The 70,699-nt window shown below is 35.4% G+C and overlaps 6 protein-coding genes and 1 pseudogene across 10 annotated transcripts; 5 read left to right on the forward strand and 2 right to left on the reverse strand.

Annotated features, from left to right (window-relative positions):
* The first annotated feature begins 14,311 nt into the window (after positions 1-14,311).
* Positions 14,312-18,756, forward strand: LOC149388807 (RNA demethylase ALKBH10B-like). The gene is made up of 7 exons (XM_089624165.1): positions 14,312-15,009; positions 16,404-16,540; positions 16,726-16,843; positions 16,931-17,047; positions 17,144-17,259; positions 17,357-17,511; positions 17,840-18,756. Exons 1-7 carry the CDS (start codon positions 14,583-14,585, stop codon positions 18,378-18,380), a joined length of 1,611 nt encoding a protein of 536 aa, XP_089480291.1. The 5' UTR covers positions 14,312-14,582; the 3' UTR covers positions 18,381-18,756.
* Positions 18,757-28,445: 9,689 nt separating this feature from the next.
* Positions 28,446-30,598, forward strand: RRP4 (ribosomal RNA processing 4). The gene is made up of 6 exons (XM_089621873.1): positions 28,446-28,664; positions 28,755-28,902; positions 29,115-29,204; positions 29,336-29,401; positions 29,554-29,619; positions 29,842-30,598. The coding sequence occupies exons 1-6, from the start codon at positions 28,501-28,503 to the stop codon at positions 30,259-30,261; spliced, it is 954 nt and encodes a 317-aa protein (XP_089477999.1). The 5' UTR covers positions 28,446-28,500; the 3' UTR covers positions 30,262-30,598.
* On the reverse strand, positions 29,421-32,357 carry ABP1 (endoplasmic reticulum auxin binding protein 1). Of its 2 annotated transcripts, XM_089621876.1 has the most exons (6): positions 32,185-32,357; positions 31,938-32,044; positions 31,277-31,480; positions 31,007-31,074; positions 30,536-30,688; positions 29,421-29,589 (listed from the first exon to the last, which is right to left on the reverse strand). In XM_089621876.1, the coding sequence occupies exons 1-5, from the start codon at positions 32,255-32,257 to the stop codon at positions 30,580-30,582; spliced, it is 561 nt and encodes a 186-aa protein (XP_089478002.1). In that variant the 5' UTR covers positions 32,258-32,357; the 3' UTR covers positions 29,421-29,589; positions 30,536-30,579. The 2 variants fall into 2 exon arrangements, with proteins under 2 accessions (XP_089478002.1, XP_089478001.1); XM_089621875.1 differs by lacking the exon at positions 29,421-29,589 and having other exon boundaries at positions 30,330-30,688.
* A 125-nt stretch (positions 32,358-32,482) lies between these two features.
* BSM (Mitochondrial transcription termination factor family protein) lies at positions 32,483-34,580 on the forward strand. The gene is made up of 2 exons (XM_089621872.1): positions 32,483-32,620; positions 32,750-34,580. The coding sequence occupies exon 2, from the start codon at positions 32,786-32,788 to the stop codon at positions 34,343-34,345; it is 1,560 nt and encodes a 519-aa protein (XP_089477998.1). The 5' UTR covers positions 32,483-32,620; positions 32,750-32,785; the 3' UTR covers positions 34,346-34,580.
* Positions 34,581-34,623: 43 nt separating this feature from the next.
* On the reverse strand, positions 34,624-36,288 carry RPH1 (resistance to phytophthora 1). Its single transcript, XM_089621874.1, has 4 exons — positions 35,955-36,288; positions 35,339-35,549; positions 35,067-35,236; positions 34,624-34,956 (listed from the first exon to the last, which is right to left on the reverse strand). The coding sequence occupies exons 1-4, from the start codon at positions 36,195-36,197 to the stop codon at positions 34,930-34,932; spliced, it is 651 nt and encodes a 216-aa protein (XP_089478000.1). The 5' UTR covers positions 36,198-36,288; the 3' UTR covers positions 34,624-34,929.
* Positions 36,289-42,875: 6,587 nt separating this feature from the next.
* On the forward strand, positions 42,876-58,551 carry LOC149388812 (piezo-type mechanosensitive ion channel component). 3 transcript variants are annotated; one of them, XM_089621911.1, is made up of 22 exons: positions 42,878-43,034; positions 43,153-43,326; positions 43,960-44,040; positions 44,694-44,853; positions 44,949-45,103; positions 45,339-45,495; positions 45,590-45,776; positions 46,039-46,154; positions 46,297-46,381; positions 47,143-47,358; positions 47,438-47,615; positions 48,316-48,444; positions 48,621-48,794; positions 48,927-49,160; positions 50,127-51,653; positions 52,417-54,914; positions 55,068-55,463; positions 56,208-56,366; positions 56,509-57,009; positions 57,335-57,479; positions 57,579-57,723; positions 57,828-58,551. In XM_089621911.1, exons 2-22 carry the CDS (start codon positions 43,278-43,280, stop codon positions 57,961-57,963), a joined length of 7,428 nt encoding a protein of 2,475 aa, XP_089478037.1. In that variant the 5' UTR covers positions 42,878-43,034; positions 43,153-43,277; the 3' UTR covers positions 57,964-58,551. The 3 variants fall into 3 exon arrangements, with proteins under 3 accessions (XP_089478038.1, XP_089478037.1, XP_089478036.1); XM_089621910.1 differs by having other exon boundaries at positions 42,878-43,326; XM_089621912.1 differs by lacking the exons at positions 56,208-56,366; positions 56,509-57,009; positions 57,335-57,479; positions 57,579-57,723; positions 57,828-58,551 and having other exon boundaries at positions 42,876-43,326; positions 52,417-54,895; positions 55,068-55,222.
* A 7,523-nt stretch (positions 58,552-66,074) lies between these two features.
* LOC149388813 (glutamine--fructose-6-phosphate aminotransferase [isomerizing] 1-like) lies at positions 66,075-67,896 on the forward strand (annotated as a pseudogene). The gene is made up of 7 exons (XR_016300651.1): positions 66,075-66,296; positions 66,515-66,687; positions 66,828-66,936; positions 67,032-67,177; positions 67,299-67,463; positions 67,516-67,705; positions 67,838-67,896. The product of XR_016300651.1 is annotated as a glutamine--fructose-6-phosphate aminotransferase [isomerizing] 1-like (transcript).
* The last annotated feature ends 2,803 nt before the right edge of the window (positions 67,897-70,699 follow it).

Below are 70,699 nucleotides of genomic sequence, written 5' to 3' on the forward strand. Positions count from 1 at the left end.
CGAGAGCTTGGACTGCTCCCACGGTCACTGGTGATAAGTTGTCGCTTTTCGTCACCGGTCGTATCAGTCCCTTTAAGTAGGTGTTTTATCACCGAACATGATTATCAATTCCGTATGTCCTTTATTGCTTTCTGTTTGATTGATTGTTTGATTCTCGATTTAATTAATTTTGTTAAAATTAATCAGTTGTTCAACAAGTAGTTTCACCAACAGAATTGAGCAATCTTCTCAAGACACGTTTAATAATTTCACATAATATCATATGTATATGCGGAAAATATAAAACGTCCACCATGGCCACATTTTTCCTTTACATGGACGGGTTGTTTTATATGAGAGACAACAGTTCTTTGTTGTCTTGATTGACTTATGAAAAAGGGCAATAATAATTTTGTAATATAATAAGAAGTTAGCCTTGGACACTCTTTCGTTAAGGGCAATAATAATTTTGTAATATAAAAAGAAGTTAGCCTTGGACACTCTTTCGTTCAACTTCTTTGATTCTTTGACAATATGTAGAGTAGGAAAATTACTATAAATTAAATTGAAAGAAAATAATGTTTCCGCGAAGAAAAAACAAAGCCTCTTAATTGATCATAGACTATATGATACAAAAAAAACATGAGCTAAAGAACATAACTAATTATTTTTTATTAAGTCGGTTATTAAGAAGGTTAACTATTGTGACAATAATTATTGAGAATATCTTTTGCTAAAAAAAATTATAAGAAGTGGTCATTTCAAATGATTTGTTTAGCAAACTAGTCAATACAACTTTATATTAATAGCTAATTAAATATTACTTTTTATATTTAATTGTTTTTGCTTAAAATAGTATCCTAACTTTTCTTATATAGCATTTGTCTTTTTTTTTCCTCTCTCATCACTAAATTTAGAAAAGAAATAAACCAAAACAAAAATAATAATTTAGACAAATATCCTTCATAAAAGTTGTATCTATGCAAATACCTCGAGGAAATGACACCGTTAAAGACCTCGTTATCTGTCCAAAGTAGATCATATTGGTTTATAATTCAAACTTCATTTTTATGATAAATAAACGGAAGTAACAATTATGATTATAAACATTTATAGTTCAGAAATAGTGGTGATAATAGCATATTAGGTGTTTAGTCAACGATATATAGTGGTGATATAAGCAAACAAAAGTCAACAACTAACACATACTAAGTTCATATTATATAAATCAAGCAATGGTATTTCTTAAGTAATGACTATGCTTAAAAATTTCTTGGAACGTTTGCAAATTTATTATAACATTGATTTCAAATATTTATTTTTGGGTGATTAAATTAAAAACAAATTTCTGTTTGATTTATCCTGACAAAATTTCTACAAAATAGTCGTATATGTTTTGATCGAAACGGATAACTAATATAGCGAGTTAATTAGAAAGTGAATTGTAATCAAATGAGTTATTTAGATTGTGAAATAAAAAGTTATCTAGGTTGATGGAAAAAAAATTGTCAATAACGCTCATGACTTATAAACTAGCTTGCTAAGTTTTAGGTGTTTGAGTCTTTTATTGGAAGCTAAGGATTAATATTATTAAACGTTGACATTTATAGTTCGTTGTTGGTTAACTGAGGAACATCTGTTAAGGTTAGCAAACTCGTAGCAAGGTCTATGGCATCATTTTAAAGCAGGTATAAATTGTATTCCAACATATAGCATAGCATATATTGGAGAGGATTTCCAACACTTAAATTAATATGGATGTTGTAGCGAATGACTGACGTAGCCAGGAATTATAATCAGGGAGTGTGTTAAAAAAAAGTTTTTCATGGGAGCATATATAAACAAATCATCTAATTTTAGGTTAAAAATGTAACAAAAATCATAAGAATTTGAGGTAAAATTTCAATTTTTAAAAACTAGCTCCGCCCTTAGTTATAGCTATTTAGTCAAGGTTTGTTAAAAATAGTATGATAGTCAAAATTTATAAACAAAATTACTACTAACTTACAATTTTGTTGACATGGGTAGATTATTTGTACACACGGTCAATAATTTTATAGATAGTGTAAAAAAAAATGGAACGTCACGTTAGCATTTTTGCTAAAAAATATTAAATTTTGACTTTTAGTTATTAATTAATTGAAAATAATTATGTTATATATGATTGCCAAATTAATAATATTTTAAATTAACTAATGATTTTCTTCTAAAATGAATGATATATGTCAATAATGTTTTGAACGGGAAAACAAGTGATCAAGGAGTCAGGAAGGAAAACTTTTGACAATGTCAAAGAGGCAATATTTGGCTATTATATATATATATACACACACACACACACACACACACATATATATATATAAGTCATTCTTAAATTCAATAAATAAATAATACATCCTTCGTGACACCTGAAATTTTTAAGAACAAGACAAAGGCCAAGCTAATGGCCTACTGATGCGGTAGATTACATGGACAAGAAGTTTACGCATCTAAAAGAATAATTCTAGAAAATATAAAGCAACGGTCTCATACGTCATACTTCTTTGATTGCTCTACTAATCACTACTTAAACATTGAGAACGATGTGTTTCTAAACGCCACTACTAGAATTGCATGTTCAGTGACAGAAAAAAATAAAGATGAAATATAAACAGACAATAGAAGATATCAGCAACACAAGAACACACACGCAAATAAATATATAATGGTGGACTTTGGCTTGATTGAGAATATAAAGTTACATATAGGTTTGTATTAGGTGGAACACGTCATTTTAAACTATATGTATGCATATGTTTACTTTTTGTCCTTTTACGGATGATGTCATTTATGATATAATATAGTGGTTAGGTTTGTGGATGGCATAGGTCAAGCCATACATCCAATTTGTTTATATAATATATATCTATGAAATTTAATGCTCGTCTGTTTGCGCAAGCATTCTCTTTGTAACCGAGTCTGAAACAACATATTAAAGGAATTATTTTTCTCTTTCGTATTTGCTTATATATGATATGCAATGCAAGTGGGATATGATCATGGCCGGCATATATATTATATTATAGCTTTAGCTACCATGTGCTTGGTAAACGGTATAGTAACGCATTATTTGCAAATAGTCAAAGCCCTAAAATTTTCACTTTGAGAACCCAAAGGCTTAATTGGATCAGAGATTCCCAAAATTATAGAATATATCGCACACCTGATATATGACCCTTCAGTCGTTACTAATTTGACTAAACTATTCTTTGTTCGTGCTGCTTTTGATCCAAACGTTGATCCGATAAACTCTCAATCCTTTTGATTTTTTTATTAAAATGAAAAAGAGCAAGCAGCTGACTCTTAAATGTTATGAATAGTAACAATTTTCACTTACAAAACACACCGCTTAGTTTTCTTATACAGTATTAATCGACTAATAAGCAGCTTGCATTAACAAGGCTTATCAGTCAAGACGTCCATTACAAATAGAATCGGAGAGCTATATTCGCTAGACTATGGGCAAGGGCATTGCATAAATACACAATAGATAAGATAGACAATATGGGTCAGTGACGGATCTAGAAAAGTTTATCAGAGAGGATAAATTTGAAAAAAAAAAATCAGAGGGACTAATTTAAAAATAAAATCTCATGAAGTGGGGCTAATTTATAAATTGTTAAGGTAATTTTTTTAAAAAAAAATTTAAAAATAGACTAAAAATGTAAATCAGGGGGTCACGTGACCCCCCTGAGCCCTATGTAAATCCGTCACTAACTATGGGCAAGGGCTAGACTAGAGGTCTCAGTCGGGACCTAATTGGCTGTTGGGAGTTGCGCGTGTGGCCACTTAGGATTACTTAGCGTGTGGGCCCATGTGCGACCCTATGATTGTAATTTTGCGAGAATTATAAACAACTAAAGTAAATAAATGGCTTATTCTATATTCTTGCTTTTTTTTCTCAAAAAATACAGATCTAAAAGTGTTTAGTGACAAAGATGTAACTAATAGTCACAAATTTGTCACTATTAGTTACATGTTCGTCACTAAACACTATTAGATTTTTCTAAAAAAATGTGGAATAAACCACTTATTTATTACTAGTGTTCAATCCCCTAATTTTTCACCGGGCCAAATTATCCCAGTAACAAGTGGCAAAGATTATTAAGCATGCTACAACGGTGGGTTTCTCCTTTTTTATTTAAATTTTGTAGGCAAATCATGTTCAGATTTGATTCATATTTGTGAATCAATATGTGCGCTCGCGACAGAACGATGCAAATGTCAAAAAATAGCTATAATGAAGCAAGCTAATGTTTAGAATTTTTTTTCCCCTCTAAAGGCTTTTATATTAAATTGAGTACATTTCAAACTTTGGACGGTTGATATAATTTTACCACCAAAAGTCATAAATGGCCTACGCTCGAGTTAATAGTATTGTTCGTGAAATTATGTTTAGTCAGAGACAAGATGTCGCACACAATATAGGGTCAATATGTGCGGTAATCTGTTCTGATGCAAGCGAAATAGTATAAAAGAAACAGTGCGTAAATATAAATGACACAAAAAATGGTAACTCAGTTCGGTGCAACGTCACCTACTCTGGAGGGCAGTGTGCCCAGTGAAAAGGAAATTTACTATAACAATAAGTAGTCAATAGTACAACAATGAATTTATATGAACAATCCATGTCTCAATCCCTTTCCTATTACTAGTTGTGCATTCTAAATCATGCTCCCCTGAATTTGATTATTCAATGTCAACGCTCGTGAAACATTCAATCACGAAATCACAAAATTCAATCTCTAACACTCAAATTCCTGTAAAAGTGTTTAGAGAATTACACAATACACATCACATAATTAGTTTCTCAGTCCGCTGATCGTGAACGTCAAAAAACCCTAAAAATATGATGAATGCGTCAAGACTACTAAGTGGGAAGCGCTTGACTTTTATAATAGTCAACACCTCTGGAAGTCGATCTAGGGTTTCCTTACCCATACACTCGAGTAGAACCAATGTAGAAAGTCTTTAACGAATCATTCTGACAATTCAGGGAACTTGTCAAAAATACAATTCCGCACACAGAGGCAAAGATGTCTCCACCTATCGTGGAGCATGTTTTCAAACAAATTTTCCAACAACACTTTTCGAATAAATGTTTATCAACTAACATGTATGTGTTGTAGGACATTGGCGTTGAATGTTAGACAACTTCTTGGAATCACCTATAAAAGGTAGACGATAGGTGCAATCATTTCACGCACGAAAGTAGTCTTCAACCACTCATTCTTCTCTCTCGATCGAGTTATTTTTCTTTCCACAGCTGGTGTTTTTTTTTTGGAAGAGTTTTACTCCGCCGTAGTCAAACAAATATGGTGTGATGTTCCTCTCATCGTCATTGTATCTTAAGAAACAGTTCCTTGTTCATTCCAACACCATGCGGTGGATAAGATTGCTTTATAATATCGTCAAATTTTTTTTTTTTGCATTTTTTACCCACTTTTCATTTTTTTATAATTTTTTACCCTTAAAATTTACAAATTAGCCCCTCTCCTGATTTTTTTTTACAAATTAGCCCCGCCTAAATGGAAATTCTGGCTTCGTCCCTATATATATATATATATATATATATATATATATATATATATATATATATATGTAGAGAGAGAGAACTTTTATGTAATAGCTAATAGGAATAGTACCACCCTATAAAGCAGAACAATATAGAGATGTGGGAGCTCTTAAAATATGGTAATTAAATCAAGAGGGGCAATTTACTAGCATGTTTTCTATTAAAAAAAAACAATTTGATTTGAAAAAAGAGGGTTTTTTTAATAGAGAATCTATACGGGCAGTGATAGAAAAGGAACTGTGTCGTCATTGTATATTCTAAACGAACAGTGATTCCTCTCACTTTCATAACTTTGATCAAGTTTTGTTAGAATATTGTTGCTTACAAGGACCCCTTCTTTAATTAATGTCTTTTGCAAAAGAAAAAGAAAAATGCAATGCGTATCTCAATTGAGAAACTTCACGCTTGATATGTCAAGTAGTGCGATTTATAGCGTTAAGGGTCCAACGATGCTAACTTTTTTATTATTTTAAATTTATTAAATAATTAATTAAATATTTTAAAAATATCAGTTAGTAGTTAGTCATTTTTTCGCGTGAAAAGGACTTAGTCATATAATAAGTACAAACGTGAATTCTCCTCATCTAGTCGGAATTTGAGCTTTTAAATTTGACTCTAAATAAGTCAAACAAAGATTAATATGTTACAAAATAATAATTTTTCAAAGTTCACACCAAGATATTTCTTATATATGAATATTGATATCATAATTTTTCAAAAAAATAATTGATATTATTTGTTAGTGATTAAAAGAATCAGTTTACAAAAAAAAAATAAAAAAACTCTTCATTAAAAATAAAAAGTATCAACTCTATTATTGAGATCTAGGACTAAAAACAAATAATTAAGATTAAGAGAGGGGACCGATTCAATTAAAGTATTAGTTAAACATCAACTATATTGTATTTTTTTTTTCTTTATTTTGGTAAGAAGAGTTGTCTATTTCAGAAATTAGAAAAACCTTGAGAAGTGCAACTTCGATAAGCAACCAAAGTCCTCCATATATATTTCCCCACTTGTCTTCGAATGTTGGCTGTACATTTCCAAACTCATCAAAGCTCAAAAAACGGAAAAATAAATAAATAAATAAAATTAAGGCTTCTAAATATCCCCCCCCCCCCCCCAAATAAAAAAAATAAAAAAATAAAAAATAAAAAAATCTTGAAACTTTGATATACGTGCATCGAATCAAGACATTATTGGTAACATTTTATCCCCCAAGAACCTCATGATCATTTGCCAACTTTATAAATAGACCTAAAAATATTACAGAACAAAAATTAAGGGGAATATATTTGCAGCTTTCTTTTGTTTCTTTCAACTTTTTTTCCCCAACTTAACGACCGGTCGAGATGGGTCCACGTGGCATGTTTGAGGAAGCAAAATATCTTTTTATGCTTTTTACCATAAATGGGTCCGAGAGAACAACCTATACAGTCTCATACATATTTTTGGATGGTCCATATACTTTCCCTAGTGTTTTGATGTCTGATTTGTCTTAGGCACGTTGCTTTTGTGTACCATTCGAATTTCACATAAAGGTGTCAAAGCGCATTAAGATTTAAGAGAGTGTGTGAGATAAATAAATAAAATAAAATAAAATAATATTTTGCATTTGGATTAAAAGAAAAAGAGCATCTTATCGTTTAGGGTTCCATCATTTTAGGCACGGTTCGAACTAGGAGATAATAATTTAGGTGAATTGCTTTTTTATATTCGGTTCGATTTTTTGTTTTGTTTTTCATATTCGAACGACTCTTATCTATGATGATACACGGGAAAAGATAAACACAAATAAGTGCAACGTTAGTAGAGTTCACAATTAACATGGAATCAGAGAAAAGAGCGATGGATTCCTAATTGAGAATATGCCTTTTATCAATCAATTCGTGGGGTTTTGCTTTGAGGTGGACGGATTGGTGCTCATACACGTAAAGCTTTAATTGGTTGGTTTAGCCTTGGGAAATAATATTGAAGCGCCTTTGAAAACGAATTTGACTTTATGGATGAGACGTTTTAATGGGCGTTTGTGTGTATGGTGGGTACGTAGTCATGGGGTGGTCTACATCCAAAGGGGCACACTTTTTGGGGCTTTAGATGTTAGAGGACTCTACTTTTAACATGAGCCTCTCATGTGCGACCTTGACTTTGCACTAGGAAAAGAGCCATGGAATCGAAGACCTTTTTTTCACCGTTGGGCCCACCAATATTGTTGTATAATCACTTTATATATATATATATAGCATTACCAACTTGCAATGCCATCGTCACTTTAATTTTTGGGAGATTTTAAGCCTAATGGGGTAAAAGATGACAAATAGGTTAAGTCGTTAAATTGGTAATATAAATCAGTGTGTAGTTAGGTGTTATACTTATAATCTATTACAAAAGTCTCGAACTAATTTTATAAAAAAAATTAAAAAAATTCATCAGCTATCACTTAATAACTTTATATATATTTATTTCTTCACCATCTTGTAATGTTATTGTCACTTTAATTTTGAGATAATATAAGCCTATATGATGGGGTAAAAAATATGACAAATTGGTTAAGTGGCTAAATTGGTAACCAAATCCATCTATTATCACGGTTTCACTCTTACGTTTTTTTTTTTCTTTTTTTTTTTTTTTGTCGAGAGATATTTTTGTCTAGAAGATGAAAGATACACATATATTTTTATTTCAATAATAGAAAAAGTTAAAATATTGCTTTTACTTATATTTTATAACACTTCACTTTCATATGTTTTTTTCCCCTGTAAATTATATAGAATTTGTTTGAATTATGCGGTTCGTGTATTTTTTTTTCCAACTCATTACTATTTATAGACTTATAGTTGAAAATTTTAGTTAATCATATTATATTCTTCTTTATTATGGTCAAATTTTAATAAATATTTGACTTTGACAATGATGTCTGTAGCTCAGATTTTAATTTGTCCAATCCACTATGAAATGCCCAGCTGAAATTATACGCTCTATATTTTGGGCACCCGTCCAAAAAGCTAGAACAATAAAAACGCTAACTATGTACTTTGAATTTCGAGGATATTTATTCGCAGAACAATCAGTCATCTATCTTCATACTCAAGCTTCTAACTTATTCAATAAAATCATGTGATTTTTGACGAATAAAGAAAAAGAAGATACAATTTTCTATATAGGAAGCTTCTTCATCTTTTGAGCCAAAAAGAGAATCGGCAATTCACACAATAAACTATGAGCAAACCTGCCATCGACAGCAATGCCATCCCTCTCACCAACACCTTTTCACTAATCTAAAAGGTTAACCTAAAAAAGATTCTTTAGTTTTATTTTCTTTAATTCTTTCTTTTTTAACGTATTATAATAATTAAAACTAATATAAAATGTACGTGGCGAGCCGGTAAGGAATGAGCCGGCTTGGCGTTGTTGGGAGGGAGTGATGAGTGACGATTGCGAATAAGTGGGAATGTCAATGTGTGATTGGATTGGAGTAAAAGAAGATTTGTCTTTTACTTGTGGGATTTTGCATGGCGGGTGCGCAGTGCGCTCCCATGCGCATTTTTACTGAGCGGCCAAGCGAGATACGGGTCTCTCGTGGTGGTGGGACCGGCAAATGAGTAGGGTCTGTACTCTGCAAGTCCTGTAAAATCAGATCATATTCACGATTTTTTATTTTAAATTATACCCTAATCCTACTCATTTATTTTTATTAAATTTGATTTTCAGTAAAATCCTAAAAGATACATGATAATTCATGAGTATCTTTTTACCCATTTAATATTAGATTTATTAATATAAAAATAAATAATCTAAAAAATACTTAATTAAAAAATAAACAAATCTAAAAAAATACTTAAATTAATAAATACGTATACTAAAATTTACTAATAATTCATAAATATAATAATAATTTTAAGATGATAGGAAATGAGTAGGATCATGCGTAATGTACTTAAAAATCATACCCCACTCGTATTCATTTAATTTTTAATGGATAATATTCGTACCATACTTATTATTCATTTATTCGGGTAAGATTCTACCCGTGACGGATAGGGTCTTGCGGATACGTGAGTACATGGGTAAAATTGTCGTCCCTACGTGAGACCCACCACCTTCAACAAGGAGCCATAATTTTGAACTAGCCATCAAATCAAACTACGCAAATCCAAGGTCAAATATGTAACCAAAAATGTGTTTTTTTCCCAGTCATATTTGAAGGAAATGTTCCGAAAGAAAAGAAAAAAAAAATGGGAATTTATTGGATTTTATATATGTTGTTTTGGATTAAATTGTTTTTTTAAAAAGAATTTAAAATGAGAAGAACACATGACCTTATACATTCTTGTTAGTTCTTGTTTATATTTAATATGAGATTTTCTGGCATGCCCTTTAAAACGGGGACTCTTTTCCATTCACTTATTTTGGCTAAATTTTAAATATGAGACCGGTTGCAATTTCATGAGTACTATGCTTAATTATGACCAAAGATTTCATACAAGTAGTTGAAAGTTTTATTGACATGCATTTAAGCACGTGTTTCATGAAGATACTTTGTATTTATTATTTTTCATTGGAGATTGAGTTGTTTGACTATAAGTTGAGTTTTATAACTAGTGAAGGGATTTGGTAACAAAAGAGCGGATGAGACCTTATAAGCATGTTAATTGTGTAAGTATCATAATTTTTTTTATCTCAAAATTAATTGGCAATGAGAGAAATAACTCATGATCTTATAAATATTTGTTAGTTTGCATTTGTTATCATAGTGTGGTTTCAATCATATGTACCCTTCAATAAGATAGCTATTTACTGATCATATGCCATTTTAAAGATTATATTGGACATTTATTTGAGCATTTGTTAAACTCTAATATCATGTGAAATATGATGAGATTCTATCTCAAAATCAATTGATAAACAAAGACGTAACTACATTGTTTTGCCTATTTTTATATATTTTTAATTATTTTTTTTATTCTCCCTTGAAAGTTTTTTTTTTTTTTTTTTTTTGCATAATAACTTTTTCTAATTTAGATTTTTGGCTTAGTCATTGTTGAAAGGAAATAGGTAACTCAAAATGGAATTCCTAACATACAAATTAGTGAGCCATTTTATCTCAACTACGACCATGCAAAGAGATATGCCCCTATGAGAATGTATCCAATGTGATCGTTGTTTGTCTAGAAAGAGCTTCTACTACATAATATTTCCAAATCCATTGTATTGTTGTTTTCAAAACTCTAGTAGATTTCTCAATCACTTGCGAGTGACCCATAGGTTGACATACATTGTAACCGAATCACGTTACCATTAGTGCTGCCACAAATTAATGAACGTAAATAATAATGAAATGCCAATGTAAATAGTAAACCCAAACCACTACTAATAATAGTGAGTACACAATTCTTTGATTTTGTATTTTTCCAAAAAGGGTTTTTTTTTTTTTTTTTTTTTTAGTTTTCCAAAAATTATTTCTTCGGTGTAAAATAATTAATCACATCCACATATATCTTTCATTCTCTCTTAATGTCTATCCATCTCCATCCATATACATTCTAACCGATCCATCTCTCTTCTTTTTTTTTTTCCCTTTTTTTGTACCAAACACAACTATAAAGAACTACTTCATCCTTTTTTAGTTTACATTCTTTTTTTCTTAGATTCATCTATCCACCTTTTTATCATTCTTACGGGGCGAAACATCTCCGATACTACAAAGATCATGGGTTAAAACATTACGGATCCTAATTGTCCAAACAATACAAGATTGAAAATGTTTTCTTGCTAGTAGAATATTATCAAACAATGGCAAGAAGAGCCAAGAAGGATAAAATTAAAGAATCAAAGTGGCGGCCAAACTATTTCAAATGGAATTATTGTCTCCCTCTATGACCTTATAGGGTATGGATGAAGATTCTTTCCACAAACATTCTTTCCACATCCTATTGAGTTTGATTAGAGAAATCAGCCAGAAAGACACGTTTGTGTTAATGAGAATGCAACTCGGGTGTGAACAACAAATAAAACAAGAGTCTGCGAGCTCGAGATCTTTAAAATGCAATGTAGGATTTAGCGGAATACCTATTGTGTTTAAAATTGAGTTTGCCTTCCTATAAGGACTTGAATCACTAGGATCATAAGCGTTTATTTATTAGAGCAATTTCAAACAACGTCAAATTCAGTGCGGGATGGAACATATTTGGTGTGAGTTTGGTTCAACTTACACCAAATTTTACATCAAATTTGTTGTTCCACACCAAATTTGGTGTTACTATTCATCTACACACAATTTTTAATTGCAAATTCGCCCCCAAAAAAATTAATTTATTATTTTGACCCTAATTTAAATAATTTATATAAAAATACGTATCATCAATTAAAAAAGAGAGTAAATAAGATAACATTAATAAAATACATGACATTAATTAAACACAATACATATCAAATAAAAAACACATTATACTAATAATAATACAAATAAATTCTCAATAAAAATTAAACTTACGACATACGACTTATCAGAAAAAACAAAATACAAAAGCATGCATAATAAAATAAAAACACAAATTACTTGAACAAAACTATCCTTTAGTAGTCTGACATATTAGAGTTGGGTGCTCTGATATTACTAAAGTATTGAAATAGAGTCAAATACGGGTGTAAGATTTCAACAATTTCTTGATCGAGTAGCGAGTATCAGCGTTTTTTGTGTGCTTTATTTTTTCATGTGTATTTTTTTCTCTAATTTATTTTAAGTATTTAATTTTACCTATGAAATGCAATGTTTATGTAATTTTTATTCTATGAATGTTATCAATTTTTTTTAGGGTGATTTTTTAATATTAATTTTCTAGTATTAACATAATATTTAATATTAATATAAATTAATTTGAGATTGTGGATATAGAAAAATAATATAATATTTAATAAGATTATTATTGACATAACAAATTAATACATAGGTTAATATGCAATTGGTATTAAGTAATATTGAAAAGTATGAAAAGATAATATATTTTTTTATGTGAGATTTGGTGTTGTTGGAGTAAAAACACTAGTTACATCAAATTTGGTGTAAAAGTTACACTAATTTAGTGTTGTGGGTTGGAGATCGTATAACTAATTTTGTCAAATTTGAGACGTTGTGTCTTTCTTACGATCTCCAATCTTGAGATTCATCGAAGACGAAAAAAAAATACTGAGTTGCATTTAATTCAATATTATTTGTTTTTTTGAGGGATTCAATATTATTTGTTACCATAACATGTTTCTAGCATAGTTTTTTCAAAAAATTGGCTACGTAAGCCGCCTAAACTATAGGAATTGTAAATTAGCCAACCTTTAGTAAATATTTTGTAAATAGCCAACTTGCATATGTGCCAGTCTATTAACTACCTAAAATATATGTTTGACTGTATTAAATAAGTTTTTTATTAATCTGTTAACAAGTTTACTTGGTTATTTACAAGAAATTAACCAAAGGTGGACTATATCTCAATACACTATATCCGTGTGGCTATATAACTTAATAACCCTAGTTTTTTACTATACGATGTGAAGCGCACCAACATAATATATAACGTCCAAGGATTAAATTTTAATTGCTAAATTTAAATGGTTAACCGGCAGTTTCAGTTAACTAAAATATTAGTGTTAAAATTGCCTAAAATGTAATTTTGACCCATTTTGTGGCTAATGCCACTTAAAGATTAATATATGCAATTAAAATAAATAAAATTAACTTCTGAACTGAATTACATCAGTAGCATCATTGGAACCTATCATAAGTACAATATCTAATGAATACAGTTCAAATTAAATATAAAAGAGAACTCTACTCTATATACATGTGTGTGTTGTGTTTACATTTATAAGAGAGCTTGATATCGTAAGATTTTATTTTATTTTATTGAAGTTAAATATATTAGGGATCCCAATATGCTATTCCATAATTCGATATGCTTGTTAATGTTAAACAAAATTTGAAACAAAATATAAAGTCACAAGGCACATAACTAATTGCTATTTGTGTCATTAAATACTAGAGACACATTCATGTGTAATACTTTTTATATATATATATATATATATATAAACGACTACACTATATCCATAATATTGCTGGTTAACAATCATGACTAGTTATCCTTCGATTTCTGAGGTCTTAAATGTTACATGAAACAAGCTAAATATAGAGCGCTAGAGACTCTATGTGTAACACCTCTCTCTCTATATATATATTTATAGTGAATGTCAGTAACTTAAAAGAAACGAAATCTAGCTAATTAACTGGTTAATGCCATAAACCTACCTACTTCTAGAAAATCACGGGACTAAATCAAGGAAAGTCTCCAAAGACTTATTGTTATAATTAGTATTATTGTTGCCATTTATTTTGTCCTCTATTGCATGAAAAAGGTATCGATGAAAATTTTCACGTGCCATATATAATAAATTAAATCATAAAAAAAAAAGAGCACGGACTAACTTTTTAGTTGCCAACGAGTACAACCACCGTTTATTTCCCTTTGTATTGAAACTTTACCTTCTTCTCTCCTTTCTTAACTTTGGCCTAAATATACATTGAAAGTGTGGCTAATTTACCATTTTATCCAACTCTCTTGACCACCAACCCGATCGACCTAACAAACCTTCACTTCCTTTCGGAGTTAATAATTAAAAATATAAAAATTGCCACGCTTGCATCGCTTAAAATGCCACGTCATCAAATTAGTATGTACGGAAATGCCACTGAGAGTCGCAGAACCCGAAATATAAAAGGCCTCTCTTGAACAACGCAAAACAAAACCTCCTGTGAATTAAACCCCCAAAACGCAACAAAAACCCTTGTCTGAATCTCTCTCTTATCTTTTCCGATCAACTTTCGCCGACGTATTTGAGAGAAACAAAATAGCATTGTTTTATACATAAATTAAAAAGTACAATAAAGTCTGATTATTATCCTCTTCGATCGACGATTGAGAGAGACCGAATTCCGGCGATGCCAATGGTGGAGGCGGCGGCGGCGACGGTGATGCCGGAGGCGGTGGCGAGGGACGCTATGCTTGCGTGGTTCCGCGGCGAGTTTGCGGCGGCGAACGCCATTATCGACGCGCTCTGTGGCCATCTAGCTCTGCTCGGCGGCGAGAAGGAGTACAAAGGTGCGTTCGAGGCGATCCATCGCCGGAGGCTGAACTGGATTCCGGTGCTCCAGATGCAGAAGTACCACTCCATTGCCGAGATCACGCTAGAGCTTCGTCAAATCGCCGCCGATAATGAATCGGAGAAGAAGGAGAAAAAGATGGCCGAACCAGATGCGTATTCGATTTCGGAGGAGAAGAAAGCTAATGATGAGCTGCCTTGTGAGGAAATCGGCGCGGAAGTCGCGGAAGAGTGCGATTCGGCCACCAGTGGCGTTACTGATGCAGGTTCGTATGTTTCTCTGATTTTTTTTTTTGTTTTCTGTCTCTATTGATTTGAATCTGATAATTATACTGCGATCTGGATGGTGTTATTCAAGCTTATTCTTATTTGCTTTTATTATTATTTTCTGATCGGATCGTTAAAAGTTACTCGATTATGAAGATATATCTAGTTTAATCCAATTTTTCAGGATGTGTTGGAAAAATTACTTGTATTTTGATTGATTGAAGTGAGCTAGGTACGACTATTGATCAGGAAAAGTCCAAGTGGAAAAGCTGATTTTTATATACTATTTTCCGAGTGAAAAGTGAAAAAAACAGAGAGATGATTTTCCGTTCTGCTGTTTGGTTCCCGAGGAAACAAGTCCTCTCTGTAGAATAAACCTAAACATCAAGAAAAATTAGCTTTTTTATTTTCTCCGTTATTTTCTTTATAATAAAAAAAAACCTCTTTTCACATGAACCAAGTGAATGATTACGTTTTATGTCTCTCCTTCAGATCCGAGATTTAAATAGAAGAAAAGAACATTTAAACTTTTCTCTTTAATATCTCACCTCTCGCGTTGAATTCAACTCTTGGAAAATGACAGATGGTGATTTGCAACGCCTTCATAATTCGCCTGTGAACTATCAAGATTTATTTTACTAATAATAACTAATCAACTCTTTTCTCTCTCTCCTTTCAAAAGTCAAAAATTATGACGCCATATATTTCAAGTTTTAATTTTTAAAGTGGGCTTTGAGAATATCAAGGAGAGAAAGAAATTTCCTCTGCAGCCGGCTTTACAGTTAGTTTGGGGAGTAACAAGTACCATGTTGACATCATAATGACGCAATTCTTCGTTTAGCGTGCCACCAAGTCACTTTCGCATTAGGCGGCGTGAGATCACACCCGTTTAGTCTATTTTAACGGGCTTTAACATTTAATTTAATATTATTTTTAAATTGAAAGTACGATAACAGTATTCATTTATTTTTTGGTTTTGACTCGGGATTAAAGTTTAAAGTTTAAACTGAGTTTGCCAGTCAATTTCGTGGTCGGTTTGGTGGGGTATCCAATGAAAGGAGGTGAGTTTCAGGAACAAAAATAAACGTACTTTGGTTTTTTGGACAATTAGTGTAATCTAATCCCAGAATCTGATAATTGCGGTGATATATATATATATATATATATTTTTTTTTGTGGTGGGGTTTTGTTGGTGCACAGTGACAGCTTTCCTTTGTTGTAGATGCTGCCAAACAGCGCACATGCCTGGCCTTGTAAAATACCAACCACGTCTGCATATTTCAACATATAATATGCTTTTTGAGATTTCAGATTATTGCTAACAAAATCAATGATTAGTATTATTAATTCTGATTTAATTCATCTTTTTTAATTGTTTCGGTATGATTGGCAGGGTCTCAGCAGGATGTGCAGAACAATAGTGTTGATGTTGTTGAGATATGTGATAATCATGAAGACTGCGAAGCACGTTTAGGTCAGATCAAGCTCACCAAAGGCTTCAACGCAAAGGAGTCAGTGAAGTCACACATGGCGAGTTCCTAATTTACCCACGTTTTAATCATGTGTAGGAGTTTTTTTTTTTTGTTTTTTTTTTTTTGCTTTCATTCTGAACAACTGTACTAATGGAAACAACCAAAATAGTTAAGAAAAAAACAAGTATAATCTTTATTTACATAAGTGTGATTCTGACATTTTTGTTTTGTGCGCTGGTACAGGTTAATGTTGTCAAAGGACTGAAACTGTACAATGATATATTTACTGATTCTGAACTCTCTAAATTGAGTGACTTTGTGAATGAAATCCGAACTGCTGGCCAGAATGGAGAGCTGTCAGGTAAGGGTTATTGCTTAAAATAGTAAGTTTTACTTTAATGCTACTCCTTATACTTGAATCTGATTATAAATTTCGAAATAAATACAGGGGACACATTCATACTTTTCAATCAGCAGATGAAGGGAAACAGGAGAGAGTTGATTCAGTTTGGGGTTCCAATATTTGGACAAGTCAAAGATGACGCTATTAATACCAACCAAACCAGTACGATTACTACTTGACCAAGCTGGGTTCTCACTTAATTTTTAGAACTCTTTGTGATTACACATTTATTTCTTTGTATTGTTTATTATCTTCTAGGCAACATAGAACCCATCCCAGAACTGCTTCAAAACGTCATTGATCATCTGATGCAATGGAAACTCATTCCAGAGTACAAAAGGCCCAACGGTTGCATCATCAACTTCTTTGAGGAGGTATTGTTCAATCTTCACTGTTTATTTTTATTTTTATTATCAATATACAAGCCTCACTTAATTTGAATTTATTGAAAATGTGTCCGTTATTGTATAGGGTGAACATTCGCAGCCATTCCAGAAGCCACCCCATGTAGAGCAGCCCATTTCCACATTGCTTCTCAGCGAATCAACCATGGCCTTTGGACGGATTCTCTCGAGCGACAGCGAGGGAAACTACAAGGGGGCTCTAATGCTCTCTCTGAAGGAAGGGTATACTATTCTCAATCTTACATCTAGATATTGAATCAATTTTAACCCCTACTTAGTTTTTAAAATTTGAGCTACCATTGAAAAATCACATTCTTTTGATTCATCTGAATCCTACATTTGAACTCATAAAATTAAAAAAAAAAATTAATCTCTTTTAATCGAACATCCTGTGCTGGATACAAATTTTTTAGTGAACTAATACACCTCCCAAGTGTGGATGTTCTTATTTGGACAACAAAACTTGTAAACAAACAGCTATATAGACATACTCTATTTGAATTTACATTCAGTATTTTCTTATCATAACCAGATGATAGTGCTTAAACAGGTCTCTACTGGTGATGAGAGGACACAGCAGCGACATGGCTCGGCACGTGATGTGCCCGTCTCCCAACAGAAGGGTCAGCCTCACATTCTTCAAAGTCCGACCCGAGCCGACCCAGTGCCAATCCCCAACGAGCCCATTGTCGGTGGGCTCCGGCGCAATGACTCTGTGGCAATCGAACCCGTACTCAGCCGCACCGAACGGCTACGGCGCACCCTCGATGGACCTCGTGTCGAGCTGGGGTATGGTCCAGACCCCGATGGTGATGCTGACCCCGGTCCACCACCGCCCCATACTGCTGAGCCCTCAGATCACCGCTCCTCCGCCCAATCCGATCTCTCTCTCTCCTTCTTCTTCTCCGCTGTGCGGGAACGGGACCGGGGTTTTTCTCCCGTGGGCCGTGGGCCCGAAAAAGCCCCACAAGCATCTCCCTCCGCGGGCCCAGAAGAGCCGACTTCTCGCGCTGCCTTCCCCGCCCGCCACTTGTCTCAACGAGGCTCATTCCGACACCAGCAGCGTCGCTGTTGTCGCCGCGCCCGTGTAACACCCCCGAGAGCCAGGTGTACTACTACTATTATTATTATTATTATTGATCGTTATTATCATCAATATTGCTGTACAAAACAGAGCTCAGTTGCTGCTAAGAGTCTTCTTTGTTCTTTTGTTTTAAGTTTTAACTTATTATTGGTTCCTCTATATTTTTTTTCCTTTTTTTCGGGTTAAGGTTAGATTTTTTTTTTTTCTTCTAGTGATCTTTGACGCAGTCTGGTGTATAGACCTTTGAGAGGTTGTTGAGCTTCAAGTTTGAGGAAGTGTGAATCAGCTCAATCGGTTTAGGAAAGAATTTTGTACTTTTTTTTTTTTTGGTCTTCTTGTTTTTCTCTTTTTCCAATGATAGGTCAAGTTATTACCCTGCCATCTTTTTTTTTTTTTCCTTGTTGTTTTGGTCAATGATATGTTTCACTTACCCTTGACAACTTCTAACATGGTATATATGAACTCCCTAGGCAGTGAAAAGGGATATACACACAGGCCCATTTTGCTTTAGACTACATAGTACGTTTCATTAAAATTATAAGGAAAAAAAGGTGGGTGTGGGAGTATTCAGGGGGGAAATGGAGCAATATAAATATAAATTACCCATAAAGGAATCCATTATAAATTATCCACAAGAGCCACTGAAAGAAAAAGATTGAATGGATTTCCAAGCGCATGCCTATTATCTACAAAACAGAAAACACTTAAAAGAATGGGCAGGCATGGGATCAGTGACGAAAGAATTTGTCAAATTTAATATTCTTCATCGGAATTTTCTGTTACATGATTGATATAGCGGTGCTATCTGCTACATCACCACATGCATGAAACAATGCCAAAACAGAAAAAGAAAGGAAAAAAAAAAGATATTATATATATAATTGTTTTGAAAGCATTTACATTATGAAAAGAAATAGGCGAATGGGCAATCCAATCAATCCTATAAAAGGAATGTCACCATATAGGTGGCACCCAAAAAGCATTTATGGTATCTGAGCCTTTATAACCAATGTTACAAGTTTGATGTTTTAACAATACGAAGTGCGGTTGTTTCTTTTAACAAATAAATAGCATTTAGGGCATCAGACAAATGTTTTTATAATTGACCATAACTTTTAATAATGAACGGCGTGAAGACGGTCATGGCGTTGGTGAGTGAATGAATCGATGCCCTTCCACGTCATTTTATAGCCTTGTTTTATAAGCTTTGTTAGTTGTTAATTTGGTCGTGGATTGATCACAATGGGTAGTTACGTAATGTTAAACCAGTAACTAATCATGCATGGGCATAAATAATTAATTGACTGTTCCCAAACAATAACTAACAACCATAATTTTATAAACAACTAGAACTTTCTTTCTTAAAAGAAAATCCACCAGAATGTGATTTCACTTGCAAGATCTGATAGACCCACCTATTGAAAGTAATGAGAATGATAAATGGTTTCTTTTGAGGAAATAATAGAAACGGGGGGTTACCATCAGGATTCACTTTCGTTCTCATGAAACCATCTGAAGATTTTTTTTTTTTTTTTTTCATTCGAAGAACTACGGATTTGTTTGAAGATTTATTAACATTTTGTCAATTTATTGGTATGGATATCAATAAATTTTATAGATATCAATAAATCTTCGACATACAAAGAATTAGACATGGATATAAGCATTTTATGAGGATATTACTGTAAAGTATTCAAATTAGTGATAAACATGTTCACACTAAAAGTTGTCGATATTTTTGTTCATTCCTTCCATATTTGCAATATTAATATCTGATTCCTATCATTTATCTGCTAATATATGAAATCTATTTCCATTTATAAATCCATACATGATCAACCAAAATGATAATTTGATCAATTCTATTAGTAAAAATTATAGAGATAAAAATTGGACAAAAAAAACTTTGGTGATTTTCAAATCTTTCATTTGGGGAGCAAAATCAGGAAGGCTTTGGTTCATGCCTCCTGCTCTGGCTCCACCACCGCACGCCTCAAGGCCGACCTCCACCGTTAGTATCGCGTCGGCGGTGACTTCCTCCTCGACTTCCAGTGTCACGTCGACCTCGACCTCGAGCGCAGAAATCGACCACCTCCGATTCCACAATCCGACTCGGCGATCGACGTTCCAAGCTTGAAGTTGAATAGTTGGTGTGATTTTTAAAAGTGATATATGAGAGAGCATGATGTCATCATATTCATAGCAAGCTTGAAGAGTTGTTTGTGTGACCAACAAAGCCGATTTTGACGTCGTTCGTCTGATACGCGATTTCTGTTTATCTTTCTGTTTCAACTTTGGTTTTTGCTAATTCCGTAAAAATTATTTTTTGTTGGGTGGATGAAAGTGTGAATTAGAAGGCGCGAAACTTTATGCTCATAATCTTTAATGAACAATTGATTTGATAGTCTTAAGATTTATTAGAATGTCCCACATCGATTGGGTACTTGAGCAATGTACTCCTTATAAGTGTTTGACATCCCTCCACTCTTGAGCTAGCTTTTGAGTGTGAGTTAGACCCACACTTCTAATATGGTATCAGAGCGGGGCCCAATTTCGAATGTGGGACCACCCGTGAATGTCCATTCTCACAAACTTCACGCTTCAGTTGTCCATCCTGGGCGTGATGAGGGTGTATTAGAATGTCCCACATCGATTGGGTACTTGAGCAATGTGCTCCTTATAAGTGTTTGACATCCATCCACTCTTGAGCTAGCTTTTGAGTGTGAGTTAGACCCACACTTCTAACAAGATTCCAAATTTTAATTGGTTGTTTATCGGTCATTGAGAGAGAGAGAAACAGAGAGATTGAAGAAGAAGAACCGGCGAAGAAGCTGAAGGTTGACAACGGTACGGTGAAAGCTTTGGACTTTGTGGTGAGGACTTCAAAGTCGTTTGAGCGGTGCACCAATGCAACGGAGGACGGCAAGCCGAGTCTCGACATCGCGATGAGCCTCCACGTCTGGCGACGATCTTTCTAGCCATATGCAGCTCGACCGTAAGAAAAAAAATCGTTTTGTTGTTATACACCCTTCTTTACTTCGATCCCAAAATGAAATATTCGTTACGTGATTTAGTCCATGTTATTTATGCTTTGATTGCAGAGCTAAAATAGTCTATATAAAATGAGAACATTTTGGTGCAGGTGAGTTCATATTCACTTTTGAACATATAAATTCATGTTTTCAAATGAGCTGACATGCATTGTTCTTTGTTGAGTACATATATGTGATCGATGACGCTACGAGTCTTGGTCATCTTTTTATACACAAGTTTAATAAAAGAGATAATAATTTTAAAAATGAAATGACAATTGTAAATATTATGTCAAATGTCAACGAATTGCGATTTTTTTATATACATGTTAGAAAACGACACGATTTATTGATCATCAACATATGCGGTACTAATTTACACCCGAATATATATATATATATATATATATCTTGTGTTTTTTTTTTTTTGTGGATGTGCGTGTTTTGTGGCTGAATGAGATAGAAAGAATGAGAGATTGAAAAAAAAAGGTCCAGAATGGGTGGAAAAGAAAAGAAAAAAAAGGTAAAAATGTATTTGCACACTGATAGGTGCGTTTATCACGCGTAAAACTCCTATCTCCCGAACCGAAAACCGACGAGTTCTCAAGTATTTTAATGGTTTTTAGTAGGTTTTTGAGTAATTTCAGGTTCAGAGGAGCATTAGAGCATCTACAAACAATTTCGTGAAAAGATGATGAGATTCGGAGTGAAAATGGTCAAAATCGAGAAGGGCAAGAAATTTGGCGAAGACGCGCGCCGGGCGCCCACCACCGCGCGCCGCGTGAAGACAGGATCCGAGACCGCGCGCCGCGGGACTCAAGTCGCGCGCCGCGCATACTGAGACTCAAACAACGAAATCGCACAGAGTTTTATGCGCGGAGCGCGCATAACCTGAAGCTGAGAACGCGCGCCGCGCATTGACTACCGCGCGCCGCGCGGCCGCGGATTCCTGGAATAGGAAATTAGCGATTTTTGAGGATTCTTGACCCTTGGATCGAATTGGAAGGCTCAGATCACTCCGAAAAACACACACTCAGGGCTAAAAACACTTTTTGTAACCTAATTAACTCATTCTAGTTTGTTTTTAGTTTTTTCTACTTTTGGCTGCACTTTTGAGAGCTTTTGTTTGGGAGTGAAGTTGAGTCAACAATCCGACGAACGAGCAACCGTGAACTCCCGTTTTTAATAGTTTTTCTTCGTTTCCCTTACTCTCTATTACGTTTACTGCTGAATTAATTGATAGTTTCATTATTCCCATCATGAATTTCATAGAGTTTTGCTTATTGATGATTATGTTGATTATTGCTTTGATCACCATGTTGTTAACTATGGACTCCGTTAGAGGCTAGATTTTTAGCGGGGTTGCGATGTAGCCGGATTAAATTGGGTTAGGGGGTTTCGTTAGGGTGAAATTATGCTTTGATGTACTCAGTTATTCATGCTTGTGTGGATGTGTTCTTAATGCGTTCTTTGGGTTGGCCACCTTTAGGATTGTTTTTAGGAGTTTCTGTCACTCGAGGGAGGGCGAAAATTCATGCTCATAATCCATGCTTCGTTTTGTTCTTAGGTTGCTAGACGGCTTAAGCTTAATGTAATCGTTTGAATTCTCATGTTTATTGCTCGTGATTGTTTTAATAGGATTAGAGGCCGAGAGGATATATAATCCGTCAATTGCGTAGGTTGCTAGATCACTCGAGAGAGGCTAGTAATATGTTAGGGAGAATGAGATTAGCGTGAGTAGAGTAGGTCTAGTTGTTGGAACCCGAAACCCCCGAATCCTAGTTTTCCGGTGAAGTCGTGACCCCCATTTTCTCGTATCTGAAGTTTCGTGTTAAATTTCCGTTGTTTTCAGTTATTTTTATTATAGTTAATTATTGCACCTACCACCTTAATATAGTGAAATCAATTTGCTTTAGATTGTTTAATGTCGCTAGAGTAACTAGTCTCTGTGGGATCGATATCCGTTACTTATGTAACACTATTACTTGTTCGATACGTCCACTTGCGTGCTAGTTATAAAAATATCGCAACACACATTGGACCCATTAATATTGGTCAAATTATCATTTTTGTTGTTTATGGGAAATGAGTTTGTAAATGCTAATAAAAACGTCTATTCCCCTAATTTTTATGGATTATACCACAAGTATGACATTTTCAATAATTTTGGACAAAAATCCAATTGATCTACTTTAATCCAAAAGTATGACTATCCATTGTGTGCACTTATCTCTCTCTCTCTCTCTCTCTCTCTCTCTCTCTCTCTCTCTCTCTCTCTCTCCCTCTTGCGTGACTGATTCTATTATGTTTTTGAGTTGTTGAATACTCAAGGGATTCACTTTCGTTCTCATAGAACCGTTTGCATCTTTTTTTCATTTGAAGATTCTAGAAATTTCTTTGAAGATTTATTGACATCTTTGTCAATAAATCTTAAACGAATTCTCAAAATCTTTGAAGATTTAAGATTTATTGACATCCATGTCAATAAATTGACATGTTGCCTTTGAAACTCTCTTTTGAATGATAGACCTCATTATACATTGAGCCGGCCTGAATGTTTAGAGCCGTTTTCCCATTACTATTTGTGAAAATCAACACAAGCTCCCCATAAATCTGAGATCCTATCACTTCAACTCAAATACTCACCAAATATTTGTCGCTCATAATAATGACCCGTGAATACACAATCAAAGTATACAAACCCGTCCTTTGTCGCTCATAATTAAGTGGGAAAGACAAGACAAAAATGAATGTCTACAGTTATAAAAGTCGTTCTTTATTTTTATATATTTTGTAAATTGTCTATATTTTCACCTACAAATATTATAACTAATATTTTCTAACAAAACTTTACAATGCATATTTGTTGTGCCCGCAAACATTATAACTAATATTTTTTAACAACACTTCACGTCACACATATTTCCTCTTCGTTGGAAGTGTAATGAGATCGGGAAACAGTGATATACACGAAACAATTTTTATGCTATCCGGTATGTCCTTTTTTTTTTATAATCTTCCCCTAAAAGTGATATATAGTTAATCAGACTACATGATATATATATATATATATATATATATATATATATATATATATATCTGTGTGTATGCATGCATATGATAAGACTAGACAGCACCAAAACAAAAATTCTCTATAATCATTTTATTTTACACATAAAATTAGAATATGTTGTACATCATTGTTCTAAATATACTAATTCCCCACTATTAGCATTTTAAGAATCACAATTACTTGAAGCAAAGTGAATTCTACTTCTCTAACCAACGCCATGGTATCAAAATGTACTTCACAAGCATTATGATATCCTCATAAAAGCATTTGTGTGTGTTACAAAGCAGGTTGAGAATGAAACCTTGAAGAAAAGAAAAACTACATATGCCACAATATATAAATTCCCACTTTTAGCTACCCCACATTTCAAGCTTGGAATAATACGCAAAAGCACAACTACTTGATCTTCTCAGGTTCTTAAGCAACCAAACCTCACATCGATCCCTTTCTCTTTCTCCTTATTTCCAATTTGGCATTTAAGAACTCCCAAAAAAAAAAAAATGAAAGTGAAGATGACCAATAAGAGCAATGACAAGAATCTTTTCCAGTGCCTTGGAATTTGCCAACGGCTCTTCAATTTCATCGTCAACAACATATTTTTTATTGGGCTCAAGCGCGTGGCCACAACGAGCCACCCCATGCGACAAGGCCCAACCACCGTGCCAATACTCTCCACAGCCAAGCCCAACCGGAGCAGGATCGAGCACCACCACGCCCAATCACTGGCCCATTATGAAAAGCCGGCCCAAATTGAAGCTCGGTCACGAGGCCCAACTAAGATGGTCGGCTTTCGAGACAAGGAAGAAGAGGATGAGATGATGAGAAAGAGGAAAGGCAAGGGTGTTGTGATGGATGGTGAGCTCGAAGAAGTGATTTTACGGAATTGCCCTCCTCTTTCTACTACTACTACTACTACTAGTAGTAGCACTACGAGGCAGAGACAGGTAAGGCCTCTCTTCGATGTTGCGGTGAACATCAACGAGAAATCGGACGCTTTTATTCGCAGTAGAAAGGAAGCCATGAGAAGGAATTGCAGCTGATCACTATACCAAAATGTTCATTTGGTCTATTTTTCATTTTTATTTATTTTATATTTCATCAATAAGTTGTTGAAATATGTTTTGTTCCATCTTAGCCCTTTTTTTACATTTACGGACAAAACTATTGTAAGCATTTAAGTTATGAACCAGTATTAAATGTTGTATTGGTTGGATTTTTTTTTTTTTTTTTTTTTTTTTTACCTTTCTTTCTTGCAAGACAAGTTTCTTCTTACACAAAGGAATAATCGTGAATGATTTCCTAGAATCAATCACAACAAGCCTTAAAATTTTATGCACGGTAGAACTTTAGTGGAGAAAGTGACAGGGAAAAAGAAAGACAAATTGTTTATTTATTTATTTATTATTATTATTATTATTATTATTATGAGAAATGACAATTTGTTACCAACCATTACTAGAAAACCGTAAGCCTAGGGATAATAAATTTCCTGTTTGGTAGTTCACTCAAACTGTTTTTGTTTTCTGTTTTTGTTTTCATATAGTTGTAGTCTAAAATTTTTTTGCAGTTGTTTTCAAATACCTGTTTGGTACGGATTTCAGTTTCTTTTCATTCATTTTTTTGTAATTGCAGTATAATAATTCAGTTAAGAATTAGGCATCGAGATATATACTAATTGAAAGTCTTTGCTGCGAATATAATGGTTGTACCTTTAGTTATAATGATTGTTCACAAGTTCATCGGAAAACACCGTTTGTCTTTGTAGTCAATACAACAAATATCAAATTTTGATACTTAATGTTGACTAAAAATAGTGAAAACTTATGTGCTCGATGAGAGGATCATGACCAATTAATAGTTTGTAAAATGGAGTTTCGATTGTTTAAAGTTTGCCATAATTGTAAAACTTAAGTTTTCCAGGAAACGAAAATAAATTCGATAATCAAAAGTGAGAAAAATGAAATGATGATGATAGGAGAGAATGAGATGTCAATACGAGATATTAAAAAAAAAGTTAAAAAAGTTGAGTGAAAAAATTAGAAAACACCTAAAAGCTGTTTTCTGATTTTCTTCATTAAAACAGAAAACAGTTTGAAAACTTTTTGAGTTGTATTCTGATAATCATCAAACAAACAGTGAATTCAGTTTTTTCATAAAACTGTTCAAGTTAAAAAAGTCAAAAACAGCTTTTAAGTTAAGAAACATACTGGTCGAAAATATTATCTCTTTATTTTACTATCTTCCTATCTTTCCTCTCTATAACAATTTTTTAGATGAAGAAACAAAATGAACTGCGTTAGAAATAAGGATTAAAACACCGCTTATCATAACTCCGTCGCACTTTTGATTTTATTGGTAAACCACGTATCGGCTTGAGTATACCGCGATTTTTGTAGCATATTGCAAGCATAAATATAGTATTGCGGTATAAGAAGTAAATGTACATTATTTGAGGAAATAAAAAGTTAAATTGTTTTGTGCAGATATACGCAATATTTGTGGAAATCCCGTAGTATTTGAGGCATCTCGTGGGAGAATAATATCCCACTCCCTCGGAGTTGTCCAAGATAATGTGCGTGAAGGATTTCAACCCCTGATTAGAAATAGTTGGTAAATTTGGCGAAGTATATGGCTCATGTACGTTGAAAGTTGTTTCAAATTCAATATCAAATAGCTGTGCTCTAAGTCTTTCAATATATATATATATATATATATATATATATATATATATATATATATATATATACAGGGACGAAGCCAGGATTTTAGGGGGGCTAATTTGTAAAAAAAAATTCAGGGGGGCTAATTTGTAAATTTTAAGGATAAAAAATTGTAAAAAAATGAAAAGTGGGTAAAAAATGCACAAAAAAAAAATTTGAGGGGGGGCTTTAGCCCTCCCTTCAATTAGAGCTAGCTTCGTGCCTATATATATATATATATATATATATGTATATGACCTTTAACTTGATTGAGTGGTAATTTTACATATCATAAAAATCTAGAATTTGTATAATTTATCTACGTTGAGATTTATTATTTCTCTACGTTAAGCCTTTTGTGTTATATATATGATATAATCCATCGTCTTTCCAACTAATAATGTCGTGTAAATACTAAGAGGAGATAACGACATAAATACATAATAATCAATAAATTATGTTGCAAATTATTTGTTTATAAGTAATGTTTATGTTTGAAATATAAGTACGCCGAAAAAAAAAATAACAATAGCAAAACTAGCGTTAATTCACTAGGCTAATGATAGATTATCTTGCAAAAGTATTGTGTATGTTAACTAATTTTGCTAACCCTAAATCATGAATTAAAGTAATTAGCCCAAGTAGAAAGAGGGGGAAAGAGGTAGGGGGATTAGGGATTTTTGTTTGAGAAATTTCATTTTCTAGACATAAAAACAATGAAAATATAAAGATTAGACCCATTAGTTTAATAATATCTGAAATTGGACTTTTGGACACTTTTCGGACAAAAATGCCATTGAAATTCAAATAACCCATATTCCTCTTATTTTTAAATCATCTTCATCACAATTCTTGTCACATTCGAATTTGTTGCACTAGGATTAGAACTTTCAGATCCGACCGAATTCGATGGATTCCGATGGTCTTCATCGGAAATTCCCAGATTTTTAAAAAAAAAAAATTCACCTCCAAATCTCATTCAAATCAACCTTAAAAAAAAATCACCTCCAATTCGATCGAATTTGGTGTGGTGGGCGTTGAAACTCGTCGGATTTGGTGTGGTTGGGCGTCGGAATGGGGCTCACGTCGGATTTGGTGTTCTTTGGTGTGGAGAGAATGAAAGAGATGGAGAGATGATTTATTTTGAGTTAAGAGTATTTTCGTCCAAAATTAGTACAAAAATCTAATTTTGGATATTTTTTAACTAGCGGGTCTAATTGAGATATTTTCATAACTTTTGGGTCTAAAAAATGAAATTTCTCTTTTGTTTTATATTTTTGGGGAAAGGGTTTAGGGTTTTTGTTGTTTGCCTCGACGAAGACGATGGAGACGACGAGAGGAACACAGCTTTCTCTAAACCAAACCCAGAAGGTCCGCTTTCACGCAGCCCTCGACCGCATCGCTTCTTTCTCCTCCAACCCCAACTCCGACGCCTCCGTCACCGTCGCAGATACCATCCCCTGCAACAGCGAAGATGGCCTCCTCAAGTACACACACTTTCTCTCTCTCTCTCTCTCTCTCATTCTATTCTATCTGATTTCGATTATCCTTTGGTTCTTATGCTCGGTCCTGTTCAGGGGACACGGGACTCTGGATCTCAACGGCGAAGTCATCGCGACGCTCTGCGGCGTCGTCGAGCGGGTCAACAAGCTCGTCTACGTGCGTCCATTGCGGTCGCGCTACAAGCCTGAGGTCGGCGATATCGTCGTTGGCCGTGTTGTTGAGGTGAATTCGACTTCAATCTAATCATTTGAGCTCGTATCGTCTAAAAGACCAAGAGTATGTTTGGAACATGAAGAATTTGGGAGAAAAGAAAAGAGAATCTGCTGAGATTTTTATTCTCCAAGCAAATTCGTGCCCTTGGGGTTTTGTGGACTATTTGTACTTGCTCTTCTTGATATTCTGAGCTGTGTTCTTTTATTTCTTTGTGTGGTTAGGTTACCCCTAAGCGTTGGAAAATTGACATCAACTATAGCCAGAATGCAGTGTTGATGCTCTCCTCCATGAACTTACCAGACGGTATCCAGGTTTGCGATTTTTCTTGTTTCTTTTTAATTTATTTTCTTCGAAAAAGAAAACTGTTACAGTGAGTGGCCCGAGAATCTGAGCTTTTAAGAATATGGGCATCCATTGTTTGAATGTGGTTTGGTGTTGATAGAGACGTAGGACTGCTTTGGATGAACTCAACATGCGTACCTTATTTGTAGAGAATGATGTAATATGTGTAAGTCTATCCACATCTCCTTTTTTTTTTTTTTTTTTTTTTTTTTTTTTTTTTTTTTTTTTTTTGAGGAATCGCTTGTTTTGGGTATTAGTTTCTTATGCCGGACCAAAAAAAGGGGCTTTAATTCGATCCCTTGATCTTCCTTCTTCCAGGCTGAAGTTCGTGGTCCTCAGGGTGATGGCTTACACCTTCAAGCAAGAAGCCAAAAATATGGAAAGGTAAGCCATGAGGCATTTAAAATAATAAAAAATTAATAAAATTGCTAGGCTTTGTTGATTAGGATGTGGGACTTTAAAGAGGATATGATGTGAAACACTTGCTAGAAATTCACACACTATTTATCTTATATCGACCAAGTGAAAAACTAGTCAAACAAGCGTTTGTCTTTTTAAGAAAAGCCCGAGTTATATCTGATCATAATTTTAACATTTGTCTTGCAGCTTAAAAGGGGCCAATTGCTCACAATCTCTCCATATTTAGTTAAGAGACGCAAACATCATTTCCATCATTTGGAAGAGTACGGGATTGACCTGATTCTCGGGTGCAATGGTTTTGTATGGATCGGAGAACATGTTGTAATGACTGAGGATATGCTTGAAGAACAACCAAGTAGTAGTCTGGAGGAACAAGAACAGACATACACACCGTTGGAGATCAGACAGAACATTTGCAGGGCAGCAAATGCTGTCCGCGTGCTGTCTAACTTGGGATTCATTGTCACGGTTGAAGTGATAATTGAGATGGTAAGCTTGAGTAGCTCCCAGAATATTGATATTCATGAGATGCTTGGTTCAGAGTTTCATGTCTTGGTTGCCGAGAAAGAGGCGGAACGGAGAGCCTTGCATAAAAGGAAGCGGTGATGATAGAAAGGGACGATCTTGTTCTCCGAAACCAAGTTTATTCTCTAGTCTAGCTCTAGTTTTGAAAGGGCAATTCTTGTTTTCAATTTACTCTATAGAACCAGACATTAGAAAAGTAGAGATGCTACACTTCTCATTAAGCAATGAACGGGAATATGGCAATATTACAAGTAAAAGAAAAATCAAGAAATTTTGTTAGTTTTTATGTTTACAAGAGCCAGTGCTTGGTTTCTACCGAGTATTATCCCATAAAGATTGTGTATCGGAGCTTAACCTGTCAGATTGTTGTGTATCTGTATCATTCAAATTGCGATTTGTTTACAATTCATCCTTTTCAGATGGCTGGTTGTAGCATTGTTCGTCCCAGAAATAGGGATACTTCAGTTTTGCTGCAGTGTGAGGCATGAACCAGTCTTCGTACACAAACCTGAGATCGTGTGCAAAGTACATGTTTAGTAACTGAGAATAGACAAGAGAGTAGAAATTGAAATAGAAATAAGATACATGTTCGGTATCCAAATTAGATGTGGATAAAATAACCCCAGAAGTTTCATATTCCAATAGTTAGTAACAAGTACACCCTGTGACTGTAAATACCACAATGTCCATTTATTAAAATCTGACCATGTTTCACCTCAGTTGAGAATTTGTAAATGTCACAAGAGAGATATGTAATGTGTACCCAGACACTGAATTAAAATGGAATTTCGATAGAGTGCAGATAATCACAAGTTTGACGACTTACACTTTGACTGGTGGACGAGAAATGACAACGAGTATTTGGAGGTCCTCGTGTTCGTTAGAATTCCAGACCTGGAATGAACATCATTGAGAAACAGAAAAAGAATCAAGAACTTGAACTACAAAAACAGATGATGTAACAGCATTCAAATTTGTCTTAAAAATGTCATCTAGATTTGCGGGGTTCAACAATTTAAAAGAATGTTATACTTTCATCCATGACAATGTAGATTAGTTTAGGAAGCTTAAATTTGCACCGATTATAATTGCCAACCTGGTGAGCATCGTTCACTGGAACATGAAACGTGCTGTTTGAGGAAAACGATAACTCTTGAGGCTTTCCAGGGAACTTCTGGTGAGAATTCGGGGCGAGATAAAGAATACCAGAGCCCTTCAAGACAACAAAGACTTCTTCGCAGGAATGCCTATGGATCGGCGTGTGTGATCCTGGGGAAAATGTTTGAAGCCATACCTCAACCTACAAAGAAAGAAAGAAAAAAAAAACCATTTTTTTTTCTCTTCATTAATTGATGAGACTTAAATCAACCAACATCTTAGGAATAGACAACTTAACCATCTCATCGCTTTCCAAAACCAAAATCCAAACCAGATGCGTCGATTCAAGTCTATTACTAGTATCATCGAGGTCAAACAAAGAACTCAAGAAATGCAACAAGGATAATTGTTATCCTTGTAAGGCATGAGCTAAGTGGAGAATTGTATTCTTCGTCTCACAGAAGAAAGTTGATAACAGAGACTTTACATTCATGCTAAGCCAAGACAATACCAGAAACGCAACCGAGTAAGCTGTTCACTAACTAATATACTTGGCTAATAAAAAAATAACAGATATGTATCCAAAACCTTGTGATAATAGCTCTTTTAAAATTCAACAAAAAAACGAAGTTACTGAATCATTCTCATACGAGCCGTACCTCTTTCATGCCATGCAAGAGTGAACCAGCAATAGTAATGTGTGAAAAACCTCCTCTTCCATAGCTATCTTGTTGAAGCTCACTTATATTCCTCACCAAAGGCAATCCTGTAGAATCGGATACATAATTCAACACATAAACTTCGAACATTCTTACAACTTTGAAACCCTTGCAACGAATCTCTTTAAAAATGCGTGGGATGTCCTTTAATAAAGCGCGCCTAAGAAACCGAATCAAGCAGTTTTACCTTTGATTGAGCAATGAGAAGCTTCAGAGACTGCAAAGAGAAGGACTATCAAAGGAATCGAAGCCCAAGCCATGGTCTCTCGGCTGAGCTCGAATCGCTGGTTCAGAGTCGTGTATCTGATTCGGTTTTGCCTTGATGGAAGTTTATTCCTTATTACATTTCTTGCTTTCGAGATAGTAAAAGAGTTCAAATATATGGGTTTCGTTCAGTTTCGAGAGCTTTCGAGAAACTACTCGTCGTTTTCTCAACACTTTTACTGAAATACCCAAAGAGCCCTTACTCTATTCTAATAATTCCACACCGGTCCTTTGTGAGCCTTCTCTCAGTTCAGTGGTGGTCTATCCAAAACTAAAACCCCAGAGAGCATGGTGGTTCTACGTTTCGTTCATGGAAACCGATAATACTTAAAAAGCCGACAACGAATCAATCAAACGAGGTATTTATTTAGATTTTGAATTTCTTCCTCCGTTTTTCTGGGCAACATCTTTACAACACTGATTGTCTCAATGAAACACATGACCTGAGCTTCGCTGATTCATTTATTTACGGTTATTTTCTTCCGCAGATTTCGAAATACCTTAATACAAAACCCTTGTAAAACATGAAGATAAGCTATAGCGTTGTTACGAAACCCAGCTTTTTGCTAGTGCACCCAGATTTACCGTCACTGATAGCTCGCAGAGCTCACCTATTCTCAAACCCAATCCTGAGAATTCCATACACCCGCGAGAGATTCGTTGGGCTGGCCACAAGGTCTCGATACTCCACGACCGAGAGAAGACCTTCACGAAACCCTTCCTCGTCGTCGCCGCCGCCGCCGATTCCCGGTCGCCCCGGGCTGTTCGAGAAGAAGAGCGACAAGGCCGAGAATCGCGCCAGAGTCTACGAGTTCCTCCGTGGGCTCGGGATCGTCCCGGACGAGCTCGACGGCCTCGAGCTCCCCGTCACCGTCGAGGTCATGAAGGAACGCGTCGAGTTTCTCCGCTCACTGGGCTTAAAAATCGAGGACATCAACGATTACCCGCTCGTCCTCGGCTGCAGCGTGAAGAAGAACATGATCCCGGTCCTCGACTACCTCGGGAAGCTCGGGGTCAGGAAATCGACGTTCACCGAGTTTTTACGGAGATACCCTCAGGTCCTCCACTCAAGCGTGGTGGTCGACCTTGCCCCCGTGGTAAAGTACCTCCAAGGCATGGATATCAAGCCGATCGACGTGCCCCGAGTCCTCGAGGCCTACCCTGAAGTCCTCGGGTTCAAGCTCGAGGGCACGATGAGCACTTCCGTCGCGTACCTCGTCGGGATCGGCGTCTCGAGGCGGGAGATCGGAGCGGTTCTGACACGGTTCCCCGAGATCCTCGGGATGAGGGTCGGAAGAACGATCAAGCCCTTCGTCGAGTACCTCGAGACCCTCGGGATCCCGAGGCTCGCCGCGGCCCGCCTCATCGAGACCCGGCCGCAGATCCTCGGGTTCGGGCTCGAGGATCGGGTCAAACCGAACGTCGAAGCCCTGGTCGAGTTTCGGGTCAGGGAAGGCTCGGTGGGGTCGGTGGTGGCTCGGTACCCGGAGATCCTGGGGCTCGATCTTGGCCCGAGGCTCGAGAGCCAGCGGGCCCTTCTCGAGTCGCTCGTGGGGCTCGGCCCGGACGGGTTCGGGCGGGTCGTCGAGAAGATGCCTCAGGTTGTGAGTCTCGCCGAGAGGGCGACGGTGAAGCACGTCGAGTTTTTCGGGTCGTGCGGATTCTCGGCCGAGCAGCTGAGAGGGATGATCGAGGGGTGTCCTCAGATTCTGGCGCTGAACCTCGACATCGCGAGGATGAGCTTCGGGTATTACGAGGCGGAGATGGGGCGGGGTTTGGACGAGCTGGTGGGGTTTCCGGCGTTCTTCACGTACGGGCTCGAGTCGGTGGTGAAGCCGAGGCAGAGAGTGGTGGCGAGGAAAGGGGTGAAATGCTCGCTCGCGTGGATGCTCAACTGCTCTGACGATAAGTTCAAGCGCAGGATCGAGTACGACGCGATCGGCGCGGACGAGATGGGATCGGACGAGGACGAGGCGTTCGATATGAAGACCTTGACGGAGCGGAGGAGCGATGATTCCGAGTCCGAGTACGATGACGAGGACGATGACGATGATGAAGAAGAAGAAGAGGATGATTATGTATAGAAGAAGAAGAATTGTTTGGGTTTTCGTTGTGGAGACTCTGCATATGCTTTGCTTCAATGTTGTTGTAGGAAGTGATTTTTATATTTGTGTATTGTGTTTGAAGTGTTTTTGGTCCTTCACAAAAGGGTCACAATGAAAACATCCTACATTTCACAAGAAGAGTTGAAAGAGCAATTTTTGTGTGCTGAAACATTTCTTACATGCAATTTCAGTGTTTTTTTTCTAAATTTGTTTAATATAGCGTTCTATTTAATTGGCGGTTAAAATGTTTACTCTGATTGATGCACCCAAAAAGGATTTGATTATTAAGGAGTCGTAAAATAAAAACAAAAAACAAAGAGAAAGAAAACAGGGTGTGTATATAACTCTCAAAATCTTATAAACCAAGTTTCTCCATATATGATCACTACGTTTTTTTGCCTATCATACAATTTAACATCTTGTTTGCAAGGAATACGCAATTTCATTTTCCTCTAGCCAAGACTTTCCCGTATAATAAACTTGTTTCTCCTCCGAAACGATTCAGCCATTAATGCGAGCCTCGCGAATAATTTGAAGGGACGGCAAACACTAAGTCGCTTTCTCTACTCCTTTTTTTGTAGCCACCCGAGCTGCAAAAAAGAGAGAGCGCATTTCAGCAGCAACAAAAAAAAAGGCCTCGTGCGATAAATTACTCAATTTAGGCGGGAAAAGAATAATAAATGAATAAACTAATTATTACCTTCCAAGCATACATGCCAAAGAAAGCCACGGTATCGGCGCACCAAACAACAGCGAAGGACTTCAAGAAAAAGGGAATGAAGACGTTGAGTAGCGGGATTAGAAGGAAGAGATAGTTGAGAGCTTCCTTCTCTTTCTTCGAGCAATCTCGTGCCCTTAAAGACGGGACCGCTATAAGCAAAAAAAAAAAAAAAAGTCTAATTCCGTGAATGAAGCTCAGCAAGACTTCAAGCAACGACGAATGCAAAAACGATAAATTAATAAAGCACTTACTGAACATCCAAATGGACCACATTCCCATGAGTCTCCACAAGTCGGGTTCGTTCGAAGGGAACAAGAGGTTGAAAGACAAAGCCCCGCCTAAGGCCATCGACACATAGGCTTGGACTTCGAAGACCGTGTACAATGTGGTTCCGGGCACGGCCGGGTTTTTGCTCGCTGTGGAAGCCCTCGGCGCAAACGTTGCTGCGGTTTTTTGAACAACCTATATGTATGTGAAACCAAGTGTTTTTTTTAGAGTTAACAATTAAGTCATAAATTTTCTACTTAGATTATGCTGGTTGTGTCACGTTGTCATCTGGTGTGTGTATAGATGTAACTATAAAACGGTATTTATAAGTTCTAAATCATCAGTTTAATTAAGGGAAAGACCTCAATTTCCCTACAAGTCCCTATTTCGTCTTAATTTATAAAAAAAAAAAAAAAAAAAAAAAAAAAAAAAAAAACTTTTATCCACTTCTCAGAATACAAATGCTCTCAAACTAGAACACGAATGGCAGTCAGGGTTATTAAAATAAAAAAAGCTTCACTACAACCTCATCAGATTTCAGAACCTCGATCAGCCCTTAAACACTCTCCAGAACAAGTTCATAAGTGAAAGTAAAGAAACCTTTTTGAGGTCTTGGTCGAGTGCACCGGTGGGCTGGGAAGATTGAACCGAGTCATCGTTGTCTCTGGTGGGGTTGTTCTCTATGGTCTGTGCCTCTATTTCGTTGGGATTTGAATTTAGTCTGAGACTATGTCTGTGTTGGAATGAAGTGGAAGTGTGTGACGTGGTGTATTTTCTGGTGAAGCGAAACCTCTGAATTTGGTGGCAGCAGTTTCGAAAGGACGTGGAAGGCAAGGCGTTCATGGCTGTGTTGTGTGAGACTCGAGATTGGGTTATTAAACAGATGGCAGTGTTTTTTTTTTTTAGAGGGAAAGGCAATAATGAGTATGAGTGTGAGCCGGGGATAAGAAATTTGAGGCCAGCCCAGTGTGGAAGATTTTATGTTTAAAATGAATTTCTTTTAGAATAAATGACATTTTTGGCCCTTTATTATGACCACTTTAACAGGTTTGTCCTCCGACGGAAAAAAACTGCCGTCTCAGTCCTTTTTTATTAACACATTTTCATGGGTATTCCTTCTTTTACCCAGCCTCACCCAATCTAGTTTTGCGATTTGGGGATTTCTTTAAACATCGACTCGACTCTGATTGCGTTCTCCTTCATTTATGTATATTAGAAGAATATATATTTTATATATATTATTAATTTCAAATAATAAATAGTTATAATTATTAATTACAAATTCACTTAAAACGTCCCACAAGATGGGCAAAACATGAATTTCTCTTCTTCTGACTAACATGTAACATGCACATGGGCATTTTCTGCCGCTTTTAACGCCAAATGTAACAGAAGGATTGCCCATGAAAATGTGATAATCATAAAGGACTGAGACGACAGTTTTTTTCATCAAAGGACGAACTTGTTAAAGTGGTCATAGTAGAGAGGTCAAAAATGTTATTTATTTTTTCTTTTAATTAGTGGGGTCCTCAAGGCCTCTAATGACCAATATCTAAGATGAAATGTTGTATGAAAAAGAAAATTGGCGGTAAAAAAATATTAAGCCTCCTTTAATTTTTCCTTTATGTATTGTGATGATGTGTATAATTCTGAAACATCCAAGCAATTAACGCCCAAAAAGTTGAAATTGATTGTTTTGAAACGTTCACACATAAACTTAATGTTAACATTAAAAACAAGGGATTAGATAAATAACTTTGGCTTACTAAGATTTTTTTTAAACTCAAATTATGGGAAGCTGGAGTAGTAGAACACAACTATCTTGAAAGTTTGTAGCAATAATTAACTAATAACAATATAGGTACCTTGTTTGAAGCTGATGAAATTAATAAAATTTTATAAAAGTATGTCACAAGAACGGTTGACCTAGGTACCTTGTTGTCTATTGAAAAAAAAAACAAGGATCTAGCTAATACTCTAGTATGACACAAAGTAAAGAAAAGTATCATTTATATAAATATTTATTTTACAGTTTTTTTATTTAATTTTTTTTTGCTTACTCATAAAGTATATGGATCGAAAATAGATAATTTGATGTATATAAATAGCAAATTTATAACCAATTTGACCACTATAGTCTATACGTGAGAATTTAGTTATAGTCAATATTTTAAAATGTTTAGCTAAATAGCCATTTACGCTGATGTGACAATCATCCTGTACAAACGGCCACCATTGGCTACCATTAAGCCATTAAGGCTTTACCACTGGCTTAATGATAGTGGTACTACCGTTAAGCCATTAACTGCTACCGTTAGCTTAACGGTAGCGGTAGCTAATGGAAGTGCTTAACGGCTACCATTAAGCCGTTAAAACCATAGATCTAACCCAGTCAGCAAATCAGACGGCTGATATTTAAAAAAAAAAAAAAAAAGCTGCAACAGCCACTGCACTGCACCTGTGTTTTTTTAATGGAAAAATGGCTTAACGGTACCAACAACTGCGGAAGCTCATCCACTGCCCTCCATGGCTTAACGGTACCGATACCGTTACCGACGGCTTAACGGTGACCGTTACACCGCTAAGATCGGACGGTGGCGGGTGGCTACCGTTAAGCCGAACCGCTTGTACAGGATGATGTGACAATAGTGTGTAATATTATCGAATATGCCCTTTCCTCAATAACAAATGGTATGTTTTTTTATTCAAAAATATTGTTAAAAAATATTAGTTATTTTGTTTTCATAATAATAGGAAGTAGTTATTGAACATATTTTTTTTAATGTGTACTCTCTCTCTCTCTCTCTATCTATGGTTCGTTTGGTTCAGATTAAAAAGCACTGTTTTTATTTTTAGAAAAAACTAAACTGCTTATCCGGTGTTTGGTAAAACTGTTTTTACAAAAAACTTCAAAACCGATTTTAGATTTTGTACATGAGATGAAAAAATTATGATTCTTAGCTTTTAGAAAAAGTGTATAAGTTTGCTATATAAATTACTGTAATATCTTCGTACAAAATATTATTCATATATATATATATATATGTATATAAATAAGCAAATCAATAATTATTATTTAATTATTAAGAACATGTCTATTTTAGTCTTTTTACTATAATATATTTATTTTACCAAACGCTAAATCAGTTTTTGTTATCAGCAACAACTGTTTTATAAACAGTTTACCAAACACCTAAAGTATTTTTTTTAAAAACAAAGTTATGTCAAACGGGGCATATATATATATATATATATATATATATATATTATTTATCTCTATATACGATTGTTATATAGAAATTTGTTGTTTTACTTTTACGATGATCAAATGATCTTGTACCAAGCCAAAAGTATGTTATGATAAATGCTATTTTTTTTTCTTTCTATTATTAGTCGATGGTTATAGATCATTCTAATAATGTTGCATGTACGAAATGGGCCATAAGGTGGGTTAAGCAGGTGGATTTTCTTCTCAATATATCCATACAATTTAGAATCAAGTTCACAAATATTGGTGAAATTTTGTTCGCTTCATTGCCGATCTTTATACATTAAACATTGTGTTGTGTTCTTGTTATCATCTTTTATTTTTCTTTCTTCTCTGGATTTTTTTTATGCGTTACTTTTAGCACTATTTAATTGGTTTCTCGGATTTTACTTTTGAAGCTTGTATTGTAAATTTTTGTTAATTAACGTTAATTACTAGCTAGTTTTTATGGTATTCGTGTCTTTTTCTGCAGATTTGTGTATACATATTCGTTAGTTAATGTTAATAGGTTATGGGTATATAATTTTTATATTTTGAACTTATATTTCAATAAATTTTCGTTAATTATTGTTAACAGTTACTGTTGGGTTTTCTCACAATTGTTTTTATTTTTTCCTTAGTTTTTTAACGAGAATTAAATGGTTTTATGTTTTTTAGAAAATTGGTTGGGATATTAATTATTAAAAATTTCATTTTTTTAATTCAAGCTTGCTTTAAATAATAAAATATGTGGTAAATAATATTTGGGTAAGAGCATCTCCACTGGAGCGCCAAATCCCAGCTATTATAGCGTGGGTGCTCCAGTGGATCTTCATATCTCACGCTATTATAGCGGGGGATGGAAATTTTGAACAGTGCAGCGCTATTTGTAGCGCTGCACTGTTCACTGCTCTATAAGTTTTAAAATTTGCTCAAATACCCAGATTTTATATAATTATTTAATATTTATCCCTAAAATTATTTAATTTATATAAAATTTAATATTTAGCATAATTTAAAAGACAACAATATTTTAAAATACAACAATGATATATGCACATTGCAATAAAATTCTAATATTAAAACGGTCATAATAAATTAATATCAAACACAATTACATTAACAATTTTATTTTTTTGTGTTGTAATTTTTATTAAATAGAGTGAAAAATAAAGTGAAAAATAGAGTGGGAAATAGAGTTCGATTGGAGAGAAATCACTGTTTACTGAAAAATAGAGTGAGAAATAGAGTGAGAAATAGAGTGGTCGGTTGGAGATGGCCTAAGTTAATAAAAGACAGTTGCTATTTAACTAAAATATTTGAAACATTGGCTACATTGAAATTACAACGTTTCAAAATGACTAGTTTGCTAAAGTGTCCTATAAAAAGAGATATCAATGTACAAGTTTTTTTGTTATTTATAAAGGGAAATATAAGATTTTGATCTTTAATATAGAAGCGTTAAAGATTGTATTACTTATTTTCTTTTAATATATTATTATTTTCAATGGCTTAATTTTTATTTTCGTTTAATGCCTCGGTGGATCTAAGGCCGATTGCTTGTTGGCCTGGCCAAATTTATTTTTCATACTTTTTTCCTCCCTTAACCACTTTCGTCTCCTTCCTAGGCTCCACTTTCCACTCCTAAATCTCAAAGGGAAGGTGACAAATTCCTATACCAGTTTCGGAAAACTGAAAAAGTACGTCACAAATAAAGAGATAAGGGTAATTTAGCTCATATATATATATATATATATATATATGACTATTTTTCATTTATACAATTACATTGTTCACTTAAACACAAATAAGCTGGTGATATGAAACACGGATATATATATATATATATATATATATATATGACTATTTTTCATTTATACAATTACATTGTTCACTTAAACACAAATGAGCTGGTGATATGAAACACGGAAATGGGATCTCGTGGTCCCGTCCCATATTTTTTGGGAAATGAAACTCTTGAAACTGTAAAAAATGGTAACACATAATCCTGAAACCATTTTCACGGGGTCGGAGTTTCCTGGTACCATATTTTACTGTTGTAGGAGTCTCATATTTTTACTTTCTTTTAATTCTTTAATAATTTTTTTTTATAATTTTTCATGCATACATTGTATACTGATTACATGGAACATTTAAGGATATATTACAAATAAATTCTTTAAATTACAAATAATGGAGACACATCTCTATTTCCCAGGATTGAACCCATGTCCTCACGCAAGAGGAGATCTATAGGCAGAGGGTAGTGTCACCAAAATCAGGTGTTTGACGGTTTTAATTCTTCATTAGTTATTTCAATTTACAAACAACTTACATGAGTAAAAAATAAATATAAACAAAAAATATGTTACTACATAGATATAATTGGGGATCCCCTTTTTGTTCCACTTGATGATACAAGGACAACAATCTCAAAACCATATTTTAAAATATGGGTATTTCCATTCCCTATCTGATACCAATAATAAGGAAAATAGATTCTACATGATCTCATATAGCCAACATTAAGCACATATTACGAAAAGTTATTTTAAATTTCAATAATGAAGAAATATCACCTTATAAGGATTGAATCCACATCCCCTATGCAAGAGGCCCGAGTCCCGACCAAGTCCATTCAAGTCGTCAAAACTTTAACATATGAGAAAAGAAAAATAAACTGTTGAGACAATATAGATAGGGCTAATTAAGCTCATATTATACACAATTTTTTTTTGAAGAATTTGTTGCAACCAAGGAACTAAATGCCGGAGAATTTCCCGGAATTTCGGCTGGAAATTCCATTTCCATGGGTCAACGGCGAGCGAAAGAGAAATATGTCGTTTCCATGTGAGATGTCGCTGGAATTTCCAAGAAACGACATTTCGTTTCTGTCGTTTAATGCCGGTTGATGTCGTTCCATTTTGTGTATAAAACCATCTGCATTTCCAGGAAATTCGAAGGAAAAAAAAAAAAAAGACTCGCGGCTGTGGAGGAGAGAACGTGGGTGTCGGAGGAATTCGACGGCGATCGGCGAGTTTCCACCATTTTCGTCACGCTCAAGGTATAAATCAACAATATGTCGACGAATTTCCTCCGATTTGAAGGAATTTCCAAGTCGTTTTTGGAAACCCTAGATTCTGAAACTTGCACCTTCAATTTCTTGAGTAATTTGATTTTTTTTTTCATATAATCCTCTTCATGAAAGTTGTTTGTAATGTGACGATCTATCATATATATTTTTTCCAGATTTTTTTCATATATGAAAGTTGTTTGTATGATTTGAAGTGTTTTAAATTTGAACTACATTTAAAAATATATATATATATATATATATATATTTATGTGTTTGTTTCGCCACATTATTTCCTTTCGGTTTTCCGTCGGCACGTCGGTTTTCCATGGAAATCGGCATTTGAAAACGGCATTTTACTTGCCCATTTCCACAATTTTTCCGTTAGAAATTCCATCGGCATGACGACTTTCCGTAAATCAGGAGGCTCGAAACGGCAACGAAAACGGCATTTTTTTCCTTGGTTGCAACTAATCAATTCTCAAACTTCTTTTAAAATTCCAGCCAAAATTTCATTTTATTAAGAAAACAGTTCATCAAGCCGAAGTAAATTAAACTAACCAAATCAGTTAATTTAATTTACTTTAAGTCTGATGAGGTATTTTTCGAAGTAAATTAAACACATAATCAGTTAATTAATTAACTTCGGCTTGCTAGACTATTTTTTTAATAAATAAAACTTTGATTATTTAAAAAAAAAAAAGATAAATTATTGGACTAGTGATTTAATCGCCCTTGGACTATTTTGGATTCGTACAATTACGTTGATCATTTAAACACAAATAATAAAGAGTTCTTTTAAATTTCAGTAATGAAGATATATCGTCTTATGATGATTGAATACACAGTCTCACACAAGAGAAGACATCATAGGAAGAGGTGACGTCATCAAACTAGTCTATTAAAACTTGTTATTTATTTATATAAATTAGTTTATTACAACTTAAATTGAACATATCGCACAAATTGCAATCAATCTATATATACGCACAAATTGCAAACACATGCTTTATAACTACTTTTGGACCGTAGAAACTCTGATCTCAAAACTCAATTATTATTATATCATACAGAGCAAATAGACGCTATATACGTCATACGTGTCTAATTTTGACTTGAAAAGAAAATCCAACGCATTGTCGTATATATATATATTCAAATTACCCTCCTCTTTCATTTCATCATCGCGTGGGTCCGTTTCGAAATCTCGAATCAGACAGACAGAGATATTAATCAATTCATCAATTAAATATCACAAAGGAAAAGATAAAGCCCTTCAGTTTTAGCTATCGTTCGACCCTTCAAAATTTGATCGGACGATTGTGATTCTCATTTCGGGCTTGTTTGTTCCCGATCGATCGTATGAACTTTGACTGTTTGGTTTATTGAGTTCATTCGGATTGCACGATAGATTTTATTTGGCAACAATTGCAAATAGCCTCATTTGCTTATCGAGGAATTTCGCGGGAGTTTTTCAGGGAATCGATGTTCGTGGTGTTTGTGGAAATCGAATACTCGTCGATGTATTGAAGAAAAATTGCGCCGAGATTACATTTTTCTGCGATGCGTTGATAGTTGGGGAATCAAAGTAAAAGCTTCTCTCATGGGGAGTTTTTTGGGTGGCTTCGTTTTGCCTCTGCTACTCTTAGGAGGTTTGTTATCGCTATTCTTTTCTTTCGATTTTTTTTTTCAAATGCACTACATTATTTCGTGAAGTGAAGAACGGAATTGGATAGACTCTAATAAAAGCAGTGCAGTGTTTGATCTGTGCAGCGTTGTTTGGTCATTTGTAGCTTCCTTTTTCCAAATTTACCAAATGTGTGAATCTTGGATATCAAATTTTTCTTTTTTGTTTTTTTTCCTTCTCTAGAGATTTTTGTCTCTTTCAATATGGACGGAATGTTTTCGATTAGTTTTCACATATCCTGTATCTAAAAAGAATGTTAACGAAATAAAGGATTCATTCTAATTTTGGTTCAAGAACATAAATTCTTGTTAGTTATTAGGTCAGCCTTGATGTAGGATTCAGGATAGTGCTGAACTAAATTATAGCTTTCTTGTAATGAACTGGTTGTTCGATTAACCGCCAAATAGGTCTTCTTTTGAAGACATGTTTCAAATCATCTAGGTGGTGAGTGAGAGTAGATCAATATTTTTCTTTTATCACCATTGAATTCATGGAATTGAACCTGAACTGTAACTATTCTCAACTGTGAATACTTTTCTGAAATCCATGGGCCAACTATGTTTATTTAATATTAACCCATTTTAGTTCTGCTTTGCAGCTGCTTTCACCAACTGGAGCTTGATTTCTCTTGTTGATTTGATAGCTTTTGTTCTCGTTCAATTTAATGCTCCAAAAATCGGTAAGTCTGATTAGTGTGATTTTCTAGATTGGATTTACCACCTCAATGCTATTGTGGTGGTCTTAATATATGATTCTCTTTGCGATGAGGTATTGGGATGAAATCTAAGATGCTTTGTTTTACCTAGGAAAATCAGACCTTATGAATTCTCAATATATCTAGCAATAGGTTATATAACTCTTCAATATTCGGTGACCTTCTAAATAGTTATTTCCCTTGGGACTTTTTGAAAGTGCCAATTGAGTTCCTAATTGTGAGGCTCTTAAAATTGTCATTTCGTGTAAATCTCTTGAGTTATAATTTTTTTCTAATGCAAGTTAGCACTTTTAATATGTTTTCGGTCATAGTTTTAGTTGGTTTCTTAAGGAACTTTTCTTTCGTGGTAATCTAATTTCACGGTTCAGAACTTTTCTATATTTATTATTTATCTTTATGAAGTTTTGTCTAGTTTTCTTTAACCGCTTCTCATTGCCCAAAGAGGAATAAATATAGAAAATTGGAGATTGCAAAGTTACTTCTTTTGGTTTATTCTAGATACTCAGAGATTTCCTTCAGTAGTCATTGTGTTGTTGCTGCCATTTCTATCTGAATAACAGATACAATTCTTACATGTATTTTTTTCTGGGTTACTAACCTTGCATTGTTTCTTGTAGGATATCGTTTTCGCAAGAGGCTGTTACTGTTATGGCCTGTCATCATCTTCTCGTTACTTGTTATCATTTCAGAAGTGGTATTTCTTGTTATTTGGGCAGTTAAAGATAATAAATGGGCTGTAGCAGATGCTTGGTGGGCAAAGCTGATGGGATTTATGTTGTGAGTAGTAAATATTTTCATGAACATATGATACTTTTAATAATTTTATTGGTAGTGTGACTTTAACAGCTTTATTGCCATTGACGTTGTTGCAGAATAAAGTCATGGAAATCTCAAGTCATTTATCTCTTAGCGCTGCAGCTTTCAGTTGTTGTTGTTGCTTTAAGCACGTTGCATGGATACAATTTTGGCTTAGTTTCATGGCGCGATTCATGCTGGGGCCGCTGCTTTTCAACAGTTGAGCATTTAGGTTTGTTTGTAGTTCATTACCAGTATACCTTTTTATTTCACTAGTAATCGATTTTTTGCAGGTTGTTATTTTACCAATATCTTTTGTCATTGGATATAATAAATGGTGAAGTAATTTCATTTTTTAAGGACATTTGTTGGATTTCTGTTCATCATGCGTATTCCTCGAGCTTAAGATTTAATTACGTATACAAATTTAGTTGTTTGATTCGAAATATTCTCTCTCTATGCCGAAGGTTCTCGTCTTGGTGTTGCCTCATGCCTGTTGTTGCCTGCCATTCAACTGATAGTCGGAATCAGCCATCCCTCTTGGGTTTCCTTGCCTTTTTTTATCGGAAGCTGTGCTGGTCTCGTGGATTGGTCTTTAACAAGCAATTTTCTAGGACTCTTCAGGTGATTTATTTATCGCTCTTCATTCTTTGTAGCTTTCACCTTTACAGCTTATCTTTTACTGATATCTTTTTTCCATATATCTCAACTATGAAAGGTGGTGGAGGCCTTTGCATCTCTATGCAGGTTTCAAGATTATCATGCTGTATGCGTATCAGCTGCCTCTCAATTTGCCAGACATGGTGAAATGGGTTGCTGATTTCATTGGTCTGTTCAAAGTTACAGCGGCTTCTGAGTGGCCTGAGATCAGTTCGCTCGTTTCTTTAATAATTTTCTATATCATGGTATGTTCTCCATCAATGCAATCTAAATTTGGTCATGTTATCTGGCTTTATTGTGGTGCATTATTTGGGTTATATGTTTTCTTAACCTGAACAAGAGTCAACTTGGCTTTTTATTGTGGTGCATTATCTGGCTTTATGTTTTCTAGTGTTAACTTGTCGCTGAAGTTGTTTTTCTGGTTCAAATTCTCGCAACTGTTTTTTTTTTTTTCCTCGTTTGGACATAATTTATCAGTTATAATCAATTTAGTTCTTTTAACTGCAGCTCTCTTACGTTAAATCTGATTTGGAAGAAATGGATTTTCTTATGTCTATGAGAGAAAGTACCCTGGCAGAGCAACTACTTCCTACAAAGCATTCATTTTTCATTCGTCAACACAGGTTATATTATCAAATCCATCTCTTTCTGAATAAAAAATATGATGTAACTTTGTCTGATTAAGAAGAAGCTCAACTTTGTTTTTGTCAGCGATAAAATATTCCATCTGTTGACAAGCTTACTTAATTTTGTACTAATCCACAGATCAGGTGGAAGGCATACCAATGTTTTACTGAGAGGAGCAGTTTTTCGGACATTTAGCATCAACTTTTTCACGTATGGTTTCCCGGTATATGCCTGAGCAACATTTCATTTTTTTTTCGAAGTATTCTTGAATTCCTTTGATTCAGCAACATTCATGAAAGGTCATTAAATAGGCACGTATTCGGTCCCCATACATGATTTCCTTCTTTAGTCTGATTACACAGCATCGATGCTTTGATTTCAGTTTATCACTACTGAGCTCAGATCAGAGTGGAAGTTCCTTACCCTTATTGATATTGTGAAACTCTTTTATAATTTAAACTAATGAAAGTTATCGCTTATTATCGTTTCTAATTTAGTAAGTATGAAATTTTATTTTAGCATCCACCTGTTTAATATTAATGTCAACTGGAAGTTTATGCATGTGTAAGGGGTTTTGAGTTATTATGTTACTATCAGATTGGAAGGGCTATGGTGTATGCTAAATTTATTTAATGATTTATTGTAAAAGAAATAAGAGCTTCCTGTGCATTGGTTTTAGCAGTAAGGAAGATTACATGTGTGTCTGATTAAGATATAGGTCAAAATTTTGAATCCTGAAAATTGAATTTTTCCCTATGTTGGGGTGCGTGGGGTTCCAGAAAGAATTATTTGTTAACAAAATAATAGGAGAAGCATTGTTATATGATATATCTGCAAACACATGCATGGAGTTCTTTTAGCAGTCTTTTTTTTTTTTTTTTTTTTTTTTTTTTAACCATGGAATTATGTCATTGTCTGTGATATGTTATTCCATTTTATCTTCCCAATGTATTCGTTTTGTAATACTTGATGTGGAATTCACAGGTATCACTATTTGCCCTGTCGTTCTGGAGTTTCCATTTTGCAAGTATATGTGCATTTGGGCTACTTGCATATGTGGGCTACGTCATATATGCCTTCCCTTCTCTATTCCATTTGCATCGGTTGAATGGTTTGCTTCTCGTCTTCATCCTCATGTGGGCTGTAAGCACATATATTTTCAATGTGGCTTTCACTTTCTTGAATTTGAAACTTGGGAAGGTAGCCTCTCTTTCTGATGTCCCTTATTAACTGAAATTATTTAAGTGCTTAATTTTTAACCTGATATAACACTATGCAGGACATGGGTATATGGGAAATGGTTGGATTGTGGCATTATCCCATACCTGGGTTTTTCTTGCTGGCACAGTTTTGTCTGGGAATATTGGTTGCCCTGGGTAATCTTGTGAACAATTCAGTTTTTCTGCAATTATCTGATGTGGATAGACGATCTTCGAATGAAAACAAACCAGTAGAAGGTAACAGGACTCAGTAAACAAACTAGGGATTGGCCTAGTGCTTTGTAATTGTCTGTTTTCGGGGTTATGTTTTTCGCTTTGGTTTTCTGAACTCTTTTGTTTAGTACTTCGGCTATGCCGTGTTGAATGTATAAAGTCCCGATGTTTCTTTTTAAAAAAAATTATTGTTAATTTTTTTTGCCGGATTGCACTAGAGATCTTGAGTGTGTAAAGCTACTTAGATGGTCACTTTGTATGGCACATTTTTCCTAGGCATATTAGGGCATTGCTACATATTAAGTCTTGGCATCCAATGCCGTAGTTCCTTTTTAGCAGCGTTAGTGGGGAAAAAATAAGCTATGATTACCCAATTCATTTTTAGCAGCATTACCCAATTCATTCCGGCAGGATGTAAATATCTCAAAACAGTGTGAGACAAGTTAAATAGCCCCCCAACCAAATAGCTTTATATTAATAATAAAGCTTACGTGCAGTTTCCTAGGTTTTAAGGGTTTGAGCGGCTATTATGATGTAATAAGGCTGTGGGCTGGTTTGTTTTTATTATTTTCCTTTCATCTCTTGCAGTTTTTTTTCTTGTATCACTCTTTTTTATTTTTGATAAATATGTTTTTGTATAATAAAAAAAGAAAAAAAAACTAATTATCTGTACTCATTTTTAATTTCTGGTCAGTTATTATTCTGATTTTTCATGTGATAACAGGGGAGGGAGAGACCACTGTATTGATTGTGGCCACAATTGCATGGGGGCTTCGCAAAAGTTCTCGAGCAATCATGCTGGGCCTGATATTCCTCATTGCCATGAGACCTGGATTTATCCATGCTGTATATTGTATGTCCTCATTCTAATTGCTAGTTAAACTTTTCTGTCAACTATTCCAAGGCATACCTCGTTTTGGTAATTCAGTTTTATTTGCCCATATTATTTCTGTGTGTTTTGCAAACCTTATAATGTGATTTTGGTTTATAGGAGATTCTGATCACATTATTTGTTTACCCATGTTTCAGTGGTGTTCTTTTTTATATATCTTCTCAGCCACAGCATCAGCAGGAAGGTTCGTCAGGTTATGATTCTTCTGTGTGAGATTCACTTTACATTGCTATACCTTCTTCAGATCAATTTGATATCCAGTACTTTGGAGCAAAAAGGTTCATTTAGCATGGAAGTACTCTCGCAGTTGGGTATGTACCTGAAATTTCTTTAGTAATTTTTTTTTCTTTTAAATATGTGATCAATCATCAAACATATGTGTCTTAAATAATAAACCTTCATTTTTTTTTTCTTTTTCTTTTTCTTTTCTTGAACTTCTGCAGGTCTTCTCAAACCTGAGAATTCCTGGGACTTCTTGGAAATAGCTTTGCTTACTTGCTTCTGTGCGATTCACAATCATGGGTTTGAAATGTTATTTTCTTTCTCAGCAATTGTACAGCATACCCCTAGCCTTCCTGTTGGATTCAGCATTTTGAAAGCTGGCCTGAACAAATCTGTACTGTTGTCAGTATATACATCACCATCTTCCCTGCTCAATAGTGATAATTCTTCTTATGGTAAACTTTCTTTATGGATACTTATTTGGTACTAATTTTACCTGTGCTTGCTATATCTTTGCTAACATATTAGGATTTCAATTCTTATTTGAAAGGATTTTTAGCATACTCCTCCCCAGAAGTTGTCGAGTGGTTGTACTTTGAACTTTGAACTTTGGTCATCTTTGTTATTTATTTTATTTTTTTTGAAAATATTTCAAACAAAAATAAGTGATAATGATATTAGAAAAATATGAAAAATTAGCTATGTGCTTGGCACGTGCACTTTTCTGTCCAATATATGAGCCAGAGCTCACAAAAGGGCACATATGCCAATAGTCTCGAGTTTAAGGACGTAAATATAACCACAGGCTACAAGGGTTTTTGCCTGTAAAGCATATTTGAAATTGTGTGGAATTTTGCCTGTAAATGGATTCAGGAGTGTGACTCAGTTTGACAGTAGATATTAATTGGTACATAAAAGTACGTAGGTTAGGTTCATAATTTCCCTTACCCGTGTGTATAGCTAGTTATCCGTATACATGATTACGGTTAGATTTAGTGAAGTATACAATAAACCGACAATATCCAGGTCAGTTTTACGTGAAGCTAAAGTTCTTGGCTTTTGGATGAATTAGCTTATATTTGGGACCATCTGTCGGCCATATTTGGCAGGCTAAATTCTCGAGGATGGTGGATTGTGATTATCATGTTTTTTCGTATCAGAAATTAGGAATTCATTTAAAAACTGAAAAAATTAAAAGGTACTAGAAATGAAGTACTCCTTGTTTGTGCATCCATGGTTTTTTTTTCTTTCTATTCAAACTGTGGTTATGCAGTTGTATTGGTGTAATTAATGTGGGCTTGTTGATCTTATAAACCTAATGAATTCTCTACTGATTTTTGCTGGTTTCAACTCCTTTGCTACCTGAAGTTAACAATGTTCTTTTTTTTTTTTTTTTTTTTTTTTTTTTTTTTTTTTTGCAGAAAGGAGAGTAGCATTATTCCTCAATTCAATTGGCCAGAAGTTTCTATCCTTGTACCGGTCATTTGGAACCTACATTGCCTATCTGACTATTCTATTATCGGTATACCTGGTTAGACCGAATTATGTATCATTTGGTTATGTGTTCCTTCTCCTTGTTTGGATCATCGGAAGACAACTAGTAGAGAGGACAAAAAGTCGCCTGTGGTTCCCGCTCAAAGCGTACGCAATCATTGTGTTCATCTTCATTTACAGCTTAAGCAACTTTTCCAGCTTTGAGATTTGGTTGTCCCGGTTTGTAGACCTTTCTTTTTATATAGGCTACAACCCTGAAGCTTCATCTTTGGATAATATCTGGGAGTCCCTAGCAGTCTTGGTTGTCATGCAGCTTTATAGCTACGAGAGAAGACAGAGCAAATATAGCAGGCCAAAGGAAACTGAGTCGATGGACTTTGGAATACTTGGGTTTGTTAGGAGGTTCCTAATCTGGCACGGTCACAAGATCTTGTTTATTGCAGTGTTCTACGTAGCTTTATCTCCAATTAGTGCATTTGGGTTTCTTTATCTCATTGGCTTAGTCGTCTGTTTGATTCTACCGAAAGCCTCACGAATTCCAGCAAAGTTATTCTTGGTTTACACAGGATTTCTGGTGACATCCGAGTATCTATTTCAGCTTTGGGGTGGTCAGGCTAAAATGTTCCCCGGACAAAAGAACTATCATTGGTCAGTCTTTTTGGGTCTGTGTGCATATAAGCATGGCTTTTGGGGTCTGGAATCAGGCTTGAGAGGGAAAGTGTTGGTTATTGCTGCATGCACTCTTCAGTATAATGTTTCCCGTTGGTTGGACAGGATGCCTAAGATTTTCTTGAACAAAGGGAAATGGGAAGAGCAATGTCCCTTGTTTCTGTCACCGGAAGATGGGGTAACGGCCAGTGTGTCCAACACTGGCGATGAAAATTCACTACCCAATTCGGGATTGTCTACACAAGGTCAAGCGACGAGCAGTTCCGGATCATTTCTCACCTCTGACCTGTCTCAGACACCTAATAATGTAAGAAGCTCCGAGGGTAATGGCAGTAGAAAATACTCATTTGGCTATATATGGGGAAGCACCAAGGAAAGTCATAAGTGGAACAAGAAGCGAATACTGGCCTTGAGAAATGAAAGATTTGAAACGCAGAAGACACTACTTAAGATTTATTTGAAGTTCTGGATTGAGAACTTGTTTAATCTCTTTGGTCTCGAGATAAACATGATTTCCTTGCTTCTTGCAAGTTTTGCTCTGTTGAATGTGATCTCAATGCTGTACGTTGTGTTGCTTGTTGCTTGTGTTCTTTTGAGCAGGCAGGTTATACGTAAGCTGTGGCCCGTATTCGTCTTTTTACTTGCTTCAATCCTTGTCTTGGAGTATTTTGCCATATGGAGAAGTACATGGCCTTCGGACCAAGCTAGTGAGGCCGAGCTTCAATGCCGTGACTGCTGGAATAGCTCCAAACATTATTTTAACTTCTGCAAGTACTGCTGGCTAGGTAATGCGCAAATAATCATGTTTTTTTTTTTTTTTTTTTTTACTTTAATTTATTATTTTTTTTCAGACCAAATATAATATTTAAATAATAATAAAATTGTGCTTGGCGATTGCTAAAACACCGATATACAAAACAGTGAATTGCACGAGAACCGAGAAACTAAGTGTTACGATCCTAGTTTGATTCCTACATTGTCAAGTATGGGATTGGCATGTAGGAGTCCCACATCACTAAAGTATGGGCTTAGTGTGTGGGTTTATAACCTCTTGGGCACCCTCTCCTCAATAGCAAGCTTTAGGGAATGAGTTCTACCCAAAGAATTGTGTCACTAAGCCAACCTGATAGAGACGACAAGCTCAGTCCTGGACTAGTTATAGCTTTGTTCATGCGGCTGAGCAATGATCCGAGGAACTGACCTGGTTAATACCCCTGAATACCCTATTGAAAAAAGTGATGGCTCTCTTCAGTATAGTTATTCAGTCCATTATTTACAAATGAATATTATGTATATGTGGAAGGTTGGTTTTCTGCGGTTCTGACTGATGGTTCTTGGAGAGCAGAAAATATGACGGATGCCAATTTTTAAAATATATGTAAACTTTTACCTTACAGTTTTGTATGTACGATTCATGAGTAGAATGTATGAGCTACTGAAAAGTGAACACCATCCTTTATTTTTAACATTCATTTACTCTTTTTTATGCTGTAATGGTACTGTTGGTAATTTTACTAATTTGTTTCTTTAACTATTATTTTGTTGTAGGAATAATTGTTGATGATCCCAGAGTATTGATCAGCTATTTTGTTGTCTTCATGGTTGCTTGTTTCAAACTCCGTGCTGACCATCAATCCAGCTTCTCAGAATCATCCACATACCGGGAAATGCTTTTCCAGCGGAAAAATACATTTGTCTGGAGAGACCTATCTTTTGAAACTAAGAGTATGTGGACCTTCCTTGACTACCTCAGGCTCTACTTCTATTGTCATCTCTTAGATCTTGTTCTTATTTTGGTTCTAATTACTGGAACCCTCGAATATGACATTCTGCACCTTGGCTATCTTGCGTTTGCTTTGGTTTTCTTCCGAATGAGACTCGAAATATTGAAAAAGAGGAACAAGATCTTCAAGTTTCTGCGAATATATAATTTCGCGGTCATTGTTCTCTCTCTTGCATACCAATCTCCGTTTGTCGGAGAATTCAGTACCAGCAAGAGTGCGAATATGGATTACATATTTGAGATGATAGGATTTTACAAATACGATTACGGATTTCGAATCACTGCAAGGTCAGCTCTTGTTGAAATTATCATATTTATGCTGGTATCACTACAGTCGTATATGCTATCCTCCCATGAGTTCGATTACGTGTCTCGATACCTTGAAGCTGAGCAAATTGGCGCCATTGTGTATGAGCAAGAGAAGAAAGCGACATGGAAAAATGCACAGTTACAGCATGTTCGTGAGTCCGAGGAAAAGAAACGGCTTCGTAACTTGCAAGTGGAAAAAATGAAGTCAGAGATGCTGAACATGCAATTTCAACTTCACGGTGCGAGTTTGGCTACAGATTTTGGTTGCACTTCTCCTGGTAGTGATGGGTTGAGAAGAAGGAGGAGCACTTCTCTTGCTTCCGATAATGATTCGGAGACTCCTTTGAGATCAGGAATTTCATTGAGAAAAAAGCATGCGATTGATCAGGACTCCGTTTACCAGTTTGAATTTCATGAATCTCCTGCTTCTCTGGACATGGAAATTCCCATTGATGCCGAGTCTAGGAAGCCTTCATCAACATCTCCTCGTTGTGAGATCACTGAAATTGAAGGGGATCTCACTCGCAAACCCTTTTCGGATGTAGAACACAGAGCAAAAGATAAAGGAAAAGGTCAAGCAAAAGAAAACCCGTTAATATCCGCAGTACAACTTATAGGCGATGGTGTGTCCCAGGTCCAGTCGATTGGAAATCAGGCTGTAAATAACATTGCAACTTTTTTGAAGGTTGCACAGGAAGAATCAGATTTGCATGACCATTCATCTGCTGAGGAGGATGGCGTGTTTGATGATGTGGAGAGCCAGAAAACAAAATATTCATCTCTGGGCCGTTCGTCTTCGTTGCAGTCTGATACGGACACCACAAGTCTTCAACTAGGAAGAATATTTCGTCACATTTGGTCCCAGATGCGGTCAAACAATGATATTGTGTGTTATTGTTGCTTTGTGCTTGTCTTCTTGTGGAACTTCAGCTTACCTTCTATGGTATATCTGGGTGGTCTCTTCCTGTATGCACTATGTGTAAACACTGGCCCAAATCATATCTTCTGGATAATCATGCTTATATATACAGAACTTTATATCTTGATTCAGTACTTGTACCAGATTATCATTCAACACCATGAGCTTAAAATTGATCTCGACGTTCTCCGCGAGTGGGGTTTCCCTGCACATAAAATCAGATCATCGTTTGTCGTCAGCTCTTTCCCTCTCTTTCTGGTCTACTTGTTTACCCTAATACAGAGTTCTATATCCGTGAAAGACGGTGAATGGCTTTGTTCTACAGACGTGAGTGTTAAGAGGAGTGTTTTTACTGGGAGGAAAGTTCCTGCAACTCTTGGCTGGAGAGACTGCACACTGGAGCTCATTCAGGGGATAAAAAATACAGTGAAATCCATCTTCAGGATCTTGTTTAGGTACTGGGATTCACTGACCCATGATGCAGAATCGCCTCCTTATTTTATTCAGGTGTCTTTGGATGTGCACTTATGGCCAGAAGACGGGATTCAGCCAGAAAGATTAGAATCTGGAATAAATGAAATGCTCAGAGTTGTCCATGATGAGAGATGCAATGAAATGAATCCGAACCTTTGTCCTTTTGCTAGTAGGGTCCACGTTCAAAGCATTGAAAAAAGCCGAGACAGTCCAAACACGGCCTTGGTTGTTTTGGAGGTTGTGTATGCCTCTCCTTTGACAAAGTGTACTTCTGCAGAATGGTACAAATCACTCACTCCAGCTGCTGATGTGGCAAAGGAGATTCTTGCAGCGCAGAGCAGTGGACTTGTTAAAGAAATGGGATTCCCGTATACTCTAGTTTCTGTAATTGGGGGAGGAAGAAGAGAAATGGACCTATATGCATATATATTTGGTGCAGATTTGTTGGTATTCTTTCTAGTTGGCATTTTCTACCAAGCTGTTATCAAGCATAACAATGAATTTCTTGATGTTTCTCAGCTTGAAGACCAATTTCCCAAGGAGTATGTTACTGTTTTGATGGTTAGTTATACTTTTGCTTGTTGGATGACAACTATTTGGAAAACCTGAAAATTCGTATCCGCATCTCTTTGATCAGTATTTGTCATCTTCTAGCAGGAGACAGAACATCTCTTTATATGGATTTCTAAGAGTGTTAAATGCCATTTCATGCAGGTTATTTTTTTCTTGATTGTGCTTGATCGGGTAATCTACCTATGCTCGTTTGCCACAATAAAAGTTATTTTCTACCTTTTCAATCTCGTCCTCTTCACATACGCGATCACGGAGTATGCTTGGAACATGGAGCCTTCACAACAGCATGCTGGAGGACTTGCACTTCGTCTCATCTTTCTTGCAAAAGCTGTTTCCATGGCATTGCAGGCAATACAAATCCGATATGGTGTTCCTCATCAAAGCACTTTGTACCAGCAGTTTTTGACCAGTGAAATTTCAAGAATCAATTACTTGTGCTATCGGCTATATCGTGCTCTTCCATTTCTCTACGAGTTGAGATGCGTACTGGACTGGTCATGCACAACTACTTCTTTGACTATGTATGATTGGCTAAAGGTAAGTAGTAGAAGTTTTCAAACATTTTCATTATTATGAGAGCTATTTTTATTTTTCTGAGATTTGTGAGGGTGCTGTGCTGTAAGTGGAAGTCTTTTAATAGGACCTGAGATAACTGAGAACATAAAGTGATAATAAAATAGCCTATCTTTCCCTCAAATATAGTCTAATACTACAATAACATAGGAACTATGACAATTCTTCTCAGCATTCCTCTTGATAATAGAAAATGGCACAAGAAAAAGATAATATATACTAAAGGATAAGATAATTAATAAAAATACTAGTGTTTGTTGCTTATATGGTATTGGCCTATACAACAAGAGCGGATAGCTCACATATAAGCACCTCCACCCTACAGATGAAATGATGAAATCGAGTCACGTTGCAGTAGAAGAAAATGGTGTTGGAAAATATGATAAAAATGTGATATCTTACTCGATTGGTTTTTCTTAACAAATTTGAGCTGTCAAGTAGTTTGTTTTTTTATAGGAAATATCTAAGAAAAAAATTAATAATATTTAGTTAATATAACCAAAATTTCAGCGCCAACCATTGGGACCATGATATTCTGTCTTATTAGGAAGCAGTTGATGAATTTGTCATACTCTGTGAGCCTGTAGATAGATTTGTACGACTTGTGCATACCTCTTCTCTTTTCTATTGTGTCTATTTTTTTGCAATACTGTTGCTGTGTGGTGCAAGTTTTGATTAAATATATTAAATTCTATATGGTGTTCTTAGCTGGAGGACATATACGCAAGTTTGTATCTGGTCAAATGTGATGCGGTCTTGAACAGATCCGGACACAGGCAAGGCGAAAAACAATCAATGGTGACTAAATGTTGCAATGGGATATGTTTGTTCTTTGTCTTAATGGGTGTTATTTGGGCTCCGATGTGGGTAAGTAATTCGTTAATAAACATGACCACTCAGTTTGTGTGACAAATGTGTTAAATTATTGTCGTAACATTCAATCTAGAACCTGGATTTTTCGTTGATCTTGATAAAATATGTGTTGTACCTTTCGTTTATAAACATGCAGATGTATAGCAGTGGTAATCCAACAAACATTGCAAACCCAATCATGGATGCTAGTGTACAGGTTGATGTTACGACCGTGATTGGAAAGTTGACGTTGTATCAGACCACACTTTGCAAAAAGCTTCCTTGGGAAAGTCTCAATTGTGATATTGAACTTGATCCCAATGGTTATTTGAATTCATACAACATGAATGATGTTCAGTTAATCACCTGCGAAGCTGATTCGAATACTCTATGGCTTCTCCCAGATGTGGTTCAGACCAGATTCATTCAGTCCCTTGACCACCCTAGAATGGAAATTGTTCTCACATGGGTACTTTACAGGGACAGGCCGAAAGGCAAGGAAATGGTGAAAAGTGATTGGATTGTTGATGATCTTCCAGCAAGATCCGATGTCCAAAAGGTTCTGAATGGCTCTACAACCAAGTTCAGCATAAAGAATGTATTCCCACGATTCTTTCGTGTCACTGGCTCAGGGGAAGTCAGATCTTTGGAAATAGAGGTATGCCACGCTTTTCTGATTTTTTCCTCCATTACTCTCTCTCTCTCAGATCTTGTTGAGCTCAGAATTAGAGGTATCCCTCGTCTATAGAGGTCTTTTCTTATTGTTACCTTCTGTCATTAGTCTCAAAAAAATAATTTATCTGGTTCGGCGTCAACCAGCTATAAGAATGTGGTTGATTCAATAACATTGACCATGTATATGCAGTTTCCTTTCTCTGTCTCTTTTAGAATAATAGCACACAGAGTTGAAGAAACTTTTCCCAGTGCTAGCTTTAACAAATTAAGGTTACTTTTTTTAGATGGACTAATGGAAATTTTCACAGGCAACATCTGTTAGTGGGGACCTTGCTGTGAATCACGGAGACCAAAAATGGTGGTCTTATAATGATACGAGTGCATCGGATTTTAAAGCTTGTAGAGGTTTGGGAGGACCAACCGCCGTAATAGTATCCGAGGAAACGCCCCCGAGTAAGCCTTCATAAAATATATTTATTTTAAGATATGCAGACATTGCTTACTGAATATTAATATCTTACTATTTTTTTCCTTTTCTTGACATATTTTCAGCTGGTATTTTTGGGGACACTCTTAGCAAGTTCAGCATCTGGGGTCTCTACATAACCTTTGTTCTTGCAGTAGGCCGTTTCATCAGACTCCAATGCTCAGACTTGCGAATGAGAATCCCATACGAGAATCTTCCTTCTTGTGATAGGTAATAAACCTCTTCAACTCGAGCTGTATTTCTCAAAGTTGGGAAAACAACTGCAAGTTAAATGAAGTGTGGGTAAGTCTCGTGCTTTCTTTGTTGTGTGGTAGGTTAATGGCTATATGCGAGGATATATACGCAGCAAGAGCCGAGGGAGAGCTTGGAGTGGAAGAGGTTCTATATTGGACGCTAGTGAAGATATACAGGTCACCTCACATGCTTCTTGAATACACTAAATCTGACTGACTGATATCCTAACACCACCACCGTGAACCCTACAATTAGCAATTTGTATCTATTAGGTAGTGTTCGACATTAGATTTTAGTGAAACAAGTGATGGCTGTGCTCAAGCTTTTTTTTTTTTTTTTTTTTTGGCGGATTATTATTTGTCCAAGCATAGGATATTTTTTAATTTTTTAATTTTTTTTACTTGAACTTAATTGGATCGTGGGAGTTTGAAGCGCGTTTTATTTGCTGTTAGCTGAATGTTGCTTCTCTCCTCCTTCGCTGAGGATCCCTGTAATAGGATGGTGGATAGATATTCTTCACATATTTTGTATGTGATGATACCATAGAGCAATAGTACAGTAATAAAAGTTAGTTTTAAGGGTCTGTTATAATCATTTGAGAATTCAGGTACCGATGTTTGTGATATATTTAGTAATGTATCTGGGAATTCAGGTGCCAAGGATTGAGCTACTTTGATTGGTATCAGAAAAAGTTAAAATACTAGCTGCTTGTGTCTGCTTGTGTCGGTTTTTGTTTTGTTTTTTCAGTTAACTAATTTGAGCATCTCCAATGCAAGCAACCAAAGTTTTGTTGCTTACGTGTAACTGTCACATCATTTTTTATGCTTATGTGTATAGTAATGATTATGGCATTGTAGTCACTTTTGGCACCGATGATTTTCATTTTTCTCATAAAAAATTAATAAAATATTAAATCAATCACTACTTTAGTTTAAGTGGGATTCAACTCAATTATAAAATATTATTTTTTAGAACGTGTAAAGCAACTTAAAATACTTGCATTGAAGATGCTCTTAGCATCCAAGCTTATGGAGTAACAAAAATATGCTTGAACAACTCATGTGATGTCAGCACACGACGATAGGGCAAACATATCCGGATTTTGATGTAAGAACGCCAATGTAGGTTATTTCTTTTAGATTCTCTTCACTCCCAAAAGGGAAATGCTTTTTATCAGCGCATCAGCGTTGATCAGCGCTGATGTGGTTAAGTTTTATCGAGTTAAATATATGATGGGAAGTGCAAGTGGTGAGTACATTCACCCACATCAAGACTCCTTTTTCATGTACCATAATGTGATCCCGTAGGTGATAATCGGGTTGTTAATTGTCACTACCTAGGTCCAAACTTCGGATATTATCACAGGCTAAGAATCTCCTTTATCAGGCCTTCTTTTTGGCATCACACTATCAAACTAAGTTGGAATTAACATATTCTTGTGCCCCTTTGAGAACTTAATCATGACTCATGAGATTTTAATTAGTTAGACATGCTTTAGAGGCTAATGCCGTTTGAGCAAACAACCTCCGGGTCAAATATTCGAGGTAAAAACGAGGTTAGGACAGTTTATCTCGACCTAGCGGAATAAGAACTCCAGGATTGGCCAAATAGCTCTTCGGGTTCCAAAGAATGTCTATTGCCTCATCAGCCGTGACTTTAATATCCCGGCAACATTGAACTCGCTGTACCATTGCCTTATGAGAGTTCTTGTGAATATCAACATGCATGGTTGCAATCAATTCTTCAAGCCTTTGTATCATTAGCGGCTTGCGCTTCTAGCCTTTTGTTGCTTGAGCCCTCCTTTGGATGATAACCCACGAGGAAGGACCAATCAAGATTCCAAAAAATCCTCATAACGAGATGATCCAATGATCGAAACTAAGGTCGAAACAAGAAAGGGCCAATTCATATCAATTGATCTGACATTAGTACAAAAAAAAAAAAAAAAAAAAAAATTGGCTACTTAAGCCACCTAAACTATAAGAATTGTAAATTAGCCAACATTTGGTAAATACTTTGTAAATAGCCAACTTGCATATGTGGCAGCCTATTAACTACCATTTTTACATGTTTGGCTGGATTAAATAAGTCTTTTACTAATCTGTTAATAAGTTAACTTGGCTATTTACAAGAAATTAACGAAATGTGGGCTATATCCTAATTCACTATAACCGTGTGGCTATTAAACTTAATAACCCAAAAAAAAAAGAAATTAAGTAGAAATACAAAACATCAAAGCAATGTTCCTAAAAATGTAGAGATAAATCATTATTGAGCTTAATCCTACTGCTACTACTACTACCAAAAAAAAAAAAAAATCTTAAATTGTTTCATTAGAAAATGATAATTAGTAAAAAATGAGATACTACGTCCAAAATTCCTAAGGGTATCTGAAAACATCGATCTGACCAACCCACAAACTATCCGAACACATAAAAAATTCGACACTCTCATAGTACATAAGCATCCTCACGGTTTGGTAATTTATTTTAGATTTTGTTTTGAAATTTGTAACTTACTAGACCATTTCAAACATCATGTTTGAGATATAGCCAACGTTTGAAAACTTATTAAAAAAAATGGAGTGACACTTGAATAAGGTATTTGAATTTTCTATTTTGTCATTTGTTTAAAACATTTTTTTTTTCTACAGTGAACTCGAATTTGAGTGATTTCAAATTCTACGGATTCGTGGGGAGGAGAGCTTCAAAATAGACCTAGTGTGTTAGATGAAAAATAATGTTTAACATGTTTAATATGAGGATATTTAAGTCACATATAATTGTCATTAGCTATTTTCCTAAACATTTGCAAACGTTGGTTACATCCCAATTTTATAGTTTAATTTTGGCTACAAATTATAATGCCCTTTTGTTTTTAGCTTGGTGATTGACCAAAGTTTGAACTATGTTTTTTTTTGCTCAAGTCAGGATGATCTTTTAGCAAACATATTTTGTTACATAATTCACCGAGTGGAGCGAAAAACATAGTTTAATCTTCAATGTTGTAATTTTCCATCAGTTGTCGTGGTACAGAAACGGGGAGTTCCGAACCTATTTTTTATTATTTATTATTTATTATTTATTTATTAGTAACTAGAATAACATATAAACTTTTTTTTTTTTATATAACTAGATAACATATAAACACAAACCGAAGAAACGTTAAAATCAATAGAGCTCAAATGATTGAGCTTTCTGTACAGTATAAGTACACTCGTTACCGCTAATTATATCTTCTAGAGAGCCCTTGTTCTCGATGTGTACAATAATGGACATCGATGCATGTCTATGGGACTAACAGATTAGCCACAAAATTAATTGAAGAGCAGCGCGTAATGGACATCCCAAAAGGCTATTTTCTGGTCCTAATTTTCGGTTACATAGTCTAGTCATTCTCACGAAGAATATGAGAACTCAATCATATTAAATTCAACCACCACTTGCACTAGCTCTCACATGATTATATATATATATATATATATATATATATATATATATATATATATATTTAAAATTTACGAGTATTAGATATTTTATGGTTCTATATAGTTGTATCTTAAATCTGGTTCCTGGAGGAACAAATTCCATTTGCAATACGAGTAAAAAATATTTTCCATGCTACAGCTAATGACACCCAACAACGTAAACATCGCTGAGATTCCTTCATTCCAGACATTCATCTTAGGCCAGTATAGCAACATATATATAATCTAAGAAAAAAACTTCTACTCACTTTTAGCCCTTATTATTCCGATAAACTGTTACTTCAACGTAAACATCGTTGAGATTCCTTCATACCAAGCTTATTTTTTAGTGCAAGTTTATTCGGTAAGATGTCTTGTAACATGCTCCAAAATATGTTGAGACATCTTGACCGCTGTGCTCAGAATTGTAATTTTGGCAAGTTTCATGTTTCGTGAAAATTGATAGCAGAAGACTTTCTGCATTTATTTTCTCCGCGTGAATGTGTAAGGAAACCCTATTTTCGGCTTCCAGAGATGTAGACCACTATAAAAAAAAAGCATCTGCCTTTGGTGGTCCTTTGATACATTTATTCTCACAATTAGGGTTATTAGACGTGCAAGACCGGTGGACTGAGAAACTAGTTGTATGGTGGTTGTGGTGTAATACTCTAAACAATATTCATCTTCTTATTAAGCGTTAGAGTTTCTTTTGGGTTCTGTGATTGAAGTTTTCACGAGCGTTGACATCGAGAATACCAAACACTGGGAGAGTGTTTGATAATGGAATTGAGGGGTTCTCATATTCAGGGGAGCCTGATTTGAAATTCACGGGTAGTAATAGGAAAAGGGCTTTGGAGCGGGGATCGTTCATGTAAGTCCGTTGTTGTACTATTGACTATTTATTGATTAGTGAATTTCCTTTCCACTAAGCACATTGCTCTCCAGAGTATCCGACGTTGCACCGAACTGGGTTATCATTCTTTGTGTCATTTATTTTTACGCGTTGTCTTATTTCAATCCATCCATTGCATCGGAACAGATTGTCGCATACATCGAATCTACATTGTGTGCGACATCTTGTCTCTGACTAAACAGAATTTCAATTGGTATCAGAGCGGGCATCTAGATCTTAGGGTGTTTTCCTTGTGTTGGTTGACCTTTTTTTGTTTGAGATGAATAATACTAGGAAAGGTGGATCTGTTAATCGCCGTCCGATTCTTGACAGGACGAATTATGGGTACTGGAAAGCTCGGATGTATGCTTTTCTTAAGTCTATTGACAACAAGACTTGGAAAGTTATTATAAATGGCTGGTCCGCTCCCACTGTCAAAGATGATAAATGTGTTGTTGTGTCCACCAAATGAGAGAAAGAATATTTATAATCGTGTAACTCTCGTGCTCTTAATGCTATCTATAATCGTGTTAGCAAGAATATTTTCAGGCTCATAAACACATGTAGTACTGCCAAAGAGGCCTGAGAGATTATTGAAGTTGCTCATGAAGGGAATTCCAAAGTGCGTAGTCAAAGACTCCAGCTCCTCACCACCAAGTTTGAGGGAATGAACATGCATGAAGAAGAAACCAATTCTGAATATCATGTGCACATCCGAGATGTTGCTAATGAGTCATTCTCTCTCGATGTTCCTATAAATGATGAGAAACTTGTTCGAAAAAAATTGAGATCACTTCTCGAGAGATTTGGAATGAAGATCACAACCATTGAAGAAGTGCATGATCTCTCCAAGATTAAAGTTGATGAATTTAATAGGGTCTCTCATGACATATGAATTGTCCATTCCTAAATCTGAGAAGAAAAACAAGTGCTTGGCTCTAAAGAGCTATATTTCTGATCAGAAAGAGCAAATATATTCTGAAACTGATGATGAAGTTAGTGACACCATTGCTATGCTTGTCAATAATTATAACAGGGTGATGGGAAGACTTGACAAGCTGCCTGGGAAGAATGTCGCTCCTGTTGTCAGAGACAATCTTCCTCAACATCAGTACCAAAAAGGAAGAAGTTCTCAGAGAAATGGACGTGATGATGATAGATTCAATAATTCCAACAGATCTAGAGGAATTCAGTACCGTGAATGTGAAAGGTATGGTCATATACAGATAGAATGCTCCAACTTTTTGAGGAAGCAAAAAAGAGGCTATAATGCTACACTGTCCGATGATGGGTCCGATGAAAGTGAATCTGATTAGATAAGAAATTTCGTTGCCTTCACTTCCTCTGTCATTAATCATAATTCATATGATTCTCTTGTTGTGGCTAGTTCTTCTTATCCTCCTGATGATTGTGTTCTCACTGATGATGATGATGAACTTACTAATGAAGCTCTTGAAAAATCTTGTAAGGTTCTTTACTCTAAGTGGAAAGAAGAATTACAGGTTCTGATAATTAATTCTCTTACTGGAGATAAGACTAGGTTGATGGAGACTATTGTTGATTTGAAGTGTGAGGTGAGTCGTCTTAACTCATAGCTTGAAAAGATGAGGTTTCCTGTCAACAGACTTCATTGGACATGTCACTATTCTGGTCGTCGTGGTCATATACGTCCTTTTTGCTATCGTCTATATGGCATAAATTTTCGTCGCCCTCAATTCTCTCATACGCCTCAGAATATGCAAACTTCAAACAGCCGCAAAGTTTGGAGACTAGTTAAAGCTGATTATCGGGCTAATATTGCCTACATCTCCCTTGGTGCTTCAACCAATGAAGATTGATGTTTTTATAGTGGTTGTTCTTGCCACATGACAGGTATTAAAAGCTATTTGACCAACATAAAACCCTACTCTAATTGCCATGTTACTTTCGGCGATGGTGTTAAAGCTAGAATCATTGGTAAAGGTCAGCTTAATTACCATAATCTCTATTACTTGAAAGATGCTTTATTAGCTGATGATCTTAATGCTAATTTCATCAAAATTAGTCAACTAATTTATGATCAAGACTTGCTCGTTAACTTAACTCGTGAGGAATGTATTATGTCTTACACGCAACAGGTCAAGCTTATGAGGGAATTCGATCCCTTGATAATTCCTACATGTGGTCCCCCCAGTAAAGGTACCCAAGTTCAACCATGTCTCATCTCTAAGGTTGACGAAGCTAAATTGTGGCATCAGAAACTTGACCATCTTAATCTTAGAAGCATGAAGAAAATCATCTCTGAGAAAGATATTGTGGGCATCCCTAAGCTCAAGATTGAAGAAGAAAAGAGCGGTGGTGAGTGTCAGGTGGGCAAGCAGGTCAAGATGACTCACAAAATGGTGCAACATCCTACTACTTCTCGTGTGCTCGATACTCCACATGGATCCGGGTCCAATGCAAGTAAAAAGTCTTCAAGAGAATAAATATGTCTTTTTCTGTGTGGATGACTATTCTAGGTATATACTTGGGTTGATTTTAGCTATGAGAAGTCTGATACTTTTGCTGTGTTTGAAGCCTTGTGTCATCGCCTACAGCTTAAAAAAGGTAAAGGTACTAGAAAGATTGTGCAAAGTCGAAGTGATCATGGAAGATAGTCTTGAACTCTTGCTTCTTCTTGTGTTGCATCTCTAAAGGTATCTCTTGTGATTTTTATACCCTCATTACCCCTCTACAGAACGGTATCGTGGAGCAAATTAAAGAACCGTACTTTGCAAGAAGAGGCCATGATTATCCATGCCAAAGATCTTCATCGCCACGTATGGGCTGAAGCCTTCTTGTCATATTTATAATAGAGTGGATGTTTGTCCTGGTTTCTCTGCCACTCATTATGAAATCTGGAGGGGGGAAAGCCCAACGTCAGATCTATAATTGCTATGGGAAACTTGATAAAGCAAGCTTAGTAGAGCATGTGATTTGAAAACCAAACCATGTTTTGGTTCCCTTAGGAAAACCAAGCATCTCACCATGTAAAATGTCCAAATTACCCTTAAATGAATTTTTTTTTCAAAATCAATCCTTCACTCACTCCCTTCCCTTCCCTTCCCTTCCCTCACGTGGGTTTTTTCAATTCTGAAACAAACAAAAAAAAAAACAAAAAAAACGCACAGCTCTCCCCGACAGTTCTCCCATTTCAAAAACATAAAAAAAAAAAGAAACCCCCGCTCAGTTCTCCCCGACAGTTCTCCCCGACCCGTCAGTTCTCCGTCGTCAGTTCTCCCCGTCGTCGCCACTCGTCATTTCAGTCCTTCGTCGCCAGTCCAGCATCCTCGCGAACCAACAGAGCCCTCCAGCCGATCCTTCCTGGCTTCTTCGCTTTTGCAGGAGGTTTGTAGGGTTCGCTTGTGGCTCCAAAGGCACGAACGCCATTCTTTCGGCCGAGTACTTCTGTTGTGACCGTCCTAATCCCATTCTACAGGTCTCACTCTTTTCATTTTCTTTTATATTATTTTTTCTAAAGATTTGATTTTGCATATGAACAGTGTGTGTGTGTGTGGGAAATTTCAGGAATTTGGGTAGTGTGTGTGAGTGATGAAACTACACAATGTTTGGGGCTTTGTTGAGGTTTTACATTGCAATATGTTAGTTAATCTGAAAGTAAACGAATTGACTTCTCTTGAATTCTAGAATGTTAGTTAATCTGGTGCTCCGGTTTTCTGGGCTTGCGATGATCATAGAAAGTAACAATGGCGTTTGAATTTCTTAGAAAAAGTGACAAAGTTTTCTTTGAATCGTTTGTTGAAGGTGATATATCTTGCGATTCTCGGGGGAACCTATTATATCGTTGCAAAGTCTTGCTTCACTTTCATCCCCGGCTATTACCTTAGCGAAATTCACTGGTACGTTCCAATGAGCATATAAATTGGATATTTCGCTAGTTTCAAAAATATCTTTATCTATAAAAGTTATGGTGTGTGTCTGATTCAGGAAAAATGTGTGGGATTTTCGCTTACATAAATTATAGCGTGAACAGAGAGAGGCGTTACGTCCTTCAAGTCCTCTTCAATGGCTAGAGGCGATTGGAATATCGAGGCTACGATTCCGCCGGAGTTTCCATCGACGAATCATCCGATTCCAACGCCGCCGAACCATCTCTGCTCGTCTTTCGCCAGGAAGGAAACATCGAATCCCTCGTCAAATCAGTCTACCAAGGTTCTGAGATTCTTATTCTTTTGATCTCAAGCATTCTATTTGTTTCCATGGAATATGCGCTGTTAGGGAATAACAATCGTTTTACTTTTTCTGGTCCAACTCTTTTAACGTCTTTTTTTTTTTTTCCCATTTCATTGGTGTTTAACTTTTATATGTGAATATCCATTTGTCATATTTTAATGTACTTAGGAATTTGGAACTATTGTTTGTATGTACAGAGGTTTCTGAGAAGGAGATCAACTTGGAGGAATCGTATTTCATCCACGCCGGAATAGCACACACACGGTGGGCGACTCACGGAGAGCCGGCCCCGAGGAACAGCCATCCTCAGACCTCTGGTCCCGGTAATGAATTCGTCGTCGTTCATAACGGTGTTATCACCAACTACGAGGTTTGGTTAACTCTTGACTGAATTCGCTGGATTCGAGTTCTTTATTTATTTATTTATTTTTTAATTTTTGGTGGCGTTTGGTGTTGCCTTCTTGATTGTAACTTTTTTTTAATTTTTAATTTTAATTTTAATGTGATCAGGTCCTTAAGAAAACGCTGGTCAGACATGGCTTCGTGTTCGAATCTGAGACCGACACAGAAGTAATTCCGAAACTTGCCAAATTCGTCTTCGACCAAGCAAACAAAGAAGGTGCAGACTACTAAGAATGCCTTAAAGATTTTTTGTTTGTTTATCGCAGGACATTGAAAGACAAATCATCTGACATTTAGTTGGTTATTTCGCAGGCGATCAGGGAATCTCGTTTAGTCAAGTTGTGCTTGAAGTCATGAGGCATCTTGAAGGGGCTTATGCGCTTATTTTCAAAAGCCGGCATTATCCAAATGAGTTAATCGCTTGTAAACGAGGCAGTCCATTGCTTCTTGGCGTTAAAGTGAGTGAGATGACGCGAATCGTATTCCTAATTTTTTTTTTGTTCTTCTAGCCAATAATATCTAACTGTTCTGTTGTGCCGTGTATTTTACCTTATTTGCGCATCGCTGGTGATCATGTAGGAATTTACAGAAGATTGTAAAAAAGGACCGGCATTTCACGACGACAATTTCCTCTCAAAGAATGGACAGCCCAAAGAGCTCTCCTTATCTAGCGACGCTAACGCTGTTGTTGAGCACACAAAAAAGGTTTTGGTGATCGAGGACGGTGAAGTTGTACATCTGAAGGTACAAATCCCGTGTCTTGTTTTTGAAGGACGGAACTGTTTCTATCCTCAAGTTTGAAAAGGACAAGGGAAAACGAGGCGATGACATTTCAAGAGTCTCGTCGGTTCAACGTGCGTTGTCTATTCTCGAGATGGAGGTTGAGCAGATAAACAAAGGCAAGTACGACCACTACATGCAGAAAGAGATCCACGAGCAGCCAGAATCTCTGAGGACCACGATGAGGGGTCGGCTCATTCTTAGAGGTTCGTGCAAATCGAATCCCTCCGGCGAAAGAGACGGCAAGAACTGTGGCACCCCCCAAGACGGCAACCTCTGTGGCAGCCCCCGACGACGACGACAACGACTTTTTATTTATTTTATGTTGGATTGTGTAGTTTCGAAGAGAAAGAGCAAGCGGCCCATAAAGCATGATGATTACACTCCCTTGCTTTGATAGTGTTGGAGACTAGTTTTTTGGATGAAAATTGGGTTTGTAATGTTTATTGATAATTACTTTGGTAGTTTTGGAGACTAGTTTTTTGGATGATATTTTCGTTTGTAATGTATACATGAATAACCCGAAATGTCTGAAATCTTTGACAAAAATTAACTGAAATGTCTGAAATCCATTACAAAAATTAACTGAAATGTCTGAAATCCATTACAAAAATTAACTGAAATGTCTGAAATCAAGCACATAAACTAACTGAAAACTCTGAAATCAAACACATAAAATAACTGAAAACTCTGAAATTCATTACAAAAATTAACTGGAATGTCTGAAATCCATTACAAAAATTAACTGAAATGTCTGAAATCAAGCACATAAACTAATTGAAAACTCTGAAATCAAACACATAAAATAACTGAAAACTCTGAAATCAAACACATAAAATAATTGAAAACTCTGAAATCAAACACATAAAATAACTGAAAACTCTGAAATCAAACACATAAAATAACTGAAAACTCTGAAATCAAACACATAAAATAACTGAAATGTCTGAAATCAAGCACATAAACTAACTGAAAACTCTGAAATCAAACACATAAAAAACTGAAATGTCTGAAATCCATCACATAAACTAACTGAAATGTCTGAAATCCATTACAAAAATTAACTGAAATGTCTGAAATCAAGCACATAAACTAACTGAAAACTCTGAAATCAAACACATAAAAAACTGAAAACTCTGAAATCAAACACATAAAATAACTGAAAACTCTGAACTCAAACACATAAAATAACTGAAAACTCTGAAATCAAACACATAAAATAACTGAAATGTCTGAAATCAAACACATAAAATAACTGAAATGTCTGAAATCAAGCACATAAACTAACTGAAAACTCTGAAATCAAACACATAAAATAACTGAAAACTCTGAAATCAAACACATAAAATAACTGAAAACTCTGAAATCAAACACATAAAATAACTGAAAACTCTGAAATCAAACACATAAAATAACTGAAATGTCTGAAATCAAGCACATAAACTAACTGAAAACTCTGAAATCAAACACATAAAAAAACTGAAATGTCTGAAATCCATCACATAAACTAACTGAAATGTCTGAAATCCATTACAAAAATTAACTGAAATGTCTGAAATCAAGCACATAAACTAACTGAAAACTCTGAAATCAAACACATAAAAAACTGAAAACTCTGAAATCAAACACATAAAATAACTGAAAACTCTGAAATCAAACACATAAAATAACTGAAAACTCTGAAATCAAACACATAAAATAACTGAAATGTCTGAAATCAAGCACATAAACTAACTGAAAACTCTGAAATCAAACACATAAAATAACTGAAATGTCTGAAATCAAACACATAAAATAACTGAAATGTCTAAAATCAAGCACATAAACTAACTGAAAACTCTGAAATCAAACACATAAAAAACTGAAAACTCTGAAATCAAACACATAAAATAACTGAAAACTCTGAACTCAAACACATAAAATAACTGAAAACTCTGAAATCAAACACATAAAATAACTGAAATGTCTGAAATCAAACACATAAAATAACTGAAATGTCTGAAATCAAGCACATAAACTAACTGAAAACTCTGAAATCAAACACATAAAATAACTGAAAACTCTGAAATCAAACACATAAAATAACTGAAAACTCTGAAATCAAACACATAAAATAACTGAAAACTCTGAAATCAAACACATAAAATAACTGAAATGTCTGAAATCAAGCACATAAACTAACTGAAAACTCTGAAATCAAACACATAAAAAAACTGAAATGTCTGAAATCCATCACATAAACTAACTGAAATGTCTGAAATCCATTACAAAAATTAACTGAAATGTCTGAAATCAAGCACATAAACTAATTGAAAACTCTGAAATCAAACACATAAAAAACTGAAAACTCTGAAATCAAACACATAAAATAACTGAAAACTCTGAAATCAAACACATAAAATAACTGAAAACTCTGAAATCAAACACATAAAATAACTGAAATGTCTGAAATCAAGCACATAAACTAACTGAAAACTCTGAAATCAAACACATAAAATAACTGAAATGTCTGAAATCAAACACATAAAATAACTGAAATGTTTGAAATCAAGCACATAAACTAACTGAAAACTCTGAAATCAAACACATAAAAAACTGAAAACTCTGAAATCAAACACATAAAATAACTGAAAATTCTGAAATCAAACACATAAAATAACTGAAAACTTTGAAATCAAACACATAAAATAACTGAAATGTCTGAAATCAAGCACATAAACAAACTGAAAATTCTGAAATCAAACACATAAAATAACTGAAATGTCTGAAATCCATCACATAAACTAACTGAAAACTCTGAAATCAAACACATAAAATAACTGAAATGTCTGAAATCCAATACTACTGTCGAAAAGTACACGACTTCCTATTATGTCCTCTACCTCCACAAATACTACATTTGCGCTGAACAACAATTACTTCACCTTGAGACGACAAACGTTTGATCTTGCGCCGTCCTCCTTTGCTCTTCTTCTTCGGCCGACCGGCGGGGTTTTTCGCAACAGGTACCTTGACCTCCATATTCAACAGCTCTTCTGGAGCATTCCACTCGTGTTCAGGACCACAAGGGTACACCGCATCCATGTTGGCTGCTCTCCAACTTTCTAAACTATTTCCAGTCAAACATGTACGACAGTTCAACGATTTGCATATCCTCCTAATTGCAAATCAATAGATCATGCATGAGTTAGCCAAAAACA

The sequence above is a fragment of the Urtica dioica genome, chromosome 8 (genome assembly GCF_054948205.1).
Source record: "Urtica dioica subsp. dioica isolate 48M chromosome 8, U.dioica_male_clone48M_v1_H2, whole genome shotgun sequence".
Classification (NCBI taxonomy): Eukaryota; Viridiplantae; Streptophyta; class Magnoliopsida; order Rosales; family Urticaceae; genus Urtica; species Urtica dioica.

Bases quoted from the DNA above. Each gene is read 5' to 3' on its own strand.
- LOC149388807 (XM_089624165.1), top strand. From the start codon at position 14,583: ATGCCAATGGTGGAGGCGGCGGCGGCGACGGTGATGCCGGAGGCGGTG. The intron at 17,048-17,143 runs GTACGATTACTA...ATTATCTTCTAG, and splicing joins TATTAATACCAACCAAACCA to GCAACATAGAACCCATCCCA. The intron at 17,260-17,356 runs GTATTGTTCAAT...GTTATTGTATAG, and splicing joins TCATCAACTTCTTTGAGGAG to GGTGAACATTCGCAGCCATT.
- RRP4 (XM_089621873.1), top strand. From the start codon at position 28,501: ATGGAGACGACGAGAGGAACACAGCTTTCTCTAAACCAAACCCAGAAG. The intron at 28,903-29,114 runs GTGAATTCGACT...TTGTGTGGTTAG, and splicing joins TCGTTGGCCGTGTTGTTGAG to GTTACCCCTAAGCGTTGGAA. The intron at 29,402-29,553 runs GTAAGTCTATCC...TCCTTCTTCCAG, and splicing joins TAGAGAATGATGTAATATGT to GCTGAAGTTCGTGGTCCTCA.
- ABP1 (XM_089621876.1), bottom strand. From the start codon at position 32,257: ATGGCTTGGGCTTCGATTCCTTTGATAGTCCTTCTCTTTGCAGTCTCT. The intron at 31,075-31,276 runs GTTGGCAATTAT...TGTTCATTCCAG, and splicing joins CAGTGAACGATGCTCACCAG to GTCTGGAATTCTAACGAACA. The intron at 30,689-31,006 runs GTAAGTCGTCAA...ACACGATCTCAG, and splicing joins TCTCGTCCACCAGTCAAAGT to GTTTGTGTACGAAGACTGGT.
- BSM (XM_089621872.1), top strand. From the start codon at position 32,786: ATGAAGATAAGCTATAGCGTTGTTACGAAACCCAGCTTTTTGCTAGTG.
- RPH1 (XM_089621874.1), bottom strand. From the start codon at position 36,197: ATGAACGCCTTGCCTTCCACGTCCTTTCGAAACTGCTGCCACCAAATT. The intron at 35,550-35,954 runs GTTTCTTTACTT...ACATACATATAG, and splicing joins TCGACCAAGACCTCAAAAAG to GTTGTTCAAAAAACCGCAGC. The intron at 34,957-35,066 runs GTAATAATTAGT...TCTTTTTTGCAG, and splicing joins TTGGCATGTATGCTTGGAAG to CTCGGGTGGCTACAAAAAAA.
- LOC149388812 (XM_089621910.1), top strand. From the start codon at position 43,278: ATGGGGAGTTTTTTGGGTGGCTTCGTTTTGCCTCTGCTACTCTTAGGA. The intron at 45,496-45,589 runs GTGATTTATTTA...CAACTATGAAAG, and splicing joins AATTTTCTAGGACTCTTCAG to GTGGTGGAGGCCTTTGCATC. The intron at 47,616-48,315 runs GTAACAGGACTC...ATGTGATAACAG, and splicing joins TGAAAACAAACCAGTAGAAG to GGGAGGGAGAGACCACTGTA.